This window comes from Lissotriton vulgaris, chromosome 7 (assembly GCF_964263255.1).
Source record: "Lissotriton vulgaris chromosome 7, aLisVul1.2, whole genome shotgun sequence".
In the NCBI taxonomy this organism is placed as follows: Eukaryota; Metazoa; Chordata; class Amphibia; order Caudata; family Salamandridae; genus Lissotriton; species Lissotriton vulgaris.
Window position 1 is genome coordinate 208,206,490 of NC_141695.1, and position 72,089 is coordinate 208,278,578.

Genomic DNA, 72,089 nt, shown 5'->3' on the forward strand with positions numbered 1-72,089 from the left:
AAGTTAGGATAGTGTGGTGATTGTGGCATACTCAGTAGGATAGAGTGTAATGCAGGACAGGATACTGCAGTTGTGGGATAGCATGCAAAGATGCAAAAAGGCACAGTGTGAGGTGTGGAGCAGGTTGCAGTGATGAGGTATAGGATACGGTGGTTGTTGGATAGTTTAGAGTATGAGATGGGATAGGATTCTGTGGGATGTGCAGTTGCATACAGTGTGTTGTAGGAATGTGTATAGTAGGATGTGTATGGCACACTGTGATGAATCATAGAATAATATGGGGTGTGGAGCATGATACTGTTTGATATGTGTTAAGAGAGGTAGGTTGTTGTATAGCTCACTGTGAATGACAAGAGGATACTGTGGAGTCTATGACAACACTGTGGTCCTAATTCCAATTCCCCTGATATTTTTGATGGGGAAATACCTGTGCTGGATATCATGTTCCAATATGGTAGCTCCCTGTGAAATAATGGAGATTACAAGCCATTAATCTCCATGGCTGTTCCCCCAAGAATGGGAAATAAACCATGGATGTGGTAATACCAGGACCAGTTCTACAAGTTGGCCTTAATAAATAAAAGTCTACTACCTGCTTGGAGCAACTGGTAAATTTTGGGGGGAATTTCTGTTGGCTGTGAGGTTGGTCTGATGGTCAGGGGCAGCAGCCAGAGGGAGCATTTTTTCTGCTTCCCCCAGCTGATGTGAGAGAGACGACGTGTGCTGGGTGCAGTAGTTGTCTGCATCCAGTCAAAGGTCCACAGGTTCAATGCCTCCGAATTCAGAATGATCACTTCTGGAGTTTGCGGATCTGATGATTTCACAAACAGAGACACCTGAAAACTTGTAGTTGCCCAGAGCCATATACCTACTGGGGATACCACACTGGGCTATTGGTAATGAGGGCATGTGTGGTGAAGGATAGGATAATATGCGGTTGGAATACTGTAGGATAGACCACATGGGGTCAGGAGTAGCACACTGTGAGTTGAAGGATAGCTTAATGTGTGAAACATAATATAAAATAATGTAGGATAGGGGGCTATGGTGTGTGTGGCAGGATACACTGTGATGTGTGATATGAAACTGTGGGTGTGATATAGTACACTGTGTGATGAAGGATAGAAAAATATGCAAGGCAGGATGCAGTGTGAAGTGATATTGCACACTAAGGGGAGTAGGACACCATGCTTTGTGTTGACATGATAATATGGCATGAGGAGCTAGTTGATGTGGGAGAGGATACTATAGGATGGGGGGATATTAGGGCAGAATACTGGTGCCCACCAGGATATTGTTGATGTGGGAAAGGACATTGTAAAGAGTGAAATCAACGATGTGATGACTGCAAATATAATGTGAGTGTGGGGTAGGATATGTTGGGTTACGGCACTGTGGGGTGTGGGTAGTAGGGCAGGATTCTGTGGGGTAGGCTACCACTTGGTTTCCAGCAGGATTCAATATGATGTGTGCTAGAGTAGCCTTGAGTGTGGCATCGCAGGATAGGATAATGTGGCATACGAAAATGTGGTATGTGCAGCAGGATATGTGAGATATGTTACTGTGGGTTGAGGGATAGCACACTGTTATAAGGATAGGTCACTGTGGGGGGTATGGCAGGATATTGTATGAAGTGGTATAAGAATAAGATACTGTAGTGTGTGGAATAGAGTCCTGTGATGAAAGATGGGATACTGTGCTGTGTGAAGCAGGACAAAGTAGGAAGAGTGGTAGGGCTTGAGGAGTGGGATAGCACACAATGTAATGAAGGATAGGATTGTGTACTCTGGGGAGCTCGGCAGGATACAGTGTGTAATGGGATAACACTTTGGGTTGTGAGATGGTGGGGCAGGACACTGTGGGATAAGGTGTGCCATGGGATGCAATGTGATAGGCAACAAAATATTTTGGGTTGGGGAATAGTATACTGTGAGATGAAGGATAGGACTCTGAGTTGTATGGGAGGGCTTTTTGTGATATGTTATATGATATGGCAGGGAATAGGACAATGTAGTGTGATGAAAGATAGGATAGTGTGGAGTGTGCAGCCTGCTACAATATGAAATGTGATTGGATACTGTGGTTGTGAGATACCACACTGTATGATGAAGGATAGGATAATATGAAGTTTGGGGTAAAACACTGCACGATAGGGTAATGAGGGGTGTCTTATAGCACACTGGGTGATGAAGGATAGAATAAAATGAGGGCATGATATTGTCGATGTGGAACAGAATGTTTTATTGTGGGAAAGCATACTGTGAAGGAAGTGGGGGTATTACAGTTGTAAAGTACAATCCAGTGTGATGGGATAGGATACTGTATGGTGAGAGATAGCACACTGTAATGCAGGATAGAAATATGTTGTGGAATAGTGGGGCAGGATACTCTAGGATAGTATACTTCTGGGTGGGCAGTAGGATACAGTGTGATGTGGAGTGGGGTAGCATACTGTGTAATACTGTAGAGGATGCTGTCCAAAAGGGGTGGTAATGGACGGAGCATCTGAACCAATCAAACACTCACACCCAGTCAAAAGATCTGGGTTTAATCCATCACCGTTCTTTAGCCCACTCTGCCACCCCAGTTCAGACATGGCTATATGCAAATCAGTCTGACCCTGTGCCTCATGGGAGCAGTCCAGCCCGAACTGCCAAGCCATGCCTTCCCTGGACCGGAAACAAGCTTATGAGGACCAGTTTCTGGCATTCCAGCCGTCTTCAACCCGGCTTACTTGCATCCAGTGGCAAAGTGAGCAAGGGACTCACGTCTGAGCATACCCTGCCACACTTATGGCAGCCAAAAGCGGTACAAAAGGGGGTGGTAATGGATGGAGCATCTGAACCAATCAAACACTCACATCCAGTCAAAATATCTGGGTGTAATCCATTACCGTTCTTTAGCCCACTCTGCCACCCCAGTTCAGACATGGCTATATGCAAATCAGTCTGACCCTGTGCCTCATGGGAACAGTCCAGCCCGAACTGCCAAGCCATGCCTTTCCCTGGACCGGAAACAAGCTTCAGAGGACCGGTTTCTGGCATTCCAGCCGTCTTCAGCCCGGCTTGCTTGAATCCAGTGGCAAAGTGAGCAAGGGACTCACGTCTGAGCATACCCTGCCACACTTATGGCGGCCAAAAGCGGTACAAAAGGGGGTGGTAATGGACGGAGCATCTGAACCAATCAAACACTCACACCCAGTCAAAAGATCTGGGTTTAATCCATCACTGTTCTTTAGCCCACTCTGCCACCCCAGTTCAGACATGGCTATATGCAAATCAGTCTGACCCTGTGCATCATGGGAACAGTCCAGCCCGAACTGCCAAGCCAATGCCTTCTTAGGACCGGAAACAAGCTTCCGAGGACCGGTTTCTGGCATTCCAGCCGTCTTCAGCCCGGCTTGCTTGAATCCAGTGGCAAAGTGAGCAAGGGATTCACGTCTGAGCATACCCTGCCACACTTATGGCGGCCAAAAGCGGTACAAAAGTGGGTGGTAATGGACGGAGCATCTGAACCAATCAAACACTCACACCCAGTCAAAAGATCTGGGTTTAATCCATCACCGTTCTTTAGCCCACTCTGCCACCCCAGTTCAGACATGGCTATATGCAAATCAGTCTGACCCTGTGCCTCATGGGAACAGTCCAGCCCGAACTGCTAAGCCATGCCTTCCCTGGACCGGAAACAAGCTTCAGAGGACCGGTTTCTGGCATTCCAGCTGTCTTCAGCCCGGCTTGCTTGAATCCCGTGGCAAAGGATGCTGTGGCATTAAGGTTAAATAATGTGTGATGTGGGGATGTTTATTGTCGGGTGTCGAATAGTACACTATGTGGAAAAGCCTAGGGTAATAAGGGCGGTGTGGCAAGATATTGTGACAAGTGGTCTACGATACTGTTAGGTGTTTTTGTAATGTAATGAAATGATAGGATACAGTGGGATGTCCAGCAGGATGAGATCTTGTACTGTTGTTGTGGCATAGCACACTGTGATGTGCGACAGGTACGGGATGCAGCAGGATACTATAGGATAGTGTATTTTAGGTGTGAGATTCCATGCTGTGTGAAGGATAGGATAATATGGGTTCTGGGGCAGGATATTCTGTAATGTGAGATACTGTGGTGTGTGGAATAGCAGGAAAGGATACTGTGGAGTGTTATATACTGGGGTTAGCAGTTGGATTCAGTATGGTTTGGGACATGATGTGGTATGTTGTACAGCAGGATACTGTGTGATGTGGGTTAGGATACCGTGGTATTTTAAATAGCTCATTTTGCGACGAAGGACATGATAAAATAGGGGATGGAGCAGGACAATGTGGAATAGGATACTATGGGGTGTGTAGAAGGATAGCCTGTGACATGTGGTATGATATTGTGGGGGTGTAGGATAGTACACTGTGATGGAATTATTGGATACTGCAGGGTGCTCAGCAGGATACTGTGTAATATAAGATAGGATGCTGTGGGGTATGATAGCATAATGTGAGATGAAGGAAAGCAACATGTGGAGGCAGAATATAGTGTGAGCTGGGATAGGATACTGTGTGCTCTGCAACAGGATACAGTGAGTATTGGGATAAGATTATTTAAGGCAGCTAGGTATAGCATATAGAAAACTATAAGGCAGCAAGGGATAGCATACTGTGAAGAAGGAAGCACACTATTAGGGGTGGTACAGGGTACAGAGGGATGTGCATCAAAGCATACTGCAAAGTGGAATAACATATCGTGGAGAGTGCTGTGGTTAAGGAACAAATGGTTTCTGACATGATATGTTGTTGTGGCATAGGAAGCTATGAGAGAGATTCAGTACATGAATGAGGGGGATTATGCTGCATCCAGGTTCCAGCAGATATTTCTGAGCAGGAATTTGGGTACCAACCAAGTGAGATATTCTTAACTTGTCCTGGTGCCTTTTTTCAACACAAAGACTCATTCATCTCACACATCTGCGTTATGCTTTAAGCAGCAGCCTCCAAGTGGCTAGGGGGCCTTCTTATTTTCTCTTGCAACTGGACAGGAGACAAAGCCCGATTCAAAGGGGCATCAGCCCTGTTTTTGTTTGTTTACCATCCTGGCTGGGTGCCATTGGAGTGCAATTAAAAAACATACAAGGCACATACCTTGTTATCACTTCACAAGTACTTAACATAAACTACGATTTGGAGGCAGGTTTTTTTACTTTGGTCAACCACCCTATATGAAGAGATATGGTTGCACTGTCAGAAGGCCTAATGTACCTGTGTGTATGAGTAATTAGTCAAGTAAGGATGCAAAAGGCACCTGCGATTTAATTTTTGCATTCTTTTATAGCACTACTCATCCCAGTGTACGGTGTCATAGCCCTTACATCACACACAGAGACACCATAAATCATATACATGTGCAAAGTGTTGTACACAAAATGTTTTTTAACAAAATGAGGATTATAAGAAGTAGGAGTCACATATCGCCCATACTTGTAGAAATTGCATGTTGAGAGCTTGGTCTAGAGAATGACAAAGTCAGGATTTAACCCAAACCACAGTACGGTGGTTGGGATGTCTGTAGTAACAAGACTGTATTTCTTCCCAAAGGAACCTTTCTTTGCAAACTTAGCATATTAACAGATAGAGAAAAAAAACCAATAAAGATCCAAACGCAGTTTGTATGCCACCCCTTGATACCGATTAATACAACACTGTGTGATTTTGAAAGGATCGCATCTAATGAACTGGAAGTAACAAAAGTATCTCTGTGTGAAAAGTCGTAACCAACTTCCCACTTACCTATCTACATCTATATCTGTGATCTGCATGTTACACGCTGTGATTTGCATGAGACAATAAACCTTCTATGCAACTTTCTGATTCAAAACGGTGACTAAACCAACAGATCTCTTTAGCAAGTGCAGTAGCCACCAGTTATTTTATGAACAGAAAGATCTCTGCAGAAGGTGCCTTAACCCATAATATGTTTAAAAAAACACAGCATCTTTGTAACCAATTAGTGGAGCAGAAGAGTTTTAATGTCACATTTGTCCTTATTCCCAATTTATTTTCAGCATATTTTAACAATATAGGGCCCAGCATTGCCCATAATCAACAGACACTCTTGTGCCACAGTGCAAGGCTATCTGTGTGTGGTAAGCATATACGTTTACAGGAAGGGGTCCCTTCCAGTACAAACTATCCTTTCTCCTAAAGCTAAGCAAGGAACATTGAAAACAATACTCCTTGTTGAGTTTGCCTCAAGGAGATGCAAGATTTTGGCACAAATACCCATCTACAATTCTTTGTAGCTAGGGTTTTGTATCAAACCCCATGGGTGGTTGCATAGGAATGCCCATGCACCGGCCATGGAAGGCCCCCTTGATGCAAAGTGATTCACTGCAGAGTATTGTGTAATCTGTTTTTGGTTACAAGTCAATGCAAATTGTAATTTGCATTGGATTGTTAATAGCACCACTACACTTTATGTCAGGTTTGTGTTACAAAAGTAACGCCAACCCAACATAAATTGTTTGTAAATCTGGGTCAAAATGTATAAGTTGACTGTCAGATCCCTCTTACCATGACTCCACCTGTCTGCCACACCATGACACCCAGTTTATGTGTTTTCCCAGAGTAACTTTTGTTCTCGAATTCTAGCACTGGAGGGTTGGGGATCCAGCCTTGCGATGCCCAGAACTGCAAGCTCACTACTCCTCTCCAAGTCTGTCTCATCCATGTGATCCTCTGCTCTGGGCTATGGTCTACGAACTGAAGGAAAACCATTCGAGGCAAGGTCAGTGCTTAATTTGAGACGATGTTTGGCGGTGTCGGCCACCGGCACTTATTTTTACTGACATTTTCTGAGAGCAAATAATGGAAAGACATGCAAATCTAAAAGACGGAGGAAGATAAAGATTAAAATCTTTCACCAAGGTAGAAAGCAAGGCTCTGCAGGAGTGAAATAAAGGGGCAGCAGTGTGTGGTAATGGATTAAAGAGACCGGAGGTGGATTTAAGACTACCAGCTTGGTATTTAGAGCACTGAGGTTTAATTGCTAAAACCACCGATATCTCAACAGAGCTTCAGGCACTCTTTCTTTTTTACAATTTAAGAGGCATATTAGCAAGAACCTCGGTAAAATTATCGCTGTTTAGCAGCAGGAAACTGCAGCTAAAACTGCGATAATGGGCTTGCTAATATGCGTTATTCCATCTCACCGTCGCTCTATTTCTGCACCTAGTCTGGCATGGCACCGGGAAACCCTTTTTGGGTAGCTGTCGCGCCCTACAAATGCAAATAATAAATAAATAAATATAGAAATCCAATAGAAGCCCAGGTTAGATGTCCTGTTCATCTAACCTGGGCTTCTATTGGGACTCTATAACGCATATTAGCAAGCCCATTATTGCAGTTTTAGTGGCAGTGTCCTGCCGCTAAAATGGCGATAATTTTAACGAGGTTCTTGCTAATATGCCCCCAAGTTCTGCTCGAGCATACCTTTCAAACATCCTCAACACAGACCAACGCTAGTTCAACGTAAAAATCTTTTGTTGAAAAAAAATCCTTTTATTCAATAGGCATGCTTCCTATAACAAATATAATAAGTTTTAAAAAGAAAAGCCATGTCTTCCAGTCTTCCTTGAAACAAAATTTTTGGATGTGAACACTCTGCCTGGACTTAAACTTCAAGCCTGATTTATCATAGTACTATCCGTAATAATAAGGGATGTAGTAGCTGCTGCTGGAGGAGGACGTTCTTGTCGACAGGAAGTATATCAGGTAAATGACCCAAGCGATGGTAGTCAGAATTCCGATGCATATAGAGATCAGGTTCAGATTCAGGGCGGTCTTTGAATTCTCCTGGGCACCAGCCACATCCCCACGTAGGTTACAGCTGCGGGTCTGTAGGGAGAGAGGAGAACCTGTTAATCACCTCCATTAGAAACTGCAAAAGATGGTTTGAAGACCTGCATGAAGGCAAGTTATAATCATTATTATTATTATTGCTAATGTAATTATTTTAATTATTACTATTAATATCATTATTATTGGTGTTAAACCATTTTTTAATAATATAATAATAGTAATATTAACAATATTAATAATTGTTAATAGTATTTATTGATAATGAGTATTATAATGACATTGCCTATAAGGCTGAATGTTATTCCATTTATTTTTTAATCAATTTCATTTTACAGATAAATGTGCATCAGTGTGAGAAAGTCGATTATAAATTGGGGACGATGAAAGTCCACCACAAGTAATAATGACACTATTCTTGTTCAGTACAGGGAGGGTTTTAGTTATTTAAACCCGAGCTCAACCCCTGGTAGCTGTGGCACAGAGCAGATAGGTTTAACTGAACACAATGTGCAATGCATTTAAAGAATCAAAACAGTTAAAAAATCAAAACACAACCCAATATAAATCCCACTCCAGTTTATAAAAATATAGCATTTTTTGATGAACAAAGTGAGACCAAAAGAGTATGAATTTGAGAGGGGTAACCTGAGATGTGAACTTTTTAAGTTTTACTTAAAAATAGCCCCAAAAAGCGCAAAGCATCCACCACAGGCAGCTGATCAATCTTCACCCGGTCAAAGGTAGGGCTTGAGGATGGATACGGGTAGGATACAAGGACTGGTTTGGTCCCAGCCAAAGAAGTACCTTTGTACTTAGACACTTTTATGGAGAAAAAGGGGCAAGCTGAAAGCTACATCTGATGCTTTACTTGATGACTGCAGGATGCTGAAGGATGATGCACCTTTGTGTCAGCATCAATTTTGAGAAAGCGTGGGGGGAAAGTCCGTGCTCGGATGCTGCTCATTGACAGTCCCAGAAAAGGCATCAATGTTCAAAATTAGAAACTTTTCTGAAACTCTGATTTCCTTAAGTGCGGCAAACCAGCAAAATAAGGTCTCCTGCTTAACCTGTGACCCCAGTTTTCATTGGTTCTTAAGGCAGAAATTTGGCAAAGATTCCCAGCTTTTGCAGTAAGGGCGTGGGCAGTACACTCTAACTCTAGCCAAGGGTTCCAGGACCTTAGGAATAGAACTTGGGAGTCAGGACTCCAACACAAGCCACAAGCAGAGTCCAGGGCAGGTCCAGTTGAAACTGATCAGCTGGGCTCCTTCAGGCAGGTGACCTTCTTGCAGCATTTGTGTTCCTGTAGCGTAGCAGTAGGTCATTCAATAGACCTTTGGATAAATGTGGAGTGGTGCTCTCCACCCACAGTTAATCATTTGTACATATTTTGTGAACGAGGGTGGAGCTTGGTTGTTTTTTTTTTTTAAAGCTCTATCATGAGAAAGTGCCCTCTTTCTGCATGTTTGCCCCCACTTTTTGCTGAACTGCTGATGTACTTTGACTGAGTGTTCCCTGGGCTTCTGACAATCAGGTTCCCAGGGCCTATGTTCTTTCCCTAAAACTACATTGAAGACCAAACCCAAATGCACTCTAGCCCCTGGTAAAGGGTACCACAAGTACCCAGGGCTCTGTGACTATGGAAGGACTCTAAGGGTTGCAGCTCTTATTGTGTTACCCTTAGATGCCCTGTACCTTTACACTCACACACTACCTTTGCAGGCTGCATGTTTTGGTGCAGAACAAAGTGAAGAGTCGACATGGCACTCATCCCTGTGTGCCATTGAGGTTCCGTGACGATTTGAACCCGTGTTTTCAATATTGTCGGAAATACATAATTTTGGTATCAATGAACCGCAAATGATCCATTTAGCATATCCTGGTGTTTTTGCTATGCTACGAGTAAGAGTACTCCTGTTACAAACACATTTCCGATCTACCCATGGCATCCATCTTAGATCATGGCAGCCATTTTGTGTTTCTTGCCCTCACATACGCAATAACCTCTGATTACTTCATTTCGATTAAGGACACGTAGGCTTAGCCGGCGATTCACCTTTCCAGTGACACGTGCACCTTAGAACAGAACACGCTGTAGCTGCATGACTCGACAAAGGCTACCTCCTCTGCCCGAGGCCAGTCCTGCTATACTGGTTCTTGTGTTCGTTGGCCTGATCATGATTAGGCGGCCGAAGCCGGTAGCCTTGCCCATTTACAACCCACAAACATCCCTTATCCTGCTTTTCTATCTTCTGCACCTGGCTCTGCTCCTTTCCTTCTGGGCCTTTATTAGGGGGAGGTAACGAAATTTACGATGAGGCGGTCCGGGTCTTGAATGAAAAGTTGACATGAGATTATGATGGAAAAGTGGGAACCCCTCGTTCGTAATGTTTTGACATCAGATATTGTCGACGATTCCTATGCAACGCCAAATATTTATTGTTTAGGACACAAAGGTTTGGGAATGTATTACATGTAAAGAATTTGCCTCAAGCTCAAATTTTAGTATATAAGGAGCAAACCTTTTTGTACAAATCGAACAGGCTCCTAGATTCTGCCCGTGTGTAGTTTCTGTGACTTCTGTGTCCCTGCAGTAATAAACCTTTGGTCTTTGACGCCACCATCGAGAAGCCCGTGTTTCTGTTTATTTGTGCACCGAGACAGGTGGAACTCCGGGGTCTTCGGGTGTTATCCCTGACACCTCTGGACGGAACCAAAAAGTCCAGAACTCCAATTGGTGCCCAACGTGGGGCGACGTCATTCGGTACCGGTCCAAAAGCCTGAAGAGTTCGAGAAGCTTTGTGTGAAGATTCCTGAGGGAGGCGCCCCACTTCATCGATCCCGGCATATCGCAAAAGTGGCCCGACGTTCTCTTCCACGAGGGTTCCCGTTCAGGACGGCTGCAGTGGTCCGTTGCCTTGACCGTCGCCCTGTCTTGGACCCGAGGTGCAGTCCTTAGTACGGCGAAACGTGACTGGTTTTTTCTTGGTGACGTCTTCAGTGCCTCAGTTAAGTATTTAGTGGTTGACTTCGTAAGGGTTGTTAAAATCCTTTTAGTTCTTGGTTTGGTTTGGTTTCGTAAGATTATCACTGGTTGTTCTGGTTACGATAATCTATTGGTTTAGTTTGGGTATCGATACATTTGTTCGCTTTTGGTAGGCCTAAGTTCTTGGTTCGAGTGCACATTCCTGTTTGTGTTTGTTTGTTCTGTGTTCCGGATTATAAAATGGTAAGTCGGAAAAATTGTATGTTGTCGTGCTTTGGTTGCAACAGTGATTCCCGGTTGGAGGACTCATGTCTGGTTCCTCCGATCGGAACTCCCCTATATGATCTTTATTGTAAGTTTGGAGTGGGTCCTATATCTTATAATGAGGTGTGGGTCCGATACACTGAAAAAGATGGTGTCCTTAGTTGGCCACTACATGGTAGTTTTGAACCTGAAGTTCTTGACAATTTAGAAGTAAAATTGTTTAAGAAGAAAGCCCGGCCGGCAATGTTTGATTCTTTCCGTTACTGGCGAAAAGAATCTAAACAGAGAGAAATTAAAAGGTTGAAAAAAGAACAGAAAGAGCAAGAGTTAACTTTAGAACAAACGGCTAAGCAGCTGCAAGACAACGAGTCTGAGAAAGCAATGGAGATAGCTACTAGAGAGCGTAACTTAGCAATAGATAAGTGCTATCCTGCCTTTGCCATCGAGTACAACTAAGATAGTAGAGGACCCCGAAAATGATCCTCTGTTGTCTTACTTGTTACGGTCACCCCCACCGTATGCACAGGGTGCTACGGCTCCACCTGTACCGAATGTTCAATTGCCGGTTGCTGGACAACCTGGTATTCCTGCTCCTGCCCCTCAGAATCAAGCTCCTGTACCTCCTGTGGTTAATGTAAATGTTCCTACGGCACCTCCTCTTCCTGGGTTGCCGACTTCTTTGCCTATACCCATATTGCTTACACCTACTGCTTCACAAGCTACCTTACTTGATACCCCTACTGTCCCTGTACTATCTGTTCCAACTGCTACTGTGTTTTCTACATCTGCTAGTATTATGACTCCGCTTTCTGTTCGTCGAAGAATCACTGATTCTGTCTCTAACATTCTGTCTCCTTTCTATAAATCTTTAATTAAGACTCCTACTTCTGAGTCTGTGCAGAGACGTAGTCAGCTCCCAAGTACTGAGGAACGGGGAATATTAGATTCCACGGCTCTCCGATGGATTTCGAAGAGTAGGAGATATAGTACGAGAGATGTACTAGATACATTTATGCAGTGGAACGAACCAACACAACAATATGTATTCGACGAGATGTGCTCTCTTTTACGTGAGGAACTAGAAGAAGATGACTTTGAATCAAATTTAGAAGACTTAATTAAGGTTCAGAAAGAGTTTGCTGCAGGTATGATAGTAGGTCAAAATATAAAAGAAGCGATGGAACTGATTTTAAGTTATAGGAATGATCCATCACTTCGTTCACCGAGGGACTTAGAGAAAAGTAGTACGAAGCAGAATCGCCAATATCCAATGAGAGAGGTTCCTCCAATTTGGCGTGAAGCTGTGCAAGCTAATGTAAACCTTGGTATTGCAGCTGCTCCGGCACAATTCCAGAGAGTGTGGATACACATTCCCTGGAAGCGAGCTGAGGTATTGGCAGTGAAACAGGCCTTGCCAGATTCGCGTAAAAATCCTGCCGGATATTATAAGGAGTTAGCACAAACAGTTGAGGCTTGTGTAATGAATCTAGCGGACATTGACATGTTATTTGGGAATGTAGTTCCGCAACCAATTTGGGCCAAAATTCGTAAAGAGAATCACCCAGTTGCTCTAGGTGGTGATTGGGCGGCTATCATTGCAGCAGATGGTAGGCAAATAGGTGGTTCCAAACCCGAACCTCTAATTGCTAATCTTCCAGGTAGGATAATCGACTTAATGAAGACTCTGATGCCAGCATTGCGTGTTAACTGGGACAAGTTGTCCGCATGCAGGCAAAAGAAAGACGAAAGTGTCTCCGACTTTTTCACGAGGTTCGAAGAGACTTTTGTAAATCACAGTGGTCAGGATATGAGCACAGAAGGAGGACAGAGATTGTTTGTCGATAAATTTGTACACAATTTGCTACCCGAGCTATGCAATAAATTAAAAGATTCCGAGAGTGCGTGGGCTGTCTCTACAACTGCGCAAATACTTGCAACTGCACAGTATTATGAAAATAGGGATAAAGAGGAGAAAGAAAAATCAGATAAGAAAACGAAAGACTTAAAAACTAAAGTTCTTCTGCAACAAGCATATCCGCCTCGCATGAATCAGACCAATACACAGCAAGGGTCGTATCAAAGGACAGATTATGGTTCTCAGAGACCACAATACCAGTAGAATCAGTGTGCGTACTGTAGGAAAGAGGGTCATTATAAGAATGAGTGTCCAGTCTTAGCGCAAAATAACGCAGCAGCAGCTCAGAGAGGTCGTGGTGGTTTTGTGCAAAATTCTAGAGGTCGAGGACGAGGTGCTATGCCTCCACAAACAAATGATCGCCCTTCCAATCACTTTGATCAGCGAAATGGACAGTCTGCTCAACAGAATAGGTCGCAACAGTATCATGTCGAAGACTATTGTGAAAATGAGGGATTCCAACAAAATGAGTACTAGGACAGCCATGGACAGAGAGAGGGAGTAGTATCAGTTCCAGTGGATCAGAGTGGGCCTTATGTCGCAGTAGCAACATCAGGTGTAGTCGAAACGTTTCTGTTGGATACTGGTGCCACAAAAAGTTCTATCATTCATGCGAAACTCCCTGGCGCACCTTTGTCCGGCTTAACAAATGTTTCTGTAGGTTTTTCAGGCGCCCCTGTTTACAACCCTGTATCTGGTCCTTTGTCTATTTCTGTTGGACCGTGTCAATTGAAAGCACCCCTGATTTTGACGACAGGTTGTAATGAAAATCTGCTTGGTTTAGACTTGTTAAAACGCCTACATGCGACATTGTACTGTTCTCCGGAAGGAGTACAGCTAACGTTGGGTAAAAGAATCACCTCTCCGATGTACTTGTCAATGGATGCACTCCCACCAGAGCTGCGTTCTCTCCCTGATACTCTTTGGGCGACTGGTCCTAACGATGTAGGCCTTTTGGAAATACCACCATATGTAGTCACTTTGAAAGCAAATGTCAAATTTCCACGAATTCCTCAATACAAGATTTCTAGTGAAGGTGAACGTGCACTTTTACTAATTGTACAAGATTTGATTAAGAAAGGTGTGGTAGAAGAGACTAGAGGAAATGTCTGTAACAGTCCTGTATTACCGATTTTGAAACGTACTGATCCTTCAAAACCTCCAGTATATAGATTTGTTATCGATCTCAGAGAGGTTAATAAGATTGTGGTTCCGCAGTTTCCTGTGGTTCCAGACATTACTGCATTGTTAACATTGATTCCTGCTACAGCTACATGGTTTTCAGTCATCGACTTGAAGAATGCCTTTTTCAGCATTCCGATAGCCGAGGAAAGCAGAGATATTTTCGGCTTCTGTCTAGGAGGTCGAAGCTTCAGGTTTAAACGCGCTCCACAAGGCTATTGTGAGAGCCCATCCATTTACAGTCAGGCATTAAAAAGTCAGTTAGATTCCTTTGTACTTCCTCCAGGTTCTGCTCTAGTGCAGTATGTAGATGACCTTCTAGTGGCTGCCGATGACAAGGAAACTTGCAAAGCAGCTACGGTTTTGTTATTGCATCATTTGTCTAATTTGAATCACAAGGTGTCACCTTCGAAAATGCAATACTGCTGCCAAGAAGTGACCTACCTAGGTCATCTCTTGTCAAAGGAGGGAAGGAAGTTGACCCCAGAGAGAATAAAAGCAATTACGCAGATGAGTGTTCCTCGCACACAGAGAGAAGTACGTGCCTTTCTAGGTATTACCTCGTACTGTAGGCAGTGGATCCCAAATTTTTCTCTTTTAGCAAAACCGTTGGTAGCTTTGACTGGGAAAAATGTTCCGAGTCCGGTGCCATGGTCTGCTGAATGTCAGGAGAGTTTTTCTGAGTTACGAAATGCACTATGTTCAGCTCCTGTATTGGGTACACCCGATTACAACAAGCCATTCACGCTCTATGTTCACGAGAGAGAAGGTTGCGCGTTGAGTGTTCTGACACAGAGATTCGGTGATAAACAACGCCCTTGTGCGTACTTTTCATCAACATTAGATCCGGTAGCTAGAGCGTTGCCTAGTTGTTTGAGAGCTACAGCAGCAGCTGCGGCTTCCATTCGACAATCTGCTGGTTTAGTGATGAATAACATGCTAGTGGTCATGGTTCCTCATGCTGTGGACACACTCATGAACCGAACCAAGACACAGCATCTTACCAGTGCTAGATTATCTGGCTACGAGCTGACACTGCTAGCGAGTCATATTCAGATCAAAAGATGCAATGTATTGAATCCAGCAACACTGTTGCCGGCTAATCAAGAGTCGAGTGATTCCGAGCCCCATGATTGCTGTTTCAGAACCGAAGAAGAGACAAAAGGACGAATTGATTTAAAAGACACCCCATTGTCAGATCCAGATGGCACGTTGTATGTTGATGGGTCATGCTTTAAATTGGAGAATGGTGATGTGACTGCTGCCTATGCAGTAACGACTTTGAGTACGATTGTGGAGACTGCAAGAGTGAGTCAGAATTCTGCCCAAGCTGCAGAATTAATCGCTCTAACGAGAGCGTGTGTTTTAGCTAAGGGAAAGAGAGTGAATGTGTTCACAGATAGTCAGTACGCGTTCGGCGTGGCCCATAATTTTGGCCGTTTGTGGAAAGAAAGAGGTTTCATTACGTCCCATGGGACTAAGATTCAACATGGTCAGCTAGTTAACGACTTGTTGGAATCTCTAACCTTGCCGACTGAAGTTGCGATTGTGAAATGCAGTGCTCATAAAGCAATCACGGATGATGTTGGTCGTGGGAATGCTTTTGCTGATGAGACCGCTAAACAGACAGCTAGAGATATGATGAGTAGAATGTATGTTGCAACGTCTGCAAGATGGATTTCTGAGTCTGGAATGTGTGAGGATACAGTGGAAAGTGTGAAAGAGATTCAGAAAGAGGCGACTGAGGAGGAAAAGCGTGCATGGAAAGAAAGTACGGGTAAGTTGGATTCGAGTGGGTGTTGGATTGACTTGTCGGAACAACAGCGTTGGATGTTGCCTGATGCGTATGTGCTTGCAGTGGTGACAATGGCACATGGAGTAGCGCATATAAGTTCTAAGGGGATCTGTAAGATGTTGGCTCCAGTCTGGAAGAATGATGGGATTAGTAAATGTGCAGAGAGAGTGGTGAAAAATTGTATGGTATGCCTGATGCATAATCCTGGCAAGGGAATCCCTACTCCTGCTGGTCACTTTGCTCCTCCCTCTTGCCCCTTTGAAGTGATTCAGTTAGACTTCATTCACATGGATCGGTGCAATAACTTAAAGTACGTCCTGGTGGTAGTTTGTGCTTTCTCCAGATGGATCGAAGCATATCCACTAAAGGACAACACTGCCTTATCAACTGCCAAAATTCTTCTCAAAGAATATTTCCCTAGGTACGGAATGCCACGGATTGTATGGTCAGATAACGGAAGTGAGTTGGTAGGGAAAGTTATGCAGAGTGTGTGTGCCGGTTTAGGAATAAAGTAAAAGTTTCACAGTGCAAACCATCCCCAGTCTGCTGGTTTAGTTGAGGGTTACAATGGCACCCTCAAACTAAAACTCGCTAAAATACAGGCATCCACGGGTTTATCCTGGCCAGATGCACTACCCTTGGCTTTATTATCAACGAGAGCGACTGTAGATTCTAGAGTAGGGCTTAGTCCCTACGAGATAGTTTTCGGTCGTCCCGCTAACATTTGGGGAGTGCCTAGGCCAAAGGAATTTTGTTCTCTGGAATATCCAATGTTGATTGATTACCTTTACGACTTGACTGCTAAATTGAGTCTTATTCATCAACAGGTTTTCGATGCATTGCCAAAGCCACCGGAGAGTCCAGGTCATCAGCTGAAACCAGGTGACCACGTTGTGGTGCGGGACTTCGCCAGGACAAAGAACCTTCAGCCCAGATTCACCGGCCCCTATCAAGTACTGCTAGCAACGAGAACTGCTGTTCGTGTGGCCGGTCACAAACACTGGATACATACAACGCACGTCAAACGTGTGCCCCTGCCACTACCTTATGACGACTGGGTTAAGAAGGGAATTGGTGCCTCTGAGTCCAAGCGAACACCCAAGTTTGTCCCTTTCAGCGATGCCGAATTGATAACTGACATATCGAACTCTGACTCTCCTCCTGAAACTACTTCTTTGAACTCTGAACATTTGTCCTCTGCATCTGAAGAAACTCTGCCATCTGCGAACCTGAACATTGCAACATCCACTAATGATACACTGTTTCCGGATCAAACAGTTCCTGCAAAACTAAGATACAATTTACGGTCTCGTAATATGGACAAATAAAGCAGGAAACTGCCTATTATGATATTTGAATTTTAACATTTTGCCTTCAGCCAGGAAGTTTGTTATTGTTTTATTGTTTTTTAAATTGCCTTGCCGTCTGGGTAGCCGTAGGGTCGTGGCTGTGTGCCTAGTTGAATCTGCGGGGATCAGACACAAGGTCGATCTTTCTGTTGGTTCTGGGAACTCCCAGGGCTGATAGAGGCATTTTCATCTACGTACACATCATCAGTGGTCGCGAGCGGATTATAGAAGATGGAGCTTCCTGCGCTGCAACGAGAAAATGTGATTTATGTTCGCAGAAACAGACTTTACAGAATTCTCCACAGCAAATGTTTTCTGATGCAATGTGCTATTACATTTTTAATTGTTTTGATAACGTTGGTGGGTGGAATTGTCTTCGGTGTGAATTTGATTTTTATGCCAGTAACTACAGTACCTCCCCTTGATCCTGCTACTTCTACTGTTTCTTCTATGCACTCTTTTCACCCATTTCCTGAACATTTGCAAGCTCGACGCTCAGAATTCATCAATAACAATTTCGTACAACTCTTGCACCAACACCAACTGGTAGTTAACACTACAGACTGCTGGGTGTGTGGCTTGATACCCCACACTATGGATAAAGGCATTCCCTATCTGGTGTTGCCTTTTAGCTATAATGGATCATTTCAGGCCCTTCAGACCATTTTTGCTTATGCCCTTGAAACCTATCCTCCGCGTCCACCACGTTCCACTAAATATAACTCTGCCAACAAAGCGTTAGTCCAGGGAATTATTGACATGATCAAGGATGTCAATAATACTCCATCTTACCCTAGAGATGAATTACGAGTATATTTGAGTTGGAATTCTTCAGAGTATCGCCTTAGTTTGGGAGAAAGCAAGCGTAAAAGCTCAACTCCAATCTGGGTCGTGCCTCACCGAGGTCAGGTCTGTTTGCAAGGAAATGGGAGAAATCCGAGAGCTCAGCTAGGGAGGAGTGAGTGCGTTGAGACTTACGTGTTTCCGTCTAACTCTTCCCCTGCTTTTCTTACTGCTAGGGGTACCTACTTCATCTGTCAAGACAGAGCGTATACATGGTTGCCCGCTGACTTTTCAGGTTCATGCTATATTGCTCGATTGTTGCCTCCGACATACACTGCTTCATCTGATTATCACAAGACCAGAGTAGCAAGAGGTGTCTTCAGCAAGGAAGATACCGCTTGTCAGGAAGCTGGAGACTTCTTCAAAGGTTTCCTTCTGTTCTGGGGGCCTATGGCCAATAGTAGAAACATACGTCAGCTAACACGGGTAGTTGAATCTACTATTACCGAAACTGCTGGTGCCCTTAGCAACTTGACAGCTGAGCTTCAGGCAGATAGACTCATGACGTTGCAGAACTGTATGGTTCTAGACGTAATACTTGCAGATCGAGGTGGGGTATGCAGAATGATCCAATCGAGCTGCTGTGTTTTTATTCCCAATAATGCTCCAACTGTCTATGAGGCGATCTCTAAGCTACACAAGATTTCCGACTCTATACATGTAGACAAGGGAAACTGGTCCTTCATGGAGTGGTTTTGGACTCTGATATCAGCGTGGGGATGGAAGGTTCTGATGGTCATTGGTGTCATCTTAGTATTCCTGTTCTCGTGTTGCCTGATTATCCAGTGTGGTCCAGCTCTGTGTAGTCTTTGTGCTGCAACCTGTTTTAGAAAACCACCTGCGTTTGGAGAAAAGGCACGAGAAAGGATGATGATACAACAGCATGTCACTGACCTGATGAGCATAGAGTTAGACTCTGACATAGACTGAGTAATTGACTATGTAAGGGCAAAAGGAGGGTCTGAGGTTCCGTGACGATTTGAACCCGTGTTTTCAATATTGTCGGAAATACATAATTTTGGTATCAATGAACCGCAAATGATCCATTTAGCATATCCTGGTGTTTTTGCTATGCTACGAGTAAGAGTACTCCTGTTACAAACACATTTCCGATCTACCCATGGCATCCATCTTAGATCATGGCAGCCATTTTGTGTTTCTTGCCCTCACATACGCAATAACCTCTGATTACTTCATTTCGATTAAGGACACATAGGCTTAGCCGGCGATTCACCTTTCCAGTGACACGTGCACCTTAGAACAGAACACGCTGTAGCTGCATGACTCGACAAAGGCTACCTCCTCTGCCCGAGGCCAGTCCTGCTATACTGGTTCTTGTGTTCATTGGCCTGATCATGATTAGGCGGCCGAAGCCGGTAGCCTTGCCCATTTACAACCCACAAACATCCCTTATCCTGCTTTTCTATCTTCTGCACCTGGCTCTGCTCCTTTCCTTCTGGGCCTTTATTAGGGGGAGGTAACGAAATTTACGATGAGGCGGTCCGGGTCTTGAATGAAAAGTTGACATGAGATTATGATGGAAAAGTGGGAACCCCTCGTTCGTAATGTTTTGACATCAGATATTGTCGACGATTCCTATGCAACGCCAAATATTTATTGTTTAGGACACAAAGGTTTGGGAATGTATTACATGTAAAGAATTTGCCTCAAGCTCAAATTTTAGTATATAAGGAGCAAACCTTTTTGTACAAATCGAACAGGCTCCTAGATTCTGCCCGTGTGTAGTTTCTGTGACTTCTGTGTCCCTGCAGTAATAAACCTTTGGTCTTTGACGCCACCATCGAGAAGCCCGTGTTTCTGTTTATTTGTGCACCGAGACAGGTGGAACTCCGGGGTCTTCGGGTGTTATCCCTGACACCTCTGGACGGAACCAAAAAGTCCAGAACTCCACCATGCCTACAACCCACTGCCCTGACATAGATCAGCCACCCCTCTAGCTGGGTGCACTATACAAGTGGTGAGGGTACAGTTACATGGGCCTTGTACCCCTAAAGTGTCTAAGCCAATTCTTGGACATTGTAAGTACAGTAATGCCATTAAGAGTATATGGTACAGGGGCTTGGCCTAGCCGCAATCGGGAATGGCTGCAAGTTGAAGGAGCTCCACAAAACACAGGACCTGACCCCTTCTATCCATACACAATCCGGACCAGCAGAAATTTCTCAAGGCAGGAGGTAGCCCCGCGTCCTCAGTGCCTGGGTTGTGGGGCCCCCCTGTACGTGCTTTCAACAACTAAGAACTGTACAGCAGATTGAATAGTGGCAGCCTACCTGCCATTGGATCGAGCAAGTGCGTAGGTGAAGTTCGCCCTGCAGAGAGGAGGGCGTGGTATGGTTCCTGCTGCTGTGGGGGCGTGAATATCCGGTGCGGGCGGCTGCCGGGGGGTTCATGATTCCTATCCACAGCACTCAGCAGGGAAATAAGTGCAGCACTGAGGCCCGTTGAGAGGAAGAACTGTGCAGTGACATTGGGCAGCCGTGAACCCAACTGGGGTGCGGTGGCCAGTACAGGTCCGAGCTGTAGAGCAGTGAGCCCGATGAGCAACCGGCAGAGCCGAGGTGAAGCGAACTCCCTCTAGATCGGAAACCCCGGTCCCAGATGCGCTAGCGAAATGCCGGAGCCCCCACAGCGCCGGGCACACGGAGGAGGCCAAGAGCGCTCAGTGTCGACGTTCGAGAGGGTGTCAGGAGGAGGCCCACGACGGAGACAGGGCCTGAAGTAGCTCGGGCCCGCTGTGAGAGGAGGGCCACTGATGTACTAAACTAAATCTGGAGAGGAGGTGAGAGGGGCCAAATAGCCTGGAGTGCTGACGGGACAGAAGCCTCCCGCCCCGGATACAGACATGGTGGCTGTGCTGAGCTCCTCACTGCTTCCCTTTTCCCACCTCGCTTGGCCTGGCCTGGTGGTTCCCAGGGGCCACAAGGAGAACGTAGAGGGCACTCGGGGTTGGAATCCAGGGCTTGGCTGGGCAAAGGGCAGATGGAGAGCCCCAACAAATGCACTGCTGTTGTTTTGAAGGAGGAACAACATTGGGGGTATAAAAGCGCTGTAACACATTGAGTGTAGTTTTCCTGGGGCCTTCCCTGCAGATACAAGGAGGGGGACGCTCTAGTCACGGTGCAGAACGACACAATGGTGAAACCAAAAGTGCTGGGGATCTGCCAGACCAACAAGATAGACTACTATTGAATCCCCAAATCCACCAAGACTAGTGAGGGAGAAGAAGCGTCAGAGCCCTCGCTGGGAGCGATCATGGCTTCCATTGTAGACATGAAACCAAAAAATCGACTCAGTGACGACGCAGGCCACCCTAATCCGAGCAGACCTACAAAGGTTGATTGAAAAAGTCACAACAGTCGAGACCCAAATTTTGCAGTTACAATCCAGGAGCAAGTGCCTAGAATCCCAAGAACAAACTTTGATCCATCGACAAAGAATATGGCGGCCAAGCTTGGGGATCAAGTGGGATGGGCAAGAAGAAGCAACATTCGGGTGGTGGGGGTCCCAGAGAGGGCTGAGGGGGAGAGCGCAGAACTATTTCTTGAAGAGTTCATAACCAATAGGCTGCAACCAAACACACTGTCAAAAGTCTTCTCGAATGAGAGGGCACACTGGGTCCCAGTGCCCCGCCCATGCCAGGGGCAGCCCCACAGACAATAATTGCAAAGGTATTCAACTACTGAGACAGAGGCGTTATCCTTCAGGCGGTGAGATTAAAAGGCGAAATAACATTTGAGAGCGCCCACATCTGTTCCTTCCTGGATTTCACCCTACAAGTGCAAAAACAACGACAGAGCTTTCAGGGGATAAAACGAGAGCTGACTAGCTGAGGGAGAAGGGAATAAAATACATGATGTTATATCCAGAACGACTTTGAATAAAGGCGGGGAACAAGACATGATACTTGAAATCAGAGGCAGGGGAATGGCTGGAGGGCTGGCGCATGGCCTCTCGGCGTGGGAACAAAGGTCACCGATCCGTCAAAAAATACCTAATCCAAGGATAAAAGACGACGGAACATTCGGGTCAAAGGGAGGCAGGGGGCCAACCTGACAGCTGCTGTAGCAGTGATGAGACTCACTGAACAGGGTGGAGGAGAGCTGAGAAAGGTGGAATTTTCTAATTGGGGAGTCAGGACAATTTGGGGCAGGGCTGCCCCATGTTCCTCTGAAGAGTTGATAGGACATGAAGGGCATGGTGTGATAGAATTCACTTTTCGGTGCCCTTATTACCCTATGATGACGTGCGAGTTAGCATCATATGACTAACTAATGCAGTTCGTATATGCACTTATGCTGAATTCATATTCTTACTTATTGCTTATATTCAAATGTATGCGTGACCATATTAGTTTCTTAGCTTAGCCTGTGTGCCACCATTTTGTGTAACTCTCTGTGCCTGCGGGCTCTGCTCGCTCATGCCCCTCCCGCAGGAATACAGAAATATACTAAGACAGCAGTTTTCGTTTCTCGGCTCACTGTGACCGAAACTAACACTTCTTGTTATCTGTAATGTTCTCATGCCCAGAGACGCCGAAGCCTAGCTCCATGGCCTTGAGCAGAGATAATAATGTATCCCTTGCAGGTGCAGATGCCTGCTGTATGAGAGCATTGTCCACTGGTCTGAGGCTCGGTAACTTTCCACAAGGGGCGTACCCCATTTTACTGTATTGCATTATAATGTATTGCTGTGATGCAGAGAGTCAGTCCTCTCGTTCGCACTCCTAGGAGTGAGGTCGGACAGGGCCCTCTCATATGAGTGTTGTTTGGCCTAATAAAGACTTTTGTTTATACTTCTCCACTGTCCGGCTGACTTCCTATAAGGTAATTATAGGTGAGTGCTGTAAGTCACTCCAGTGGATTTGAGCCACGCTTATCAGATGGCGCCCGAATAGGGACCCCGCGATAAGGATCTTTCTCACCCGTAAGTGGGTAGCAGAAGACCGGGGACCCGCTGGTCGGCACGGTGGGCCCGGGATCCCATTTGATGCCGAGCTTGGTTCTCGCAGCGCTGCCCCACCCTGCTGATCGGGAGAGGTCCCGGTTTGGATCTTACGCCGGGGTCCAGAAGGCGGAACTTGAAGCTGACCGTGTTGGTCCTGGCAGCCGGAGGTGGAGAACGGTAGAGGTCGGTGCCGCCTACGGAAGGTGAGTGGTCCACCTGTGATTGCTGCAAGAACGGGAGTGTTCCGGGAGACTAGAGCGTCTCCGATGGTTTGAGGAGCCGGTGTGCTCCTGGGGCTAGTGTGCTCCGGGGAACTCAGAGTACGAGTTGGTGCTCTGACAGACTTGACGGGGTTGGGGACGTATTTCGCGATAATTGTTTTTAGTGATCCGACCGAATGGTACTGTGGTGAAAGCGTGGCTCATTGTGGGTAGACTCTGGTGCGCTTACCCTGACTCCTAGTGTGGTGATTCAGTGGAGGTGTGATCCGGGTTTCCCGCGGTAAAGTGCGCAGCGATCCATAGTGCCGCACGGGTGGCGGATCCGTTCCCCGTCCTCAGAACAGTTAGCGTACTGTTCGGTCTGCGGTAGAGTCCAGGTTCCCCAGGACTTGGTCGACGGGCCTTGTCCCATTTGGTAACACGTGTTTGGAGATATTGTATATGTGTACGTGGTTCTCTGATGTCCGTCTATATGTTTGTGTGTGAATGAACTTGAGTTGTGATTCAAGATAAAGTAAAGATGCCGTGTTTTAGCAAGTTACGATGTTTTGGATGCTGTTGTCGACCCTCAGATACTAGACTGGCCGAGAGCCAACCTGCACCCCCTGAAGGGACACCGAGTTTTGATATGTATGTTAAACATGGACTGGTCCCGATTTTGTTTGGTACTTTGTGGCATCGGTACACTGCTGATAATGTGGATTTACAATGGCCTTTGACGGGTTCTTTTGATGAAGCTAAATTGGATTATTTGCAAGACAAACTGTTTGCTAGGCGTAGCCGCCAGAGTATGTTCGACTCTTTGCGAGTGTGGCAGAAAGAGGCCAGGAAACGTAAGATGCGAGAGGAGAAAGAGGAGTATAAAAAGTCCACCCAGACTATGGCGCAGAAAGCGAGGGAACAGGTGGGGAATGAGAATGCACTACGCATGGAGCGCGCAGATAGACTTTGTAGGTTGAAAGAAAATAAAAGTTACGTAGTACGAGAGGACGACCCAGATGAGATGGAGGACATTTTGAATGCCCGACCCCCTCCCCCTTATGCCCCGCAGCCATTGTACCCCTCCTTGCCACTTTCGGCCCCTAGTAGTGCAGGTCCTTCAGCGAGTGCCCCCCAACAATCCCTACCCTCGACACCCCTCGTTTCTCTACTCCAGACCACTTCACCTGCCCCCTCACCATTTTCTTTAGCACTCCCTACTGTTTCAGCTAGTACCACCCCCAGTCAGGAGATGCTAACACCGAGTCGCGGCGCAGGTAGCGGATTGTTCTCACAGGTACGGAAGCTGCTTACACGTTCTACAGTTGGTTTGGATGAAAAAAGTATGGTGGCTAACCAGGCATGCCAATGGGCCAGGAATAATATTTATTCGTTCGAAGATATCTGGTCCACCATGAAAGATTTTGAGCCATTGATGCAGCAGCACGCTTTGTGGCACATGGCTGGTGTATTGATACCGCTATGGGAGCAGGGATATGGAGGTGTGGCTCCGGCGGTTTTGCGGGATATACAGGCTGGAGCGTACAGAACGAACACGGGGGTGAAGGAAGTGATGAGTAGTCTGCGCGCGCTATTGCAATACAGGAATGAATTGCCCTCTGTCGGTACACCCCATTTCCCAGGTCTCCACCCAATGCGAGAGGTGCACCCTATTTTTCATCCTGAGGTCCCCGAGTTGTTAGACCCAGTCACGAGGGCTGTTACAAGGAACAGAATTGATGCGCATTTTCAGGAGCAATGGGTGTATACGCCATGGAAGAGAAGTGAGGTGTTGTCATTGAAGGCTCAGCTGCCGGATTCCAGAAAGAATCCGACCGCCTATTACAAAGAGCTTACGGAAGCGGCGTCTTCTACGATGATGACGTTGGCCGATGTCGAATTGTTTTTCGGGCTTTTGGTCCCGGTTGATGTGTGGCGGCCGGTGAAAGGCACGGATCATAGGGAGGAACTGGGAGGTACATGGCAGGAGTTACAGGACTGGGACAAGGAGCGTAAGCCAGGGGAGAAGCCGAAGGCTGAAATATTAGCTTTACCGGGGCGCATAATAAAGTATATGCACTCCCTTATTCCCCCGAAAAAGGTAGATTGGGACAAGTTGACGGCTTGCAAGCAGAAAAAGGATTAGGCGGTCTCAGATTTCTTTACGAGGTTTGAGGAAACGTTCATGGATTTTAGTGGACAGGATGTGTCACAGGATGGAGGGTTACGACTCTTTGTTAACAGGTTAGTCACAAATGTATTGCCTGAAATATCAGCCAGACTGCAAGCGTCGGAGAGCACGTGGACGACGTCCTCTCCTTCGGGAATACTAAGTATGGCGCAATATTACGAGCACAGGGAAAATGAGAACAAGGACAAGCAGGAGAAGAAGGCTAAAGATTTGAAGACAAGGGTTTTGTTGCAGCAGGTGGCAAGAGGCAGAGGAAGAGGTGCGGCGCTGAGTCGCGGAGGTGGTTTTGGGAGAGGTGAGAGTAGGGAAAGGCTGGGACCGAACCAGTGCGCCAAGTGTAAGCAGGAAGGGCATTGGTGGCGAGACTGCCCGTTGCTTCAGTCAGGTACCGGTCCAGGAAGAGGACGAGGACGGGGCAGTGGTGATTTTGGGAGACAGGCTGCGCGATCAGAAGGAGGCGGGAGACCGGGAGGCAATTACTTTGACAACGGGACAGATAGACAACAGTCACAGAGGAGTGGGGGCCAGTATTACAACGATGATTACTCGGTGGACGATTTGACAGGGTTCTCCCACAACTAGGACAGCGTAGGACAGAGCATGGGACCAGTACTTATGGAAGTTGATCAGAGGGGACCTTATGTCGAAGCCGACTTACTAGGGTCTCAACAGAAATTTCTAGTGGATACGGGTGCAATGAAAAGTTCAGTGGCTCGTTCTCGGGTCCCAGGGGCGGCTCTGTCTGGCAAGAATAACATATCCGTGGGTTTCGCAGGAACTCCGGTGATTAGCCCCATTTCTAAACCTCTCACGTTAACGATTGGTCCCTTTACTGTTGATTCACCGTTTTTATTGACATCAAATTGTGGAGAAAATTTGTTGGGTTTAGATTTATTGAAGAGATTACATGCCACCATTTATTGTTCTCCGGATGGCGTGTACCTTACTCTAGGCCCCAATGTTGCCCGCCCACTACAGTGCTTTTCAAAAGACGACCCGCTGCCACCTGAGTTTCGAGGCATACCCGACAGCTTGTGGGCTGTCAGTGATAATGATGTAGGGAGAATGGATATTGCCCCGGTGTCAATAAGAGTGAAGGTGGGAGCCAAATTGCCCAGAATTCCACAATACAGAATACCTAGGGAGGGTGAGAAGGCCTTGTTACAAATAATTCAGGATTTAATACAGTCTGGTGTAGTGGAAGAAACTGATTCGAATATATGTAACAGTCCCATTTTGCCTGTACTTAAAAGACGGTCACCTGATGCAACTGATAATACTCCTGATGTTTATAGATTTGTGATTGATTTGCGGCAGGTAAATAGAGTGGTGGAGCCACAGTATCCGGTGGTCTCGGACATCACTACAATATTGACTATGATTCCACCTTCGGCCAAATATTTCTCTGTCCTAGATTTGAAAAATGCTTTCTTCAGTATTCCAGTACATGAGGAAAGCCGTTATCTCTTCGGATTCTCATTGGCTGGCCGAAGCTTCCGCTTCAAGAGAATTCCTCAGGGGTACACTGAGAGTCCTAGTATATACAGTCAGGCTCTAAAGGCACAATTGGATGACCTGGAACTTCCACCTGGCAACGTAATGTTGCAGTACGTGGATGATATCCTAATAGCATCGGATGATGAGCAGGGTTGTCGGGATGCTACTGTAAAATTGTTACACCATTTGGCTAAAAGGGGGCATAAAGTGTCCCTTCCGAAATTTCAATACTGTCGAACGGAGGTCACCTACCTCGGTCACCTCCTTTCGAAAGTGGGGAGGAGATTGACGCCGGAGCGCATAAAAGCGATCACTAACATGCAAATACCTAACACGCAGCGAGAGGTGCGCGCGTTCCTAGGCATAACATCGTATTGTCGTCAGTGGATACCTAACTATGCGTTACTAACAAAACCCCTATTGTATCTGACTACCAAAGAAGTGCGCGAACCCCTACCCTGGACCCCCGCATGTCAGGAAGCGTTTGAGTCACTAAAAACGTCTTTGTGTTCTGCGCCAGTTCTTGGAACACCTGATTACCAGAAGCCTTTTGTTCTTTACGTGCACGAGGCAGAAGGTTGCGCGTTGTCTGTCCTAACTCAGTGTTTTGGGGGGAAGCAGAGACCGTGTGCGTATTTCTCTGCAACGCTCGATAATGTGGCAAGAGCGCTGCCGAGCTGTCTGAGAGCCACGGCGGCTGCTGCGGTCTCTATAAGACAATCGGCAGGGCTCGTGCTGGGATCAGACCTCACAGTAATGGTACCGCATGCTGTGGACATTTTATTGAACAGGACACAGACGCAGCATTTAACAAGCGCTCGTCTGACAGGTTACGAGATGACTCTTTTTGCACCCCATGTAACAATTAAAAGGTGTGCCACATTGAACCCCGCCACCTTGTTACCTATCCCCACAGATACTGACACACATGACACAAATGATGATGACATACATGACTGTCTGTATAGGACTGAGGAAGAGACAAAGGGGAGGGTGGATCTGACAGACAGGCCCATGGAAGAACCAGACGGGGAACTGTATGTCGATGGATCCTGTTTTAAATTACCAGACGGGACATCGACAGCAGCATATGCAATAACGACATTACAGACGGTGGTAGAGACTTCTAGAATACCTTACAATTCTGCTCAGGCTGCCGAGATTATTGCCTTACTGAGAGCATGTGAGTTGAGTGAGGGGTTGGATGTGAACATTTACACCGATAGCCAATACGCCTTTGGCGTGGTTCATAATTATGGGCGACTTTGGGCAGAACGGGGATTCTTGACCTCCCATGGACAACGCATCCAACATGGTCCACTGATATTACGACTGCTAACGGCACTGACTTTACCCAAAAGATTGGCTGTGATAAAATGTAGCGCACACAAGACAATAGTGGACGATGTCGGGCGAGGCAACGCTTTTGCCGATGAGACAGCAAAAGAGACTGCTAGAGAAAAATTACCACGAATGTTTGTGGCATGGCCAGCACGATGGGTCCCAGATGTTCATATGTTCGCAGACACGGTACAGAGTGTCAAGAACATACAGGGCAAAGCGACGGATGAGGAATTGAGAGCATGGAAGGATGGGCAGGGACGACTGGATGCGGATGAATGTTGGACGGATGTGACAGACAAGAGACGATGGATGTTACCGAATGCGTATGTCCTTCCAGTAGTGACGATGGCACACGGGCCTGCCCATGTGAGTGCCAAGGGTATTTGCAAATTGTTAGACCCGGTGTGGAGCAATAAAAATATCTCTAAGATGGCCACCAATTTGGTTCGTCAGTGTATGGTGTGTTTGAGACACAATCCTGGAAAGGGTACCCCTGTCCCAACTGGAAATTTTGCACCCCCCTCTTTCCCTTTTGAGGTGATTCAGATGGATTACATCGAAATGGAAAGAGTCAATAACTTGAAGTACGTCCTTGTAGTCGTATGCGCTTTTAGTAGGTGGGTGGAGGCGTTCCCAACGAAAGACTGTACGGCCATGTCTACTGCGAAAATGTTGATAAAGGAGTATTTCTCCCGCTTCGGGTTACCTAGGGTGATCTGGAGTGATAATGGCACGTCCTTTAATGCAGAATTGGTGAAACAAATTAGTAAAGGTTTGCATATATCGCAGAAATTTCATTCAGCCTTACACCCTCAGGCAGCAGGACTCGTGGAGCGGTTTAATGGCACGCTCAAGCTCAAGATGGCCAAAATATGTGAGAGTACAGGTCTCCGTTGGCCAGATGCACTTCCCTTAGCTTTGCTTTCCACGAGAGTCACTGTAAATGCAAAAATGGGCGTTTCTCCACACGAAGTGGTATTCGGCCGCCCGGCCAATATTTGGGGAGTGCCTAGGCCTAAATGTTTCTCCGAGATACCTTACCCTTTGTTGACAGATTATCTGTATGCTTTGACTAAAGATCTTCGTTCTATTCATCAGCAGGTAGCAGACACTCTGAAGCCGTTGCCAGAGGGGCCTGGACACACCATCCACCCGGGGGACTGGGTCGTCGTCCGAAGATATCAGCGGAAGTCTTGTTTGGAACCGAGGTGGTCAGAGCCTCGCCAGGTGCTCCTCACTACGCGCACGGCGCTTCGGATTGACGGCAGAAAAGCGTGGACCCATGCCTCTCATGTGAAGAGGGTCCCGCTCCCGTTGCCCTATGATCAATGGGTACAAGATGGCATCGCTGACCAGGAGTCTGAACATATCCCGAGGTATGTTCCTTTCTCGGATGCTTCACTGATTGGAGAAGAGCGAAGCGGAATTGAGAATACTGTGAGCTCTACCACTCCTTTTGTTGCTAGCAAAGAGATATCGGAAAGTTCAGCATCTGCCACTGATACACCTGCTTTGTTTTCTGACCCCGAAGTGCCAGGGAGCACTCGCTATAATTTGCGGCCCCGAAGAAAATAAGTACAGTGCTGGAATATGATGGACTAAATACTGGAAGAAGGGCTTAGTGGACATTCTGAAAAAGAAGATTTAGTGGTAGGGATGGACTTGTAAGAGCCCTGGTGTTTAGCCGAAGATTGTGTTCTTTGAGACTATAGAGTGGCGCGGGGCCCGAATTAAGTGCTTCCCTTGTTTCAAATAATTGAACAGCGACGTTGGAGTAGGTATGGACGGTAAAAGCCTGCCTGTGAGGCTTTGAAGGACACAGGGAGAAGATCCCTTTTTTAAGGGTTGAAGAACCCCTCTGGCCGGTTGAGGATTGTCTGGGACAATTTTTTTTTAGTAACAGTGTGATTTTTTATCTTTTTGGATTTTTGATACTTTTGAACGATTATTAGAAATGTATCCCTTTGGGCGGCCCATCCCTGATGAGGAGCAGCCTTTTGCAGCTCCCCCGAGACGTGAGCCCGATTCCCCCTGGTTGGCCCTTCCCCGAAAGGGAAAAATAGTAGTGATCATAATAGTTTTAATTGCCTTTCTGGTGACTCTTGGAATACTGTTTTTCCTAGATAAACACTATCTCGTTCATACATTTGCACCCACACCTACTGCTGTTCCGGAACACAAGATGATAACTGTCGATTATGGAGAGAGAATGATACGTAAAAATTATAAAGACAATGTTTTTATTAAAACTTTGCATCATGCACATGCCACTACCAACATGACAGATTGCTGGGTTTGTGGGGTTTTACCTTCTGCTGCCTATAAAAAAGATAGGTTCCTCGCTCTCCCTTTAACGCCAGTGAATAGTTGTGTGGGGTGGTATACTCTTATAGGTCTTGTTAAATATTTTCAGCAGCCAGATTCTTTGACTCCACGCCTGCAGAATAGGGGGTGGACAATGACAATGCGAGTGCGGCCTTTGCCTTCAGCTTCCCTTGGACGAATATACACTGACGGACGTTTTGACCAGACTTTTATAGAGACATGTGAGAAAAAGTTGGGTCGATTCTTGACACCTAATGATACTGATCGACTCAGGGATAGTTTCATGAAATTGAACGCCACTTTGTCCTATAGGCATCCCCCTAAGAGTAACGACAGCTCCAAGTCTTTGATACCCCTGGCTGTGGTGGGTCCTCCTCCGTTTTTCTGTATAGAGGGAAGGGGTCCCATCAAGGTTGGAAATAGCTCTTGTAATGTGACTGCTTCAATACGCCTGCCCGTTAGCCCCTCTTTGATTGCCCCACCCAGTGTCTATTTTGTTTGCGGTGAAAATGGATACTTATGGTTGCCCGAGGGTTGGGGTGGGGTGTGCTACCTGGCTTATATGATTCCTCCCGTGTATGTGGCTCCCTCTGATTACCACAGAACTCATCGACGATTCCCCAGTCCTCAGGAGCAGCCGAAAGAGCAGCGTAAAAGGAGGGAACTTCTGGTAGAGGACGTTGATCAGACAGATACCTCGTATCAGCAATGGACTGATTTTTCTAAGGGTTTGCTTCCTTTCTGGGGTCCTATATTCAACAGTAGAGCTATTAGACGACTCTCTAGGGTAATGGAAAAGGTGGTTCTGGTTGAGGCTGACATTACGACTAACATCTCTGTTGAGGTTCAGGCTATGAGATTATTTACGATCCAGAACAGGATGGTTCTTGACGTCATACTAGCTGATAGGGGCGGGGCCTGTCGCGTCATCGGGACCTCTTGCTGTGTTTATATCCCTGACTCCGCCCCGACTGTTAACTTGGCAGTGCAAAAATTGCATAGATTAGCGACTGAACTACACCAAGATAATGGGACATGGTCTCTCCAAGGGTGGCTCTGGGGTGCCTTTTCTTCCTGGGGCTGGAAAATATTGATGGGTTTGGTTGGAGTGGTGAGTGTAATTCTGTCATGCTGCCTTTGCATATATTGCCTCCCTCCATGTTGTTCAATGTGTGCTTCGAATATACGTCCGAAAAAGAAGTTACATGGTCAATATGCCACTTCTATGATTACTGAAATTCCTGCTGATGCAAGTTGGTTAATGTTTATTGCAGAAGATGTTCTAGACTGAAGAAATAAAGTACTGCCCCTAGAATGGATGTCGGCACTACCTTTTGCAAATAAATGAGGCTATAGTTAGCCAATGATGCTAAAAGGAGGGTCTGATAGAATTCACTTTTCGGTGCCCTTATTACCCTATGATGACGTGCGAGTTAGCATCATATGACTAACTAATGCAGTTCGTATATGCACTTATGCTGAATTCATATTCTTACTTATTGCTTATATTCAAATGTATGCGTGACCATATTAGTTTCTTAGCTTAGCCTGTGTGCCACCATTTTGTGTAACTCTCTGTGCCTGCGGGCTCTGCTCGCTCATGCCCCTCCTGCAGGAATACAGAAATATACTAAGACAGCAGTTTTCGTTTCTCGGCTCACTGTGACCGAAACTAACACTTCTTGTTATCTGTAATGTTCTCATGCCCAGAGACGCCGAAGCCTAGCTCCATGGCCTTGAGCAGAGATAATAATGTATCCCTTGCAGGTGCAGATGCCTGCTGTATGAGAGCATTGTCCACTGGTCTGAGGCTCGGTAACTTTCCATAAGGGGCGTACCCCATTTTACTGTATTGCATTATAATGTATTGCTGTGATGCAGAGAGTCAGTCCTCTCGTTCGCACTCCTAGGAGTGAGGTCGGACAGGGCCCTCTCATATGAGTGTTGTTTGGCCTAATAAAGACTTTTGTTTATACTTCTCCACTGTCCGGCTGACTTCCTATAAGGTAATTATAGGTGAGTGCTGTAAGTCACTCCAGTGGATTTGAGCCACGCTTATCAGGTGGCAAGGAGTTGTCTAATACTCACTATAAAAATCGAACTGGAGACACTGTTCGGCTAATGCAGAAGTAACGTTAAGCATGGGGTCAAAAGGCTTCGTAACGTAATAAAGTTCTTAGTACAGCTGAGGCACACCCCTTACATAGAGAACTAGGGGTAAGATTTTCCTAGGGCGACAGGCTCTCTGTAGGTCAGGAGGTTGGGGTATAAAATAGACAATTTAGCAGGGAAGCAGGGAGGGGGAGGGGATATTGTTGTGATTTGGGGGAACGTTATGATTGTTGTGTTCCAAATATTTATAGGGGTGTTCACACAGGTCAAACCAGACAGGGTGGCCCCCCACGTAATGGGCACCTCACGACACTAAGAGACAGACAAGCCCAGGCGGATAGAGTAAGGAAGGAAACACATAAATATGTCAGAAGCACAGGAAGCCCAAACAAAAAGAATTAAAATATGGTCCTGGAATGTCAATAGGTTGAATAATGGAATTAAAAGAGCATTAGTGCTGCAATTGATGAAGAGCCACGCCCCAGACATCGTCCTTTTGCAAGAAATGCATCTCCGTGGTTATTGATGTATGGTATTGAATCGTTTTTGCTATACCCTCCTTGCACATTCGGGCTACACTACTGTGTCTAGGGGGGTGGGCATACTGTGTAGAACCTCACGCCCATACCGATCTGATAAGACATGGACAGATCCACTGTGCAGATTTGTTGCAGGGAGTGGCTACTGGGAGGGGTGACGGCTCAATTTCTGCTCAGTGTATTCACCGCCTGGCTTACAGACTTTCCCCTTAGATTCGCAAGGGAACATACTCCTAGAGCTCCTGGAGGGATATCTGCTGATGGGGAGGAAGCAGGAATTACATAATCTCTACTTATTTAGACGTGCTGGAGGGTCCCGCTATGGGAAAAAAAGTGGGTAAACTGGGAGACTTCCTGCTGGCATTGGACCTTACGGACATATGAAGAAGTCAACATCCCCATACTAAACAGTACACACACATGTCGGCAGCCCATGGGAGTCTGTCCAGACTCAACTACTTATTTACACATGACGTCGGTTGGGGCAAAATTAGAAATGCTAAACATGGGGCGCGAGGAGCGTCAGATCACGCTCCAGTAGAGGTCAACCTGAGAGGTTCAAGAAGAACTTACGTCCTACCCCAAAGGATAGAGCCATGGTTTCTCAAAGACAAGGAAATTGCTGCACCAACTAGGGGGGTCTTGAATGCTTCTTTAATAAGAATACAGGATCAGTGGACTCCTAGATCACACTATGGGAAGCATTCAAAACTGTGGTGAGAGGGCAGTTGCAGGGAAAGATAGAGGCGTCCCAGAAAGAAGCAAAGTTGAAGAGCAGAACACTTGAGGCTGAGACTCTTCCTCTAGAAAACAGCATTGTGAACGGCACAGCCAATACCCTAAAGCTCTGTCACCAGCTAAAACTAACGCAGAAAGAATTTAAAAATATTCTAGTGGGCAGTGCGAGAGCACAAGCCCTGGCAACACAGCATAGGTTATATGAAGTGGGGGATAAAGGATAAACTCCTGCCATGACTCAATAAGAAGCAGGTTCACCCCTTCGATGCTCATGACGGAACGGTTCCGTCATGAGGCACAGTGGAGCTGTGCTGATGACGGAACCGTTCCGTCATGACCACACCCATTATAATTGTCCCTCAGCACCGGAGGGGAATATGTCCAGCAGCAATGTGGTTAAGTGGACTTCGGTCCTGGAGATAATTAACAAGGAGGGGCAGTGTTTCCAAATGGGGACGAAATAGCAGAGGCATTTGCTACCTATTACAAGGGAAATGTATTCCTCCGTAATGGAGAGAATGGAGGAGTTCCTACGGGACATTCATTTACCTCAGCTGGCAGAGGCTGATAAGGAAATGTTGGACGGCGATCTCACAATAGATTAACCTAACAGCGCAACCTGTACACTGCAATCCAGGAAAGTGGCAAGACCAAATGTCCTGCCGGTGGAGCTATATAAATGCACACTGAGTAAAATATCAGACCATCTATTCACAGAAGCGTGGGAGAAGGGAGTTCTCCCTGTGTCCAAATGACAGCGCTGGTAGTCTCATCCCCAAAGAATCCCCAAAGAAGAGAAACTGCCAACAGAGGGCAGCTCCTAGAGGCCAGTATCACTGCTGAACTATGAGGTGAATGTGCTGGCCAAGATCCCCTCCATGTGACTCTGCAAGGTGATACTTACACTAATCCACCAGATCAGTCTGGATTTATGTCGCAAAGGAATACAGGCTAAACCTACAGCCATTGTTTGGGGTCCTTCATTTGACAGGGGAGAAGAGCCAGACCAAGAAGCACTATTGTCATTGGACGCCAGAATAGCTTATGACAGTGTAGTGTTGGACTACCTCCATGTGGTTCTGGGACACCTAGAGTTCGGCCAAAACTTTATTGTCTGGGTAAATCTACTTTTTTGCAGGCCACTGGTAAGAGTCTGGGTTAATGACACGGTGTCCAGGAAATTTCCCGTGGCGAAAGTAACGAGACAGGGCAGCCCCTGTTACTGTTTGCTCTGGCTCTTGAGCCACTGGCAGCAAGGACCAGGCAGTACCCCCTGATTTGGGGGATGCCAGTGGGGGGGGGGGAAGTGGGATGGATGTATCTCCCTATATGTAGATGACTATATGTGGGAAGGCCAGGGCAGTCAGTGGATTGACAACTTCAAATATTTAAAATCTTTGGAGAATATTCGGGTTATCAGATCAACTGGGAAAAGTCCCTCTCCCTCCCACTGGCAGGTGACGTCCCTAATCTAACATCCTGATGCAATGTCCACATAGAGACTAGGAACTTTAAATAAATGAGCATTAGGGTGACTAGAGACCCGCAGGATTTTTACAAGCTGAATCTTCTTCCACAGTTGGATAGGCTCATAAAGGACGTGGCACAGTGGCAAACACTGCCCCTTACTTTGATGGGCCGTGCAGCCCTTTATAAAATGATGACCCTACCTAGGCTCCTTTATATCCTGCAAAATACGCTGTGTGCTAAACCCAAAACACTCATTCAGAGAATGGAGACCAAAGTAAGCACCTTGCTCTGGGGCAGAGGCGCCCCGTGCATAGCGCTTCGGAAACTACAGTGGGGAGTCTACGAGGGTGGCATAGCACTTCCAGACATTAAAAGTTACTATTGGACATCACAATTGGTTACATTCAACAAAGGGATGTTTGGGGACTGAACTGACCCAGCATGAAAGGTGGATTGGGTGACAATGGTGGAAAAGGGGTGCCTCTCACTGCTCTACAAAACGAGGGAGCAAAGAGAGCTGCCCGCCCAAACCCGCACAGTAGTTTCAGTCTGGAGTACAGCTAATAAGTACTTAGGCTGAGAAGGGAGGTTGACACAAATAAACCCGCTATGGGATAATGAGGGACTTTGGCAGGTCAGGAAACTGAAGGAATTTAGTAGGTGGAAGCTATTGGCCCGAGAGACAAGTGGATGTGTGGAGGAATCTGGCCTATATTAAATATGAAACACTACAGCAAGAATATGAAATGGAAAGAGGTGAGTGGTTGAAATACCTACAGCTTGGCCACGCCCTTAGAGTGCCCTAGCGGAGGCCTTCCGTTTAGAAGATCGATGTCTCACAGACCCGCTTATGTCTGGAGCAATATCACAAATACACAAAAAAAGTAATGAACAACTCTCCTGGTACAATAGGTCCCCTGGAAATGGCATGGGAGGGCGACCTGGGTAGCCTGGACGAAGAGGAATGGGTGGAAGCACTGCGAGGTCTAGGGAGGCAGCAATGAGATCCAGGTTTAGGCTGATCAAGTGAAAATTGTTATACCGGACGTACTATGCCAGAACACTGCTGCATCAGCAGGTTACTTGGTGACAGGCCAGAGGGGTTGTGGACAAGAGGGGACCTTCTACCAAATCCTATGGGAGTGCCCGATCAATCAGACATACTGGCAAAGGATAGGAGGGATTATGACTAGCGCTTTATAAAAATATAATAACATAACATAACATAACATAGTAGGCCAGCTGGTACCTAGAAAACCCAAATGGTTCCTGTTGCACATTACGGAAGAGGAAGCATGGCCTCGATATATGAACATGTGCCTGTCCCTCGCAGTGGTAGTGGCAAAACAAAATGGGGCAAGATGCAGGAGGACAGCGACTTCTCACAAGATTGCAGACTGGAAGTCTGATATGGACTGGTGCAACCTGGCTGAAAAAACGGTGTTCAAAAGTCGGGGCTGCCCAAACAAAGTGGGGAAAAGCCTGGAATAGATGGCAAACATATAGAGGGCTATAAATCAATTGGGAACCCCTAATTCAACATCGTCTGCTCTCCTCTTGCAGGCTGAAAGGGGTGGTGTACGGGGTGCACACTGAAAATTGCAACAACCTAGCGATCAGTTGTTTTTCTAGATGGGGGTGATGGAGGGCTCAAATGGGGAAGATCACAGCTTGACTATATTGCAGAGATATCTTACCTGGAGGATGCCTACTGACTTGGCTCCAGCCCTACCGGCCTGTACCCACCTCGAACCTGCAGAAGCGAAACTCTGGTGTGTCCTGCAGCCAGCAACCTCAAGAACCCTGAGGTTCTGCACTGCCTTCCAAGGAAATGAATTTGTCTCCTGTGGACACTGGATTTGTTCACCTACAGACTCCAGCTCCGGCAAAATCTGTGAGTCTGCACCCGACGCCCACAGCCCATGTTTGAGTGGCCCAAAAACACAAGGAGTTCTCACCGGCAATCTTGACCCAAGATCCAGAGATCCCTGACCTGCCTCAAGCCTCTAGCCGACGCCTGCAGCCTCAATCTGGAGGGTCCCCCAAACCTCGACCAGGAGCTGGTAAGAAGATCTGACCCTAAAAGACACCCCTGCACCCGATGCCTATGGCCTTGGGAGGCCCAACCAATGGTGTCTAACCAACCTCCAGCATCCCAACTTGCCACTCCAAGTAGTGGTATCTCCCGGAAGACCTTTGTCCCCGAGCCTGCAGTGTGTTTGCAAACCGGAGAGTCCCTTGAAGGACTGGGTTATTTAAGACCCAGCGGTGCCAGGGGACAACACCTGAAACCTTCGTGGGTAACCTGCTCCGGCGTACGAATGACAGAGACACGGGACACTTCCTTCGGCGTCAAAGATTCGAGTTTTATTACTGCAGGGAACACAGAAGTCACAGCAAGTACAACACGTGCAACTTGGGGAGACTGCTTCAAATTGCTGCAAGTGGGTCGCTCCTTTTATACATGTTTCTTCCATAGGTTTACACGGTACACAAAGGTTTACAACTTGGTTCCCATAATTATCCCCGAGAGGGGTCGCATTGGTCACTTTGATACATTCACGGTCCGAAACATAAGTGCGGAAACATTTGGCGGTTCCCAACTGTAAAAACCCATCTTCCCATCATTAGTACATTCCAATCAGCAGTAAAACAGATCGAAGAAGGAACAGGGACAGGTGCAGAGGAAGATGGAAACAGTGGGGAGATCGGAAAGGGTGTAAAAGAGGAGGTATCGGGAAACACGAGCTACAGGCATCAAAGGGACGTGCCTAATGAGATGCACGGCTGAGACAATAAACCGGCACGGCAAGATGAGCCTCGAGCGGGGCCATCTGCCTTACAGTATCATCCCCCTCATCATAAAGACACTTTCAAAGGACATGTGTCTTCCGCAGATATCTTGGGAATCCCAGGGTCGCGAAGCGGACAACGTCCGTTCGCTGGCTACTTGAGGGCAAGAGACAAAATGGATGCCATATCTGAGATGGAACCCGTGGGTACAGATGAAGAAACCTACGAAACAGACGAACGGTTTAGGTTAGCACAGCGAAACTGCGTACACTCACTAAACTCGTCATTTGCGGTTCATAGATACCAGACTCGACCATATTCGTGCGAGTCGAAAACACCACTTACAATTGTCACGGAACCTCAGACGCTCCTTTTGCCCTCACGTAGGCAAGCACTAGTCGGAATCATACTCAATATTCATCAAACCATCTAGATGTTGCTGCAGCATATCTCTGTCCAACCGAGCTCCCTTGGTAACAGGCGGCTGTCTTATACACGCTGTAGCACAGAGGCCACAAAAGGCAGGACCACACTGCACACAAAGGCAACACGTGAACAGGAACACCACAACAACTCTGATAATCATCAGAATCTTCTAACCCCAAGTCGACATCAGGCCCCAAAACCACCCAAGCAGCGTCCAATCCCCTACGTCCACGTGTATGGACTCAGAGATCTTATGCAACTTTGAGATGGCTTGATAAACAGTCGGAGCGTTATCTGGAATGAAAATACAGCAGCTCGAATGGATCACCTTGCATACCCCACCTCGATCTGCTAAGATCACGTCTAAAACCATACGGTTTTGTAACGTCATAAGTCTATCCGCCTGAAGTTCTGTGGTGATATTACCAAGGGCACTGGCAGTAATATTAGCTGTCGATTCCACCACCCGAGTCAACTGTCTCAGGTTCCTACTATTAGCCATAGGCCCCCAAAACGGGAGGAAACCCTTGAAAAAGTCTCCTGCCTCTTGACCGGCAGTGTCCTCTTCGCTAATTACGCCTCTCACAACTCTAGTCTTGTGATAATCTGCATCTACAGTGAACGTCGGAGGCCACAAATTTGCGATAAAACATGAGCCCACAAAGTCGGAGGGCAACCATGCATACGCACGATCATGGCAGATAAAGTATGTACCCTTGGCAGCCAGAAACACAGGGGACGAGACCATCGGCAGAATGTAATTCTCGGTGCAAGCACTCTCTCCAAGTCGAGCCTTAGATCTTCGGCCACGACCCATTAGACAAAAATTACCAATGTGGGGTACGACCCATATGGGAGGCGAGCTTCTAAGCTGTTTTTCACTCATGAGCACACTATACTCGACCTTACTTAGGACCCTATAGGCTTGTACCTCTTCCTCTGGGATGAGCGACGGCTCATAGATATCTCTATCTAAGTCTTCTATCGCTATCGACAAAGGCTTATGATACGAGCCAGGGCCAAAGTAGGGAGATCGTGGCTCTCGACTAGGGTAAGAATCTAGTGCGCTTCGAAACATTGTTTGAAATGCTCGAGCTGAACCCTGAGAACTATACGGTAAAACCAGATATGGAATTCCCTTATCCGTGGTATGGGGCATCAGCCCACACACCCAACAATTAGTAGTGTTAACCACTAACTGATGCTGATGAAGGAGCTGAATAAAGGAATTATTACGGAATTCTGCACGTCTAGCCTGCTCGTGTTCGGGTAAGATATGGAAGGAATGAGGAGATGCAGTGGAGATGAGTTTAGGGTCAGAAGTAGGAGTTGGTATGGCAGAAGGTAAGAAGTACGACATCGTGTAATACACCCCACCCGCCAATAGTGCAGAGACAGTCAAAAGCAATACGAATAGTTGAAACATAAAACATTTGGTACGACTAAGTTGTTGTAGCTTGAACCTTTGCGCCTGAGCTTCTTCCAAGTCCATCAGCTTTGAAAACGCCATCCCCTATGACCGTCCGCAACGTTTCTTGACGCACTTTGTCCTGTGTAGCAGTAGTCAATCCCTAGGAGTTCCCAGGAACCGACGGTCTTTAACCTAGCGTCAAGACCTACTAACCAGAAGGAAGTACACGCGCGGCCCTACGGCCTTTATTCACAATGTATATGCAAAAATGTCTCTCAGCTGTGGAAGCAAAAATACATGTGGAACGAAACTTCAAAATATATATATATATACAAAAATAATTACAATGATACGGGTGTTCAGACTGATCGTGGAAAACGGGATAATGCAATTGTCAAGGGACAGAACGAAATCTTTTTATTTCTCCTTAGTACTGGATCGCAAAAAGTATTGAGTTTTCCCAGCACGTGTCTGTTCATCAAACAAAGGATCCGTTGAGGGAACAGAGTTCTGCTGATCAGTCGAATGTTCTGGTCTTGAGTCTTTTGGTAGCAAATGTTCAACAGTGTCTTTCTGCTGCACTGAGGATTCTCCGACAGGTTGTGCGTCACTAAAAGGTACAAACGCCGGCAATCCTTCGGATTCAGCTGAAGCAATGCCCCTCCTCACCCACGAGTCTGCCGGTAACGGTATAGGAACTTTCTTCGTATGGGTGGCATGCACCCAATTTTTCCGGCCCTCTAGACGAACGGCAGTTCTCGTGGCAAGGAGGACCTGGTAGGGTCCAGTGAACCTGGGCTCCAAATTCTTCTTACGGGCAAAGTTGCGCGTCACCACCCAATCTCCAGGCTGGAGCTGGTGGCCTGGACCCTCCGTCTGCGTCGGCAATGCTTCGTAAACCTGTTGGTGAATTAACCTCAGTTTAGCAGTCAGATCATGAAGATAGTCAATCAACATTGGGTACTCAAGATTACAGAACACACCCGGTCTATTGACCCCCCAAACATTCGCAGGACGACCGAACACTATTTCATAGGGGCTCAGCCCTACTCGGGAGTGTACTGTCGCCCTTGTTGACAATAAAGCTAAGGGTAAAGCGTCAGGCCACGAAAGACCAGTCGTAGCCTGAATCTTCGCTAGCTTTAGTTTAAGGGTGCCATTATACCCTTCAACCAAACCAGCTGACTGTGGATGATTGGCGCTATGGAATTTTTGAGTAATTCCAAGGCCCTTACACACATTCTTCATCACACTCCCCACAAACTCACTTCCGTTATCAGACCATACAATTCGAGGCATTCCGTACCGAGGAAAGTATTCCTTCAGTAGGATTTTCGCAGTTGACAAAGCAGTATTGTCTTTGAGAGGATAGGCTTCAATCCATCGGGAGAATGCGCAAACCACAACTAAAACGTATTTCAGGTTATTGCATCGCTCCATATGGATGAAGTCTAATTGAATTACCTCAAAAGGACATGAAGGGGGAGCAAAACTACCAGGAGGTGTTGGGGTTCCCTTACCAGGATTGTATAACATACATATCATACAATTCTTAACCAGACGTTCAGCACATTTCATGATACCATCATTCTTTCACACAGGAGACAGCAACTTACAGATACCTTTCACGCTAATATGTGCTAACCCATGTGCCATTGTCACAACAGCCAGCACATACGCATCTGGCAACATCCATCTCTTATGTTCCGACAAATCAATCCAACAACCATTCGCATCCAACTTTCCCGTGCTTTCTTTCCACTTCGCCTTTTCAGTCTCGGTGGCCTCATTCTGTATCGCTTTCACACTCTCAATAGTATCCTCACACATACTCGTCTCGGTAGGCCACCTAACCGAACTCGTCACATACATTCGGGTGCTAAGGTTTCGGGCAGTCTCCTTAGCAGTCTCATCCGCAAATGCATTACCACGACCGACATCATCCGTCACCTTACGATGCGCACTACATTTAACAATCGCTACCTGCTTAGGCAGCGTAAGTGCATCCAAAAGATCATTCACAAGCTGACCATGCTGAATTTTCGTACCATGTGACGTCATAAAACCTCTCTCTCTCCACAACCGTCCAAAGCTATGGGCGACGCCAAATGCATATTGGCTGTCGGTAAACACATTCACACGTTTCCCTTTCGCTAATACACACGCTCTAGTGAGAGCAATCAGTTCTGCAGCCTGGGCAGAATTCTGATTCAATCTCGCAGCTTCCACAACAGTATTCAAAGTTACAACAGCATATGCAGTAGTCACATCACCATTCGGCAATTTAAAACATGAACCATCCACATACAAAGTTCCATCTGGATTTTCCAAAGGAGTGTTTTTAAGGTCCACGCGACCTTTTGTTTCTTCTTCAGTCCTCAAATAGCAGTCATGCTCTGCTATTTCATCTGACTCTGTGCTAATTGGTAACAAGGTTGCCGGGTTCAGGACATTGCAACGTTTTATCTGAATATGACTTGCCAACAGCGTCAACTCGTATCCAGACAACCTCGCACTCGTCAAGTGCTGAGTTTTCGTACGATTCAAAAGGGTATCGACTGCATGCGGAACCATCACCGTAAGCATATTATCCATGACAAATCCTGCTGATTGTCGGATGGACACCGCAGCTGCCGCTGTTGCTCTCAAACAACTCGGCAATGCTCTAGCTACCGGGTCCAAGGTCGAGGAAAAATATGCACATGGACGTTGCTTACCACCAAAAGGTTGCGTTAAAACACTCTAAGCACAACCTTCCCTCTCGTGAACATATAATGTGAACGGCTTACTGTAGTCAGGGGTACCTAACACAGGAGCCGAACACAATGAATCACGCAATTCAGAAAAACTCTTCTGACATTCTTCCGTCCATGGTAAAGGAGTTGAAACATCCTTGCACGTAAGAGCCACCAATGGTTTCGCTAACAGTGAAAAATTCGGAATCCACTGTCTGCAGTACGACGTGATACCTAGAAAGGCACCCACATCTCTCTGGGTTGTTGGCACAGTCATTCGCGCAATTGCTGCAATTCTCTCTGGGGTCAACCGCCTTCCCTCCTTTGACAATAAGTGACCTATATAGATTACTTCTTGACAACAATATTGGAGTTTAGAAGGTGACACCTTGTGATGTAAGGCACAGAGATGTTGCAGCAACGACACCGTAGCAATTTTGCAAATGTCCTGAGTATCTGCAGCTACCAATAAGTCATCGACATATTGGATCAGGGCCGCACCAACCGGCAACGTAAACGCATCCAGTTGACCCTTCAGGGCTTGACTGTAAATCGATGGACTTTCACAGTAGCCCTGAGGAGCACGTTTAAACCGGAAGCTGCGACCACCAAGAGAGAAACAGAAAAGGTCTCTGCTTTCTTCGGCAATCGGAATGCTGAAGAACGCATTCTTCAGATCGATCACCGAAAACCAAGATGCTGAAGCGGGAATCAGAGTCAGTAGCGCCGTGATGTCAGGCACAACGGGGAACTGAGGAATCACAATTTTATTTACCTCCCGTAAATCAATAACAAAACGATAAACAGGCGGCTTCGAAGGATCAGTACGTTTTAGAATGGGCAGTACAGGGCTGTTGCACACGTTTCCCCGAGTTTCTTCAATAACATCTTTCTCGATCAGATCATATATGATCGCTAACAATGCACGTTCACCATCAAGAGAGATACGATACTGGGGAATACGTGGCAATCGCACGTTAGATTTCAGCTGAACAACGTAAGGGGAGATGTCAAGCAGGCCCACATCATTGGGACCTGTTGCCCACAAAGATGTAGGAAGAGAACTCAATTCCGGTGGAAGCTTATCGAGAGACAAGTACATAGGAGAGACAACCCTCTCACCTAACGTAAGGTTTACACCCGCAGGAGAACAATACAAAGTTGCATACAAACGTTTTAGCAAATCCAGGCCCAAAAGATTTTCACCACAACCAGTAGTCAAAATCAACGGAGCTTCAAGCTCACGAGGCCCAATTGTAAGAGGCAAAGGGCGTGAAACTGGATTGCTAACGGGGGCGCCAGAGAATCCAACGGAAACATTTGTTAAGCCAGACAAAGGTGCGCCAGGGAGTTTCGAATGCATTATGGAACTTTTCGCTGCACCAGTGTCCAACAGAAAAGGCTCAACGACGCCCGATGTAGCAACTGCGACGTAAGGCCCTCTCTGATCAACCGGAACTGATACCACTCCCTCTCCTTGTCTATGGCTGTCCTAGTAATTACTGTCGTCAGTTCCCTGATCGATGTAATAATCGTCTACATTGTACTGCGCAGATCGTCCTTGCGATGATCCACGTTGATCAAAACAGTTATTGGAATTCGATGAGTTGTCTGAACGATCATTTTGAGCACCACGACCTCTACCACGTGATGTCTGCTGAGAACCACCACGACCTCCCCTAGAGGAGTTACCACTATTTCGATCATTTAGAACAGGACAATTGAATTTTAAGTGACCCTCCTGTCTACAATAGGCACACTGATTGTATCCTAACGAAGATCTTTGGGAGGAGGAGTCATTTCGAGATTGCGATCTATTCGATTGTGGCTGCGATCGATTCCGCTGCTGTGAATCACTCTGGTTCAAACGCGGAGGATAAGCCTGTTGTAACAACACTTTTGTTTTAAGTTCTTTCGTCTTTTTATCAGCGCGGTCGTTCTCCTCTTTTTCTCTGTTCTCATAATACTGTGCCGTAGCCAATATTTGAGCCGAGGTAGAGACGGCCCACGCACTCTCAGAGTTTTTCAATTTATTGCTCAAGTCGGGCAACAAGTTAGAGACAAATTTATCCACAAACAACCGTTGACCACCCTCAGTGCCCATATCCTGACCACTATGATCGATGAATGCCTCCTCAAATCTCGTAAAGAAGTCAGAGACACTCTCGTCCTTCTTCTGTCTACAAGCTGACAATTTGTCCCAATTCACCCTCATAGCTGGCATAAGAGTTTTCATTAGCGTAATTATTCTCTGAGGGAGAGCAGCAATCAGCTGTTCGGGTTTAGCACCACCAGTTTGCAACCCATCCGCCGCTATAATGGCAGCCCAATCACCACCTAATTCGTTTGCATGATTTTCCTGACGAATCTTAGCCCATACCGGTTGCGGTACGACATTGCCAAACAGCATATCAATATCGGCAAGATTCATTATCATAGCGTCTACGAGCTGCGATAATTCTTTATAGTACCCTGCAGGATTTTTGCGAGGGTCAGGCAAAGACTGCTTCACCTGTAACACTTCCGATCGTTTCCATGGGAGATGAATCCATACTCTCTGGAAATGCGCCAAAATCGGTGGCTGAGCTTGAGGGTTAGCTGGCATCCATACTGGAGGGACTTCACGCATGGGAAACTGACCGGACGCATCGAACTGACTCTCAACATCCTCAACAAACAAGGCTTGAGGTATAGGAGTGGGACGGAAAGATAACAACCGCTCAACAGCACGTCGAACGTTGGTATCCACTATCAGTCCGTTCGAGAACTGAAGCTGTAGATCGGACAAAGCGGTCAACACATCGTCAGGTGCATCGGCCGATATCTGATCGCGCAAAACTTTGCACATTTCCTCGAAAACGTATCTCTGTGTTGGAATATTAAACTGACAGAACGTGTCAAGTACAGCACGTGGAGGATTTCTCAGAGGATATGTCATCCAACCCATCGCCATATTATACAGCGCGGCACGCTCCCTATTACCGGGAAGCCGGCTACGCCTTTGAGGACCGTCCGAACCAGCGGACCCAAGAACAGGTCCGAGAGAATTAAAGAAGCTAGCTGCAATTGGAGGTGTGCGACTTCGAATAGATGGAGAAGTATAGCACAAAGGACTAACGAGAGAAGAGGTAGAAACAGAAGAGGCAACAGGAGTAAGTAGAGCAGGAGCAGCAGCGGGAGCAGGAGTATGTGGAAGTGGAGGAGCAGTAGGAATAGCAGTAGGCAAAGGAGCAGGAACAATCGGAAGAACGGGTGCAGTTTGAGGAACAGGTTGAGGAGCAGGTACAGGGGGAACCACAGGAGCTGCGGTACCCTGTACATACGGAGGTGGCGACTTCATAAGATAAGACATTAAAGGATCCTCAACTGATTCTTCCTTCTTATCCGACTCCGTAGGCAAAGCAGGATAGCATTTATCTATGGACATACGCTGTAGCCTATCAAACACTTCCTTTTCCTTATACTCCTTATCACGCTGAAACTGCTCTGCTTTCTTTACAATGGTAGCAACACCATCTCTCTGATTACGTTTAGTCTGCCTGATCTCTCTCTGTCGGGCTTCTTTACGCCACAACCGAAAAGCATCAAACATGGCCGGCCTTGAATTTTTCTTAAACAATTTAGCCTCAAGATTATCTAAAATCGAGGTCTCAAAACTACCATGAGGTGGCCAACTAAGGACACCATCTTTTTTAGTGTAACAAATCCAGTATTCATTAAAAGTAATAGGACCTAGTCCGTGCTTACTGTAGAGCTCATAAGTGGGAGTTCCAACCGGAGGTATCGGACAAGAGTCCTCCAGTCGGGAATCCGTACCACAACGTCTGAAACAACTAAACAAAGTACAGCGACCAGGCATCTTGCACACTAGCCGTGTTTCACAAACTTCAAGGGTTACGGGATTTACCAAGTCCCAGCAAAGAGCAAAAACCCTCGGTTTTTGGCGGCTGCAGTCGTCAAATAACACAACAAAGTACCAAGAACCACAAATGCAATGGAACCATGCAACAACTAAGGAACCACAACCAAGAACTCTGGGAGCGACCCACAAATACTTAACTCAAAGATCGATGGCGTCACCAGGAAGGCCCGTCAATCGTCTCGCTATACCAAGGTCTACGCCAGGCGCCAAAACAGGTCTACAGTCAGGGCAGCAGTCCGTCGCAGCCGTCCGGAGGCGGGAAACTTCGCGGGAAAAGTCTTCGGGCCACTTGTTTCGACAACAGGATCGATGAAGCGGAGTGCACCTTCCCTCGGAGATTTCACACGAAGTTCCTCACGATCGTCGGGCTTGGACCGGTACCACTGATGCAGCCCCACGTTGGGCACCAACTGAAGGACTGGGTTATTTAAGACCCAGCGGTGCCAGGGGACAACACCTGAAACCTTCGTGGGTAACCTGCTCCGGCGTACGAATGACAGAGACACGGGACACTTCCTTCGGCGTCAAAGATTCGAGTTTTATTACTGCAGGGAACACAGAAGTCACAGCAAGTATAGTGGACGCTCACCTATAGGTACTCCTCGGCATGTTGTATGTCTGCTGCTTGAAAGGATGTGATCGCTCCCCCTGCCTTCCCTCCCCCACAGTATATTTACCACCAGCATACGATAAAGATCGTTTGTGCACAAGCCAGTTGATGAATAAAACAGCCTAGCCCAACACGTCACAAACGCGGTAAATACTGCCTGGGCACCACTGTCTTTTATCTGAGACAGACCACTGGTACGACCTGAACTTCAGAGTTTTCTACCACTACAGCCCTGGTGTTTTCACCAAGCTCACCTATTCACTAAGTGTGTACCCTTGTATTGTCTTACCCGGTACATCCCAACCCTTTATATGTTTTTTCTTTTACAGGTTTTTCCTGATTCAGGATAAAACACCACCTTTTTTTCACAAGACCACAATTTGTGGTCTTTATATTGGACGTGGGCTGGACGCGCCTTAGCCTTAGCGTGTGCGGACCACCCCGTTCAAAAAAACACGGTCCTGAAGAAAACCAATAGAATCCTTTTTAATGGTTGAAACATGTAGACCTAAATTTTAAAAACTACACATAGCACACCACGCTATTTTTATAATTACCACACGTTTTGAGACACCATCGCCTTCCTAAATAGGCACGGGTGCCACACGCTCTTTTTAATAGGGACAAATCACTCAGGAATAAAGTCTTTGTAGTGAGCAGTTTTGTCCCTTTTTAACACACCTTCACAAATATTTTTTCTCACATATAAAAAAACATATAAAAAAACAAAGAACCCGCTCCACTGTAACCAGGTGTCGCAGCACACCCCATAGGCATTCGGCTTATGGGGTGGGACCCCGATGATGAAGCATGTCACCAACTAGGTTGGTGAGTGAGGGGTCTTCTCAAAAAAGACATTTTTGTCCGGTTCAAGGTTGGGACACTTATTGCTAACCTAAGCCTTATGCTTTAGATACAGAGGAAATCCCTACACTGTATACTTTGCATCTAGGGGGTACTCCTCCATTGTTGTTTAAACCTTTACCAGGGGACCAGGAGTTCCCACTACACATAGCCTGTGTAACTTCCCTTACTCTCTCCTTTGATTTTCACGTCACAGCAAGTACAACACGTGCAACTTGGGGAGACTGCTTCAAATTGCTGCAAGTGGGTCGCTCCTTTTATACATGTTTCTTCCATAGGTTTACACAGTACACAAAGGTTTACAACTTGGTTCCCATAATTATCCCCGAGAGGGGTCGCATTGGTCACTTTGATACATTCACGGTCCGAAACATAAGTGCGGAAACATTTGGCGGTTCCCAACTGTAAAAACCCATCTTCCCATCATTAGTACATTCCAATCAGCAGTAAAACAGATCGAAGAAGGAACAGGGACAGGTGCAGAGGAAGATGGAAACAGTGGGGAGATCGGAAAGGGTGTAAAAGAGGAGGTATCGGGAAACACGAGCTACAGGCATCAAAGGGACGTGCCTAATGAGATGCACGGCTGAGACAATAAACCGGCACAGCAAGATGAGCCTCGAGCGGGGCCATCTGCCTTACAGTATCATCCCCCTCATCATAAAGACACTTTCAAAGGACATGTGTCTTCCGCAGATATCTTGGGAATCCCAGGGTCGCGAAGCGGACAACGTCCGTTCGCTGGCTACTTGAGGGCAAGAGACAAAATGGATGCCATATCTAAGATGGAACCCGTGGGTACAGATGAAGAAACCTACGAAACAGACGAACGGTTTAGGTTAGCACAGCGAAACTGCGTACACTCACTAAACTCGTCATTTGCGGTTCATAGATACCAGACTCGACCATATTCGTGCGAGTCGAAAACACCACTTACAATTGTCACGGAACCTCACCCTATTGAAAGTAACAGGGCACCCAACACCAGAACAGCACCCTGCACCCAGCCACCCTAGCGCTGCTAAGGATGTACCTTTGGTGCTAACGTGAACCCCTATTTGCCCTGAGCTAAAGTCCATACGTTTGCTCCCACAACCTTGTGGCCTGCTCTTGAGCAGCCATCAACAGGAGGCTCCCTGTCCCCAATTGGATAAAAGTGGGACTCCGCAATCTGCACCCGGCCGCCCTACTGCCATTAGGGTGCTTTGAGAATGCATTCTCGTCCGTGGGTGACCCCTGAGTCTAACCCCAGAAAACCAATTCCCACAACAAAGTACTTACCCGTTAATCAATAACTCTATTTACTCCCATATAATAATGTTGACTGTCTTCTATGAAAAGGTTTCTGAGTGTGGAGTATGACAATCTATAAAAGCCTATACATCTGTGTACAAAGAACCAAAATGCATTTACTTACCTTTTCACAGGAAATGTCCCAGTGCAGTATCCCGGTACACTGTACAAGAAAAGTAATCTGCAAACTAAAATACATGACCTGCTGTTGAAAAGTCATTTTTAAAGTATATGTACAATATTTTAAGGTATTTCCAGTCATTCTACTGTAACCAAACCAAAGTATATAAACAACTGCAATTCAAACTGTATTGTTACTGCTGAGAGAGTGCCATGTTATTTGAAAAGTTGTAGGGGTGCACCATATTCCTACGTAGTCAGCACCCACATATTTAGAGGACTTTTACTAATATAGTTTAGAAATGTAACAGTAGGCCAGGGTCCAGTGTAATATGTAGTGGAGTGTTTATTAACTGTAGATAAATGTAGTGCCTTAATCAGGAATTAATGTTTGCATAACGTGGAAATGTAAACACATGTGAAATGTATTAACAATGAAGTGCCTTAGTGAAGGAAAAAAATGCTTATTAATGAGTGATTTAACATAGGGTTTAATATGAAGAGACTTTGCTTGCATTGAAAATAGAATTAAGGTTTAACCGATGAAATGTAATGCTCATGCTATGATAGAAACGCATTTAAATGTGCAAAGGCCCGAATTATGCTGAAGCCAGTAGAGGCCTAACCGTATTTTTTTTTCCTTCCTTAGTTAGCTTTAGTTGAAGAAAATAATTTCTTTTTCTTGGGAAAGACTAACCTCAGCAAAATGTGAATTGTAACTTTGAATGTTGCACGGTTTCTTCTCACGTATTCCAGCTTGCAGGTGCAAGGCCATGGGCCTCGTTAGGTAGAAGGAGCCATCGTTTAGAAGTTAGGTTAGTAGGAGCGAGCGCAGAAGAGGTGCCAAGGAATTTGGGAGTGCAACATTCAGTGGAGATGGTGCCTGGGACCCAAGGACACTCCAACGGACGCTTGGTCGAGAGGTGCCATGCTGGAAAACTCCATGGATCAGTACCTGCCAGAGGGGCGTGTCTGAAGGCGTGTCAACTGTCTTTGGGGTTTTGTATTAGGGACAGCACCCGAGGGTGGAGTGGCAGTTTTTAGTCAGTCTGGGTAGAGAGAGGTCTAGGAAGAGAGAGAGAGAGTTGGTTTTGGGAAAGCAAAGATGTAGGGAATGGTGATCTCAAGACAGAGTAAGGTGTAGAAAGGAGCATCTTAGAACAAGCTCAGTAGCTGAGGCTTCTTACAGGAAAGTGAGTGTACTTCTTAGGAAGTCATCACTGCTGACACATTTATTCTTGACTGGGTGCAAGGTTAAGTAGGGATGTCACTTTAGAGTAGAGTAGGGACAGTCCAACCAAATTCTTCCTTTCTGTAAATGCAGTCCAAAACTCAAGTTGGGATTGTCATTCTTTGCCTAATGATGCTTGAATTGATTTTGCTTTTCACCTTGAGTCGTTTGAGACTCCTGCGTAGGATCGTGTATGTATTAGTTCCGGTTTATTTCCTGAATCTTTTGCTGAGATGTCTGTACATCCAAATATTTTTGGATATGTAATAAACCCTTTAAATTTCAGTCCGCAGTCAGTGGTTCTTTGAGCAAAATTTGGATTCGCTGGTAAATTGTTTAAAGTGATGATTGTAGAATTCTCCCCTCTATGCTTTTAAGACAGGTAAAAAGGTCTAGTCGGCCTGTTCTGGGATTCTAGAGATTGGTAAGAAAATCTGGATGCGAATCCCTTCTTCCCCACTGCAAATTTTAAATCAATTACCTGTGCCAGGCTTGCTAGGTTCTAAAAAATAAATATAACTAAATAATATTTTTATACAAAGAAAATTGGTCTGAGTTCAGTCCTTGAGTGTGTGCAATCATTTGCTGATTGAGTGTGTACAACAAATGCCTAACACTGCCCTCTAATAAAGCCTTACTGCTCACCCACACTACCACAAATAAAGAGTAAGGTGCTATCTACTTTTACCTCTGCCGACCTTTGGGGTTCCACTGGACTCTGTGCACACTATACCTCAATTTGGTATTGTATATACAGAGCCAGCTTCCTACATATTTATGGCATTTTCAAGAAAATCCACAAAGACAAGTGAATGTCAGAACTAACAGAACATACAGGGATATACTGTCCAGTAGTAGGTGGTAGCGTTGAGATGAGGAAATGACAGTTAAAGACAAGTTGGGTCATAATTATTACAAGCTCCATTCAGTTACATGCCAGGTGTGACATTATATTGCAGGGCATACAATGTGGTTAATTTTATGTGATATATTGAAAGTAGCATTCAAACCATCTCTTTAGGGTGTTAATGTAAAAGCAGATAGGAACGGAGTAGTTGCCAAATATGTTTGGGCCTAGAAGTCTGCGGTTGCATAGAGGTGTAGATTTCTCTAGTGGTGTCACAATACATTAGGTCCTTCAGCCAGGCTTTCACATCTGGGACCATGGGACATCACCTGTGCCTAAAGACCTGTTGTTTGGCTAGGAGTAAGAAAATAGTTGAAACACGATGCACAGTAGATTGAAGTGGTCTCACATAAACCAGTAACGCCATTGATGGGGAAGATGTCAAGTCAGTCTCAATCATCTCTGCAAGGTAGCAGAAGATTTCAGTCCAGTGTGCTAGAACCTTCAACAGTAGCAAGAGGTCCAAGGATTACATGCCTATATCTTTTTCACAATTTTTATAAAGGCGAGGGAACCATACTGAAAGATCTGGACCCTATGAGCTTCAAAGTTTCAAGTTTTAAGATAGGTATGATTAATTCCAATTACATTAAGGTTTTCCAAAAAATTCCTTTATTGATTCAATATTAGACACAGACAGCCGACACGTGTTTCACCCTTTTTCGGCGAATAACGCCAGGGCTTTTTCAAGGCTATTTCAATTTTGTTTAGAGATTCCTCACAATTCTTCAAATTTTGTCGATGTACAGAGATAACAAGATGGTTTCCCACATACAGTTTTTCTGAGAGCTAAATCTCCCGAGTTGGCAGTGTCCTTCACAAGGTTCTGTGTGCGATGCAAGTCCCATGTCTCAATCATCTCTGCAAGGTAGCAGAAGATTTCAGTCCAGTGTGCTAGTACTGGTGCTCAGTTCCATGCCTTTATGGGAGAAGTCTGCAGCCTCTGCAGCACCTCTAGGGCAAGTGTGAGGGTTGGTGGGGTCGATCTTTGCCAATAGCTTGGGTGTGATGTGCGCTCTGTGTATATACTTAAAGTGCAGCAACTTGTGGCGATGGTTAAGGGAAATGTATCTATTTGTTCTCAACTATAGGCCCCATGTTTTATCGGGTAGGGAGTAACCCAAGTCGTTTTCCCAAGCAGTTCAAGCCCCAGTGCCTGCTTGTTGTCTGTGTATTAGAGCAAGATATCTGGAAATCAGATGGGTGCTTGAAGGAGAGGTAATAACTAGTGAAAGGGGAGGAAGTACATTGGCTTTGCGGTAGATGTACAGAGTGCGACTATCAATGCATCGCGTGTTCTGTGTATTAGAAACCTGTCCATATATGTCACTTCCTGTTCCCCTGCTAAGTCATGGGTAGATCGTATTTGAGCATTTTGAAAAAATTGACCGACCGTGTGTAGCCTACAACAGGATAGCGTTCTCTTAGTCACTGCTTCCATGGTTGTAGAAAGCCTTGGGTTATCTTGCAGTGGTATGTGTGCGGAGTATAGGAGGTCGAACCGAAGGTACCGGCACATTCATGTCCAGGCCCAGAATGTTGAATGGAGTGTCTGTATTTCGAGGGGAACTCTGGGCATTCCGTGCGGCATTAGGGTGGAGAGTGAGTGGGGTCGAGCCTGGGTCCATTCAGGTTTAAAATACTGCAGACGGGCGTTGGGGTTGTACCAGTAATAGGCATAGTGTGTCTGTGCAACTAAAAAGTACAGATGAAAGTCAGGAACTCCAAGTCCACCATGCTGATAAGGATTCTTAGCTTTGTTGTTTCTTAAGAGATCTAGATTATATTTAGGGATCTGAAGTAACATTGCTAAAACTGTCTAAAAAGGATATCCATTCTTTTTGAGGGAAACATTTGCTAAAACTTCACAGAATGCAGAGCCGCAAGCAAAATTGCTGCGCTGTGGTGCTTGAAAGGGAGGAAGTAGAAATGCTCCATATTTGCAAAGATATGGAGCACTCTTCTCTCTCCTTGTGCTGTTGCACTGTATGTAGCCTAGCAACAATGTTGGAACCCTTGCACCATAGTAAAAGGGTGCCTGCATTACAAGCAGGATTGTTTTTGTACAGCGAGGGCCATCTTCCTGTGCAAAAACAATTCTTAGAGGCATTTTCCTCTTTTTATATGTGCTGCTGAATGAAACACATGTGTAAAGAGGCAATGCAGAGCGGAAATACAGATATTTCTCCTCAAAAGCGTAGCATTTTTGTACATCTGGTAACGTGCCAAAATTCATGGGTGGATGCATGGGAATGCCCATGCTCCACCCATGAAACACCTCCCAAGTTGAAATGTGATGCAGTGCAAGCAGCTGCCTTGCATTACATTCCTTTATTAAGTAAAGCAAGGCCATGCAAATCAGGCCCTGATGGCTTTGAGTATATTACTGAAGCCCATTGTCTTGCATGATGGAAGGACAACGCAAAGGCTTCATAAATATGGGCCTGAATTTATTAGTGGATTTCTATAACAGGATTCAAAACATCCCAAAGTCAATATTCACCGGGCACTACATATCATACCATCCCTAGGTATTTGTCCTGTATAGATATCTTAAGGTGTAAAAAAAGTGATGGGTTGAATGCTTGAATTATTTTCAGGCACTGGTAGTTACTCGGGCCTCAACCCAGTCCATTGGTATTTTGCACACGGTGCCACCTCAGTTTGGACCCATCTATATGCAAATCAGTTGTGACCATGCTCCAATGGAAGCAGTCCAGCCAAGGCTGCTAAATAGGTTCTCCCTGAAACGGAACACAAGCGACCCAGGGCTGGTTTTGCCCTTGTTATGACACATCACCCTGGTTTTGCTTGGTCCCAGTGATACAATGTGCACGAAACCCACATTTTAGCATACCCGTCTACTAAGGTAACATACTAAAGCATACAAAAGTTGATGAGTGGAATGCTTGAGTTACTCTCAGCCACTGGTAATTACTAGAGTCGCTTCACAGTCCATTGTTATTTTGCACACCATGCTAACTCAGTTCAGACCCGGCTATATGCGAAGCAGTCTCGACCCTGCTCCAATGGGATCAGTCCAGCCTGAACTGAGGATCTGGGTTGCTTGTATTCCGGTTGAGGGTTGCCTTATGCCATGCACATACTACTGCACCATAGTGCCACACAAAGGAAAGTTCGAAAAATGTGCCAGCCTTTTACATTTTCTCCACTCTTCTGCTTGCCTCCAGGAGGTAAACGTTTTTAGCACAAATTCCGATCTGCCAATGTTAGTGAATAGAGATTTGTGACAAAACACATGGGTGGTTGCACAGGAACGCCCATGTACCACCTATAGTATGCCCCTTACGATGCAAACTAGTGTACATTTGTGTTTAGCGCTTTGCGTTACTTTCAGCAACTTTCCAATGCAAATCATGATTTGTGTTGGAAAGTAAATTTCACCACCACACTTTGCCCAGGTTGCCTAGGGTAGCATACATGTTTTAATGCAATCTGGCACGGTGTGTAAAACAATTCTAAAATAATGAATTGCATTTTCAGTACTTTCACTCACAGGATGTGGCCTCAAGGCACTATAAAAACAAAGCTATACCACTGGATTCAAGATAGCCTGGCTGATGAGGATTATGAATCCGAAACGGTACCAGGATGCTTGTTTCCGGTCCAGGAAGACATGGCTTGGCAGTTCGGGCTGGACTGTTCCCATGAGGCACAGGGTTAGCCTGATTTGCATATGGCCATGTCTGAACTGGGGTGGTGGAGTGAGCTAAAGAATGGTGATGGATTAAACCCAGATCAGTTGACTGGGGGTGAGTGTTTGATTTGCTCAAACGCTCTGTCCATCATCCTCTTTGGTATCACTATAAAAACAAAGACATATGCATTGGTCATATTATCAAACAGGGATGTCGTAACATAAAAGAACATATTCCCCATTGATTACTTTGACACATTTCCAACACTTTTTTATGTACTTTGCCCTTTTGATGAGATGCAAAATACTTTATAATGGCTGTCGCTGAAACACCATCTTGAGCAAAGTCTAGTACGTATCAGCTGAAGAGCTGTGTGTGTCATGGAAGTACAGCACTTGGGGTAGCCTGACACCCTTTCAGTGCAATGGGATTTGCGCACCTGACTCCATACAGAGTAAAGAAGAAAAACGCTGAAAGTGAGAAAGGAGACCATTCTAAAGAAAGGAAAACAAATCATAATATATTTTTGATCATTATCGAGTACCCTTCATCTTCTGAAGAAATGAGGTAAGGCATGTAAGAGGGAAAACCGAAATAAATAATCTTATGTGTAACTACTTTGGAACACCTGCTTAGCATTTGATTTACAGACCACAAGGTAGGGTGCCCTGTATATGAAGGCATGGCATGCTTCCTGAAAAAGCAGGACAGGGGCAGAGAGGATTTTTCCGGATTTTCTTTGTACATCTGGAATGCTGCACTAGGCACAGATTTCTAAGACCATTTCTGGGAAAGTTATGTGATTTTCTATCCAGACTGTATAGCAGTAATAGGATCCCCTGCGGAAATGCATTTTTTTTCTCTCTCTGAGAAATATTGATTTCCATCGAAAGAGCCCTTCACCCACACTCATTCAGTTTCCACACTGAAAGGGAATGTATGTCAACCCTGTGTTAGAGTAAGTGCTCGGTCTTTTCAATAGTGGTAAGGGGCTAGATTGAAGTTTGGGAATGCACACAAATGTACATTTTTTAGAGGAGTCCCAAACGTCTAAATGAAACCATGCCTTGGAACGCTCACTTCCCACCTCTTGCTTGAAATGTACAGGTTTGGAGATCTGCGCACTCATGGCGAAATGCTATTAAAATTGCTTTAAATTGGAGTATACCTGTCAGGGATCCCTCTGTGGATTCCTGGCAGGTGTAAAAAAGATGAATGTGGTTATACCTGTACATTTACGGGCGCATTTATCTTTGTGACTCGGCCCATGGTGTCACTGATGAGAACCAGGAGGGCATCTACTCATTCGGGTAGAAGTCTTCCTGCCAAGGGTGGGTGTTAGATGGTTTCTCAAATGGCCCAGCAAGGTTAGCCATGTGTGACAAGGATGAAGTAGAAAGAGCTTACCTTGCAGGAGAAGACCAGAGCTGCTATTCCCACAGGCAGGAAGCACAACAGAATGGACATGGTGGATAATCTCATATAGTCTGGCACATAGACAGGCAGATCGGTTGTCACCGTCGTGGTCTGTATCGTGGTCTGCATCGTGGCAGGAAGGACAGTGACTACATGTTCATAAGGTGGAGGCTGACTGGATGCCATGGCTGGAGAACTGTGGCTGTACGCTGGAGGATGCTGAACAATCTTAGAAGTTGTACTTTCTTCCATCTCTTTTCTCTTGTTCTCAACTTAACTCAATGTGTCAGCTGATCCCCTTGTGTGCCAGACTCAGATCCACCGGCTTCCTACTAGTCCACTGTCTTCATTCCTCCTTGCCATCTGTTCTGAGGCAAATCTTAGCCATTAGCATTGCCTGTACATCTTTCTAAGCAACAAATACCAAAAGGAAGCCATCTCTATGGATATGTAGCTCTGTTGCCTTTGGTTTTGTAAACAACAAAAGAGAAAGGAAGCTATCTCTGTGCATAGTTAGCTCTGTTGCCCTGGGTGTCAGACTGTAATCCCTGGTCTGAAGAGCTGAAACTATTGTTCATTGTAAAGGGCAAACACTTGTTTCTACTATTCCTTTGCACACTTCACAGATTTCTTTCAACAATATGGTGAATGGGGTCATGATTTGTTTTGCGGTTTTACGTAGTCCGAACTTGACCAGAAGGTATTGGGGCGCTTTATATTAATACCAGTTACATTACATAAGCACACCTGCATTTTTTATGCATCGGGGGATTGAGTGATTGGAAGTGGCTATTTACCCATTCACTGGCCAAATACTACATAATTTCTGCTATTTACCCAGCGTCCGACAAAATAGTGCATTGTCTCTGCAATGATGTACTATTTGTCTAGCTGCCAGATAATTAGCGTGGAGCTGGTCTTTATTTCTCTGACCATTACGTAAAAAGGGACTCCCAGCAATGGTAGGATGGTGGCCATCTTGTAATGGTGGTAAGTGCATAAGAAAATGTATAATATGTAAAAAGGAAAGACGTGAAGTGAAGTAAGCTGGTAGCAGAAGTAAAAACAGTCAATTCAATCTAATACTAAAATAGGAAATCTATGAATCAAATTTCATTTTCAGGAGTCTGAGGATATGGCTCACAATAGTTTGCACAGCAGTCTAGGAAAATGTGGCTGTCTGCCAAGGATAATTAATATGGGTTCAAAGCATGTTACATCAATGTTTCACACACTCATGAAAATATGTTTTTTTCTTTAATGTTCATGATCCTCCTTTGGAAGGTTATTGGGGGGTGGGATCGTTTTGGGCTTTTTATGGAGGACTAGTGCTAGCACAGTCCTCCAGCAGCAGTTGACAAGCAGCAGCAAATAAGGAATGAGGAGAAATAGGTGGCATTGGGGCCATAGAGGGAGGGAGACTTACAGTAGGTAATTAGCACTTGGCAGCACAGTACTTTGAGACACTTGAGTTAAATTGAGTGAGACAGAGTACTGGGGATGTGGAATGTAGAAGTGATGCAGTACACAAGTAATTAATGCATCTGGGTAATTCACAGGAGGTTTACACTCATTTCCTACTCAATAACCACATGTTTACATACTATTCTCCCAGCGCAGTGGGTTTTAGGCATAGATGCTTATTGGACCCATGTAATCAATGGCTCCTTCAGCCATACTGGAATTTTAGTAGCCTGCACAATGCATCTTGGGACTGCTAGTTTCAATTAATAACATGCTAAGCAGTATTTTAGGTGTGCAAGGTCATGTCTTTACTGAGCCCTCATTTCTGTTCTTTACAGTGCTGGCTCAACAAAAGATATCTGAAAGCCGAAAAAAATCTGAGGGACAGGCTTGAAGCTGTATATGACCAAAGTCATCGTGGCGGGGGAAAGAACAGGATGGAGTAGGACCAGTGTGAGAAGGATGAAAACCAGTAGGGGAATAAGGGCCAAGAGATGGACAAACAGAAGGGCTAGGATGACCAGAGCCACAAGGACCAGGAAAAGAAGAACCAGCCCCACGAAGCCCTAATCCACGAGGCTCAGGGATACCATTGTTAGAGGGGGCCAGAAACAAATAGACCCGGAGGAACAGGACATGGAAAAACAGTGCTAGTGGTGCCAGGACCAGGGTATGAAGGATCAGGAGGGCCCAAAAGATGTAGTACAGGTAGATTAGGACCCATTAGACATGGGCATGAATGAACAAAAAGTCCTGGACTATAATGACTAGGAGTGCTAGGAGTGCCTGAGCGTACCGAACAGGACCAATGAAACAAAGAGCTCAAAGGGAAGTGGTAGTAGACCCAATAGACAATAGAGCAAGAAAGACAAGGATGAGGATGACCAGGACCAAGCCTAGGATGACTGGTTGGCCAGGTCAAAGAAAGACTGTTGGAAATGGCCTTTTTTGCAGGGATACACCCAAACATTTTGCTTCTTCCTCCCTTGTTTTTCTTGACCTGTGGTTGTTGGCAATAGGACTGCTGATCAGTGCTAAACTGTATATGCTCTCTGTGTAAATTGTTATTGTAATTGTAATTGGTTATCCATGATTGGCATATTTGTATTACCAAGAAGTCCCTGGTAAAGTGCGCCAGGGCGGGTGATTCTACTAGTGGGCCTGCTAGCCCTTACTAGCTATCAGGGAAGGTCAAAAAATCGATTTTCAACTTTCTCAGACACATCATCTTCAGAGTCCTCGGGGTCGGAATCTAGAGGGAACACTTCTAATAAACAAGTGTCTTTTTTAGACAAGGGCCAAGAACAAAAAAAACGGTTCAAACCACCATGGGAGATGAGGACCAGGAATCGGTTTTACAAATCGTAGGTCCATCAACCATAGTGAATCTATCAACAAAGATACTTTCTAAAGACAAGGAATCTGTTTTAAACTTGGGGTTACAATTTGTACCATGTAAGCAAATGGATTACACTAAACTGAAAGTGGAGGCAATAGAATTCTGCAGAAAGATTAGATTAAAAATGCCAACCATGAACCATCTATGGATAGGGAAGTCACTGGCTTAAGGAATAAATCTAATTTTGTTCCTATGCAAAATATTCCGAAGCAGACAATTGCATTTGAACAAGCATTATTGTCATCAATAAGTAAATTGGAAACAAAAAATATGTTCAGAGGAATATAAGCAAAAATCAACAAATAGCAATCCAAAATTTGAAATCAGATACCTCAGTAATAATCAAACAGGCCGACAAAGGCGGTGCAGTAGTTATCTGGCCTGAGACATGTATCTTAACGAAGGCAAGTGAATAACGAAACATGGTATCGGAAGGTCAAAGAAGACCCAGTAAAGTCAATTCAAGATCAAATCCATGAGACTTTACAATTAGTCATAGAAGAGAGATTCCTAGGCCCTAAGGAGTACAATTTTATGGTTAGGAAATTTCTCTGAACCCCGATTTCATATTTTTTGCCTAAGTTTCATAGAAATTCGGAGGAACCCCCTGGGAGACCAATCGTCTCAGGTTGCGACTCCGTACTAGAGCCCACTTCAAAGTATGTAGATTGGTTTTTGAAACCTTTCTTGAAAGACGCCAGGAATGCGCATGTGCAGGCTCCAGCACATGCGCAGTTTCAAGAAGAAGGTGTAACAGACTAGGAAGAGATGTCCCCGCGATAAGGTAAGTGTTTTAAATCTTATTTCGGGCTTTTATCTGTTTAATATTGCGGACGGGCGGCGGTCGGCCAACTTCCGTTCCGCCCCCGAGTGTGCGGAAATTTGCCCTGTTTTTCCGCCTTCTTTGCGGAAGGTGGAAGGGGCAAAATTCCGTACATTCTGTGGGCGGAACGGAAATGTCTGCCCACCCCTAAAATAAATAAGAAGTACAAACATAAAGAAATGTGTTTGGCTAATGAGCATAAATCGTAAGCGATCCTAAAAAGTAGAGATCCAGGCAAAATCTGTTTTTTGCACTAGTGGGCCTGCAGCACTGATTGTGCCACCCACATGAGTAGCCCTAAAATGGTGTCTCGAACCTGCCACTGCAGGGCCTGCGTGCAATCTGTGAACTGCCATGTCAACCTGGCCAGTGTCCCCACTGACCAGGCCTAACCCTTCCCTTTCTGTACACATTGGACACCCCCATGGAAGGCCCAAGGTACCCCCTTGGGCAGGATGCAGTGTATGTGAAAGGTAGAGCATGTACTAGTGCAGGTGACATGCATGCTTTGGTAGTGAATGACAGCCATTTTGTTTTTCACTATTGTAAGGCTATCTTGCCCATAGGCTATCATTGGGAATGCTGGCTACAGTGACTACCAGCATATCTTCCCATAGGAGCAAGATAGGACATAAAAGTCTGGTATCCCTGTACTCAGAATTTAATACATCTTTTAGGAAAGGTTGTTTTTAAATCCTGTGTTTGAGAACAGCACTTTTAGAAAGTGGCTGTTCTCTTGTCTGACCTTTCTGTGTGCCTTGGCCTGTTTGTGAATTGACTGTCTGGTTTGAGAGTGACAGAGGCTGGGGAGCCCCGAGGAGGCTGGATGAGTCAGCCCTAGACTGAATGGCTGCATCTGCATCTTGAGTGGTGGGAGGGAATAGCACCTGGGCCTGAATAGGGCTGTGCCTGCCTTCCACAATGCTGGCTCCACCTCCTGCTCGGCGGCTGACGACCCTGCCCTCACTCTGAAAGGAAAGGAGAGACCAGGAAAACAAAGTGCTCAAGGAACACCCAGAACTGGTTCAGACCGGGCTCAGAGCCCTCCTGCGCAAAGGGAACAACGACTTTTAGAGGTATAAGTATAGGACCCCAGACTATAGAAAATTAGATCATCCTGGAATCAAGAAGGAACCTCAGCCAAGTAGAAAGCTGGAAGACTGAAGAAGGAAGACTGTCCTGCTGTTGCTTTGCTGGACTGACCTGCAGTTGCTTTGCTGCCAAGGAGAGGGGAAGGACTTTGCTTTGTGCTGCGTCCCCTTGCTTGAAGGAATCTCCAAGGGCCTGAAGAAGAGCTAGCTCGCTGTTAAGAAGTCCAAGGAACAAAAGGACTTCACCCCCAGCTTTCCTGAACTCTACTGAGGGAGTTCTGTCCTCCCCATAGTGCTTGGGCCAGTTGTGGTGCCTCTGGAAGTTGTACCTGTGTTGGGAAGCTGGAAACCAAGATTTTAGGAACTTTCTGCAAGTTTTCAAGCATCGCGCGCTTGCGGAGCGCATCCCCGTTAGTGCGAGACAATTCCCACCGCCGCGAAGGTTGGGATCTTTGCAGCGCCTGTTGCCGCTGCCAGAGTCGTCGCACCCTTCGCTTGCGGGACGCACAAGACTGGTGCAGGAAGATTACCATTGCTGCGAGTATCGTCGCAGAGCCTGTCTTCACTGGGTGAGATCGTCGCACCGCTTGCTTGTGGACCGCATCAAATCGCTGCAAACATTGTCACAGAGCCATCGCATCAAGGGGCTGCGAGAGGAGAAGATCGACACTGAGCCGCGCATTGTCGCCACACCGGAGATCGTCGTCGCCCCGAAGGTCATCGCATGGTGTCTTTTGCGAGCCGCTTCCACCAAAACCTGTGCACCGGAATCCACGCAAGGTATCGCATCCCTCCCCATACAGACCCGAGTCACCGCAACACGCCCGCTGCGTCCATCGGGGTTATCGCATCGTCTCCCCAGGGTCTCAGGAGTGATGCTTCGCTTGCTTTTCAATGCTACAGCTTTCACTTGGAACTTTTGTCGCATCTAAAGGTACTGTTTACTAAAACGTGACGCAACTGTGGATTATTTTAACGCAACCTTAAGAACACTTTTGAAACCATATTCTTGAACTGTGTATGTTGTATTTTTGTCGTTTTGGTCTTGTGTAGTTTAGATTAAATACCTTTATTTTTCTAAACTGTTGTGGAGTCCATTTGTGGTGTTTTCACTGTGTTACTGTGAGTGTTGGTACAAATAGTTTACACATTGCCTTCGATAAGTCTGACTGCTTGTGCCAAGCTACCAAGGGGTTGAGCAGGGGTTATCTGAAGAGTGTTTGCTCCTTACCCTGACTAGAAGCAAGGGTCCCTATTTGGACAGTGGTACCTACCTCTGCCAACTAGAGACCCCCAGATCTAACACAGACCAAAGAATATGAAGATCCACAACTGAAAGCACCTGGGATAGCAGGAGCAGGAGACGCCAGATCAAAGGGACCAGCAGAAGAAGTTCATTTATCAGAGTTGTGGGTGAGAGAGGCTTCAGATAGATAACACCAGGAACTAAGGTCAGCAGTGGTAGCTTCAGCACTAGATGACTTGTCTGCGAAACTCTGAGGTCTAGATTCAGGGTGGTGGAAGTAAATATATGGCAGAAGATTTTGGAAGTCCAGCAAAGAGGCACAGAGTGTTAAGATAAGTAGAGAATCCTGTGTGTCTCCCAGACCTGTTTGCTGATATTCCATGTGCATGTATGTGCAATGAAAATGTAGCAAGTGTGTAGTAAGGCTCTGTTAGTGGTGAAAGTCTAAGTACATGCACTGGTGGGATGCATTTTGCATAACATGATGGAGAGTAGATGCAGCTTCCCTAGATAGCGGAAGTGTATTGACTACATCCCTGTGGATTGAGGATGGAGATGCAGCAGTGAATTGAGGGAAGATAGAGAAAAGGCTACTCACAGAAAATCTGTTAGGTCCTTATTCGCAAAGGGATACTGATTAGTTTATCCTGAGTGGCGAGATTGGGGAAATGGTAGGAGTGAGGAGTAAGTCAAATTGTTCTCTCGTTAAAGATGACCACGTTTCTGAGCAGGGATGTCCTTTTGTCTGTCTGATAACTGGTAGCCTGATGACAACCAAGTGCTAAAATTTCATGCTTCCTTGTGCCCATGTTGTGCATACTCCTGCTTGGAGCCAGCACTATTGGAACTGTTGTGAGAGCAATCACCTTACACAAAGGCTGTGTGCGTGTTACCGCCAGAAAATGACACTTGAAAGAGAATCACGCCAAATCAGTCCTGAAACCTCAACAGTGAATCTGGAAAGTGAGTAATAAAGTGGAACTGTGAAATGATCGATCTACAAGTCTCAAGAATGGAGTCAACAAAACAATTCTGTTTATTCAGTGTCTTATTTCTTACAATATATATGATAAAGTTAATAAACAATCGTTGATGTCTATATGTCTTTCTCTGAATTGCTTGGAATATTCATTCATACTCCAATGCCATTCACTACAAATATTAAAGTCCAATTCCGTGGTTTGTGTCTACTTCAGTTGAATCCTTCCTCTAGCAGCCTGAAGGGATGGGGCCATTGGAGGGAGGAATAAAGAAATAATCACCCCAAAACCAAGGTAGAAAACTACCCGCATGTGTTGGCCATTATTTATCTATATTTTTTTATTTAAATCCCTCCCGGGGATCTTATTTTCATTTTTGAAGAACAAAGACCTTTTCAAATGTTTGCCGGCCAACCATCTTTTCTGACGATATTGTCTGTCAAATCATTTCTGCATAGGCAGGACCCGTCATGACAGCAGTTCCTGACAACATAGAGAGTTGTCCACATTGCTCGCGGACAACTCTAAATCTGGTCATTGTAAGCCCTTCAGGATGGTAGATGCATTGTCCTCCTTCATCCTGATGTTATTAACTCCATCTCCCAAAGTCTAAGTCAGCCCTATTAGACAATTAGTAATTAGTAGTTTGGCATGCGCAAGTAATGGGTCTACATTTGTATTTCACTGGGAACCAAACTTCCCATTGTAGCGCTTAACGCTAAGAGGTATAGCGAAGCGGAGCAGTCTTAGGCCTACTCACGTGAGGTGGTGTGGGCTAGTAATCACCATTCACAGATGCACAATAATGACACTCCATAAATGATTGTCCAGTCTGTGCTCCTTTTTAAAAAGGAAAAAGTACATTTCTTACACAGATACTACTCAATACTATGCAGCAATTTACAAATATACATAAGCTTATATAAATACTATGGGCCCCCGTCTCATACGCAGCCGACACCCAAATTGTCGTTTCACTCAGTACAGACATCAAGAACACCTCACAGCAGCTGAATACATGCATCAAACATGTCAAAAACTGGATGTCGGATAGTCAGAGTGTTGGTCATTGGAAAAAATCTGTCCCTCTGGGATGAACTCAGTTGTCTGGACAGTTAGGGGCACTCCCAGCACCTGTTCCAACAGTGAAGATCTTAGGATTCTGGATTGCTGAAAGGCTAACTATGGAAGTCCAGGCCAAAAAGCTGGTAGCCAGTTGCTTTGGACTTATTCGCACCTTAAGAAAGTTCTTGACTTTTCTTCCAATCCAGCTGACCAGAATATTAGTCCAAGGACTGATCAATTCTTGCTTAGACTATGTTAACTCCCTTTACCTAGGCAGTCCCAAATATGTTACCAGCTATCTGCAGGTACTACAGAACACAGCAGCATGGACTCTTTTAACCATCCCTAAGTGCACTTCAGCACCCCTTGAATTTGTTGCATTTCATTGGCATTCAATATATAAGGGGTATGCTCAAATCATCAAACACTTTCTGGGCTATAAACAAGTTCAAGAAAAAATATGAGGGGGAGGAACAGATATCAAAAGTAATTACACAAGAGTACATTTAATTGCTCTTGTGCACAGGGTCCTAATCCCATCAAATGTAATTCTTTTTCAAAAAAATCACATTCATAATTCATTCCGAGTCATAACCGTAATTTATTTCTTATTTTATATCTGGTTGGGACTACTCATCTTTTCACATTTATTCAACAAACAATTTATATATACACTAAACATCACATACAACATAGAAATTTACAAATAATCAAAATCATTTCCTAGACCCCAATTCTTTATACAACCAGTGTCCGTACACAAGAATCTGTCGCGGTCCACTGGGAGGTAACTCCAATGTACAGGTAAGGCAATCATTCCACCTCAACACATTCTTTTTTCCGTACAAAACAATCAATATATATCACTTTAATAATGAATGGGTTCCTCCTTTTCCAATAGTCTACGCGTTTCACCCCCTTTATTTGGGTCTCATCAGGACGGGGGTATGAGGAAGGACTTGCAACTAGTGGCTGCGGGCTGTAAATGATGGCCGCTCCTGACACCAAAGAGTGTGTGATACCACTGGATTCTTGGTCCAATCTTATTTCTTATAAATTCTGTTAAGAATGTGGATCCAGGCCGGGTATTAGCTTGCCATAGTAGGACATGTCTATCAAATTAAAAGCTACTTCTTCCCACGGAGTCGCTCTGTCTACTCTATCGAGCTGTACACAATTAGGGACCCTAGCACATTCAACATCTTATCACTCCCTATATCCCTAAATTAGCAAACTTTACATTCTGAAAGTCAGAACCTTTTTACTTGTTCATAAGATCAAGAACGTAAGAGGTGGTGGATGCTTGTTTGCATTTCTAGCTCCCAATGTTTGGAGCAAGCTTTCTATTCATATTAGGCAGAAGAAGTCAGAAATTAGCTTCAGGAAACTATTGAAAACGAACTTATTTTAGGGACAGATATTTTCTACCAAAACCAAGCTCATTACTAGCACTGGGAATCCCCTTGGGTAGCTATGAACTATATAAATCCCAGAAATGAAATGAATACTTCTTAATGACATTGTGAAATATCCTTATGGGGGATGAAGACTCTAGTACCACAACTCACATGTTTAAACATTCTGTTGTCCCTAAATGCAAGGATAGAACATAACTTAGCTTAACAGCACGTAATACTGGAAATAAAACAAGTGGATGTCAGCCTCATTATTTCAACAAGCATACCACCATAGGAATAAATGCAATAATTTCATATAACCATGGCTGAGGGCACTTAATTTATACTAACAATACTGGCATAAATCATGCATACTTTGATCACAAGAGGCTGTCAGTCTCAATATTTAAATAAAGCATTAGCAAGATGAAAGGTCTATGGGCTAGTAGAAGATTTGGGTACTCATCATAACTGTTTTATTTTTTTTTAAAAAATTAATTTCTTTTTATTAAAGACAAGACTCGACAAACCAGGCAGCTTACAAAGATTAACAATTGCAGTATGGTAATGGTACATTGCGGACAGTTAACATAAGAGCACATTTGCAAACATTATATTTCAATCGCGACTCCCCAGTGGCAAATCGATGAAGTCCTCGCCTCTTTTGACTTGTGTGACCTCGCATAACCCTCCCCTATATTCATTCCATTTCTCCCAGACATGTATTCATTCAGTGGGGCACCCCCCAGAATCGTATATGGCCTTTTCTGTCATAAAACACCAATCCATATCCTTCCCCATTCATCTAACGTTTGTGGGTCTCGCGCCTTCCATTTCCGTGCTATGTTTCTTTTTGCAATCATCAGCCCCGGAGATACCCATATTTGTTCTATGGAAGTCAAATCTGTTGGGCCCATGACATTCATGAGACTCAATTTGATGGTTCAATCAATTCTTTGTCCCAGTACTCTTTCCATGCACCCTGCCACCGCTGACCAGTATCTTTGGATAGTTATACACTCCCAGAGCATGTGTATGAAAGTGCCCTCCTGCGCATGGCTCCGAGACCACTCTGCCTCTGCATTGTATCCCATTTTTACAAGCATTGGACCAGCGAGGTATATTCTGTAAAGTATCTTTAATTGTACTAGCCTGAGCCATGAGGAAACGGCCACCTCTCTAGCAGAGGCCAGTGCCTCAAGCCACTTGTCATCGTCAAGCCCAGCAACATCATAGTCCCATTATGTTCGGAGTCGGAGTAGAGGGTCTGCCATATTGTTGAGCTTTTTGTATATGAGCAAAATGGCTTTCTCCGGGAGATCACCGTCCAGAACACTATCCTCAAGCAGGTAGAATTCTGGTGGTGTCTCCTCCTTTGGTATCACGCCAGCAAGGCATGAAGGATCTGTAGGTATTGGAAGTATTCCATATCTGTCAGTTAGTACTCCACCTGCAGTTGGGCAAAGGGAGTCACTCAAGCCTCCTTCCATAAGTCTCCCACTCTTGAGATACCTATTAGGTCCCAACAGTCAAAACCCCGAGTGTGTCTCAATTTGCCTTACTGGTCTGTTTACCCAAGTGGCGTGGCCTGCGTGATCCTGCCCTCCCAGTCCAGGCTCTTTGTGACTGCCCCTCACACTGGGACTGTGTGTCCCGTGGGCCCTGTTAATTTCACCACTGCTGGGTTTGAATATAATGCCCCTATGAAGCTACCCCAGGTAAATCCAGTGTCTCCCTATGTCCTATATGTACACTGATTTATTGCAGCTAGCTGCGTCGCCCAGTGATATTTTTTAATGTCTCGAAGGCCAATTCCCCCATTGTATGACCCCAAGGTTAACTTCTGGGTGGCGATCCTTGGTGGTTTACCGTCCCACAAAAGTTCTCAGAGGGCTCTATTAATGTCTTTAAAGTACTCAGACCTGACCAAATATGGCGTATTTTGTAAGACATACAAGAATCGGGGAGGGACATCATTTTAAATTGGGCTGCACGCCCGAATAGGGACAGAAGGAGTGATCTCCAGTGGAGGACATCGCTCTTAAGTTGCCGTAACGGGGGCAGAAGATTGTGCTGATATAAATGGGACAGGTCTTTAAAGACTCGGATCCCCAAGTATTTAAAATCTTCCTTTGCTTCTGCAATAGTGAAACCCCGAGGCAGTGAAGGCGGCGCCCCACTTAAGACATAGAGTGCGGACTTTGAACAGCTAATTTTATATCCAGCAAATCTGCCGAACACCATGAAGATGCGCAATATCCTGTTCAGAGAGGCCGCTGGTGATGCTAAGTATAATAAAATATCTGCGTATAATGAAATATGATCTTCCCAGCCTTCAGTCCATCTGAGTCCCCTGACAACAGGATCTTTGCGTATCCACATGGCCAGTGGTTTGAGTGTCAGGGCAAAAAGCAGAGGGGATAGGGTCAGCAGCCCTGTTTAGTGTATCTACTGAGTGCGAAGGAGCAGGATTTCCAATTGCTGACCACTATTTGGGCCAGCCGGTCTCTATACAGGAGTTGGACCAATCCAATATATTCCTGGCCAAACCCCAATTTCCTTAACACTGCAAACATGTAGGGTCATTCGATTGTGTCGAACGTCATGCCGCATCAAGAGGGACTACCGCCGCAGTCTCACTTATTGTAAGGGATCGGTTTAGCACTCCATGTAACCTTCTCAAATTAAGGGAGGTGTTTCTGGCTGGCATCAAGCCTGATTGGTCCGGTGGACTAATTTTGTAATGACCCCACAATACGTGAGTTGCCAAGACTTTCACCAATATCTTGGCTTCCACGTTAAGGAATGATATTGGCCTATATGAGGAGCACATGTTGTTATGGGGACAGCTACGTCTGTAAGGATAAGGATCCAAAATCATGTGTTTTAAATCATGATTATGCAACAGAGGGTGTGGCACGATAGTCAGATGTTCATGTCCATAATGGTATTCTTGGTATAGCATATAATTAAGGACCAGTCTGTTTTGGATATTTGTGACCTTCAATGTTACTTTGCTTGCACATATGGTAACTTTAAAATATCTTTAAAGGAAATGTGCACAGAACTTTCCTTTTGCCCACAATGATGGAGAAACGTTCAAAAACGTGCCAAAACCAATATAAATACATGCGGCCTGAACTTTGCCATGAATGCACATGCAAAAGGTTGACACGTGAAGCACGAGAAGCTAATTCCATACATGAGTGGCAGAAAAGTATTCAAACCACTCCAGTATAATGGAAAATGCTTCGGCTCGCAGTTAACTCTCCTCTTACCTGTCTCCTGTGCCCTCCGTCTGGATTCCTCCCGTAGCAAGCATTTCCTGAGCCCTCCAGCTGAATTTTATTACAGGACCGGAGGCTTCGGATTATGCTTCTCTTTCTTTTATTTGCTACTCACAGCAGCCAATGAAAATCATTTTGTATGCAAATAAAACTACATTTCCCATGATGCTTGGGTATACATCACATCCTGTATAGCCCTATAAGAGCCACCGTTTCTTCTACTCTTTCTTTGCTGCTCACGCAGGAAGTTAAGTGTTTCGATCAGTATTATTGAATTTCCTCATATTCATTGTTTTATATGCTAATTATTATTTGAATGCGCAATGCGCGCTTTGTTTAAGTTGCTTAGACTGCATTTGGCAGCGATCATTAATTAATTATTTTTCCCACCCAGGTCGGGATGGTTACGGACATCACGGCCCGCTTGGCCGCATTCCTTAAGGCTCCCGCTTGGAGCCCGGGTGTTGCGCTGCTTTGACAGCAATCATTAAATAATTATTCCCGCCTAGGTCGGGATGGCTATGGACATCACGGCCCGCTCGGTCACATTCCTTTAGGCTTCCACTTGGAGCACGGGTGTTGCGCTGCTTTGGCACCGGTAATTAAATAATTATATTGCCCGCTCGGCCGCATTCCTTCAGGCTCCCGCTGGGAGACCTGGTGTCACGCTGCATTGGGCAGCGTTCATTAAATAATGATATTTCCTGCCTAGGTCCGGATGGTAACAGACATCGCGGCCCGGTCGGCCATATTCCTTCACGCTCCCTGTTGGAGCCCTGGTATCGCGCTGCTTTTGCAAGCCATCATTACATGCTAATAGGCACTGAGGCTCCCCTGACGTGCCCAGGTCCTGCTTATTCACAAGTTCCGACGTGTAGCCCAGTTGGGCTACTCTCCGGTAGAATTTGGGCTGCATATTCTATAGCGACTATTAAGTTTTAGTTGGGTGTTAGCTTCATGGCTCCACCGTTGTGGTTTATGTGGACGCGATTGCCCTAAGTACTTTTAATACACGCACAACATAACGACGCTCCCGCGGGAGCTGAGATGAATACTGTCATTGCACAGATTTGACCCTGATTACAAAGGTTATTTATTCAAAATTGGTCTTTCTCTGATGTTTTCAACAATGTTGTTTTCTGGTATAAACTTTTAAGCAATGTACTATGACTGTTTGTGGCCTAGTGTTTGAGATCCCTAACTCTGACTCTGAAGGTACGAGTTTTGGTTTCTGGTAAGTGTCTGAAGATATTTTCTTTCTAATGCGCGGCTTTGCGCTTAACCGCCACAGGCTTTCCCTAGTTGCCGAGTGCGGGATGGAGCCGATCACGCTCCGAAGTTCGTAACCCAATTGAAATATATATATATGGACGTTTGAGCTACCACATCGCATGCGTCCCCTGTTTGCTCCGAGGCTCACAATGCCTCGTACCTTACACGGAGCAGTTTTTTCCTGTTACGCCTTCCAGGCTGCAACAATAGACTGGCCCTCGGAGTGCGCACACGCTCCTGATACTTATATATGGCTCTTACGCCCGTGTGGGCTGAAACAACTTTGACTACAGCTTTGCTGAGGAGCTAGATACATTCTTTTTCATATTCGAGTGCAAAGGGTTGGCTCCCCCTTTACTCCTCCTTGATTCTGTGCTTTGCACTACATTATTGCATGTGGACACCCTTAAGCATGGTGTGGGTGAGATACAAAGAGGATGTGATTTATACTGAGCGCTGAAAAACTCCTAGAAGAATTTGTTGACGCTCAGGATATCCCCATCCTAGAGTTGGTCAACAGGGCCTCAGAAAATACAGTCTCTAGCACTGTGTAGCAACCCTTGTTGGCCGCCCATCAATATTAATGACTGATACAAAACCCCTGGGCATGGATTTTTTTCCCCTTCTATAGTCCCAACGGACATCAGTGTACATGCGCGCGTTCGACGAGGCTTCACCCTGAAGGGCGCATTGGATGATTATTAGGGTACTTTGGCGGGATTTTCCAATTAAGGTGACAAAGTCGCCTGACGTAGATGCCACCCTTTTTTCCCCTCACTTGTGAAGATCACAGAAAAGGTTTTTTTCATCGGATCTAGCAGGGTTGCCAGGACAAACTCTTACTCAGAGCAAAACCTTTAGCACCATGAGCGACACTATGTGCGCCATCTCTTCCGAGAGTCGCAAATCGTTTCCAGAGGGGATTTCGCAATGCCATTCATGATTCTTATTAGGGTTTATCATCCCCTTTTCTAATTTTTCACACACTTCCAAACATGCAAGCGTTCAAAGGGGGGGATTCCAGTTTCACCACCTTTCCTTCCCTCTGTTGTTTTTCCTGCCTGTTCCAATGGCGGAACAGTTCGTTGAGGTCTTTGGTTCTTCCCTTCTAGGCTCACTCCATTCT

At 45.6% G+C, this 72,089-nt stretch overlaps 1 protein-coding gene across 1 annotated transcript; it reads right to left on the reverse strand.

Moving 5' to 3' along the window:
* Nucleotides 1–7,531: 7,531 nt before the first annotated feature.
* On the reverse strand, nucleotides 7,532–57,289 carry LOC147701211 (transmembrane protein 91-like). The gene is made up of 2 exons (XM_086928595.1): nucleotides 56,931–57,289; nucleotides 7,532–7,873 (listed from the first exon to the last, which is right to left on the reverse strand). The coding sequence occupies exons 1-2, from the start codon at nucleotides 57,189–57,191 to the stop codon at nucleotides 7,679–7,681; spliced, it is 456 nt and encodes a 151-aa protein (XP_086784721.1). The 5' UTR covers nucleotides 57,192–57,289; the 3' UTR covers nucleotides 7,532–7,678.
* Nucleotides 57,290–72,089: the final 14,800 nt, after the last annotated feature.

Bases quoted from the DNA above. Each gene is read 5' to 3' on its own strand.
- LOC147701211 (XM_086928595.1), bottom strand. From the start codon at position 57,191: ATGGAAGAAAGTACAACTTCTAAGATTGTTCAGCATCCTCCAGCGTAC. The intron at 7,874-56,930 runs GTAAGCTCTTTC...CTCTCCCTACAG, and splicing joins CTCTGGTCTTCTCCTGCAAG to ACCCGCAGCTGTAACCTACG.